The sequence below is a fragment of the Phocoena sinus genome, chromosome X, assembly GCF_008692025.1.
Source record: "Phocoena sinus isolate mPhoSin1 chromosome X, mPhoSin1.pri, whole genome shotgun sequence".
Classification (NCBI taxonomy): Eukaryota; Metazoa; Chordata; class Mammalia; order Artiodactyla; family Phocoenidae; genus Phocoena; species Phocoena sinus.
In genome coordinates this window covers 930,467-1,001,962 of record NC_045784.1, presented here as the reverse complement: position 1 = coordinate 1,001,962, position 71,496 = coordinate 930,467, and the positions used below count along the sequence as shown (strand labels likewise).

General features: G+C 52.0%; 2 protein-coding genes across 4 annotated transcripts in view; both read right to left on the bottom strand.

Annotated features, from left to right (window-relative positions):
• Positions 1-32,986: 32,986 nt before the first annotated feature.
• On the bottom strand, positions 32,987-58,846 carry ASMT (acetylserotonin O-methyltransferase). Its single transcript, XM_032620272.1, has 10 exons — positions 58,841-58,846; positions 52,989-53,083; positions 51,853-52,021; positions 46,779-46,953; positions 44,419-44,572; positions 41,420-41,488; positions 40,100-40,199; positions 39,927-40,002; positions 39,289-39,429; positions 32,987-35,998 (listed from the first exon to the last, which is right to left on the bottom strand). The coding sequence occupies exons 1-10, from the start codon at positions 58,844-58,846 to the stop codon at positions 35,865-35,867; spliced, it is 1,119 nt and encodes a 372-aa protein (XP_032476163.1). The 3' UTR covers positions 32,987-35,864.
• Positions 58,847-62,630: 3,784 nt separating this feature from the next.
• Positions 62,631-71,496, bottom strand: part of AKAP17A (A-kinase anchoring protein 17A) — a 9,258-nt gene continuing 392 nt past the window's right edge. The window contains exons 2-6 of one of the 3 annotated variants that reach the window (XM_032620239.1): positions 69,340-70,117; positions 68,611-68,759; positions 65,548-65,788; positions 63,610-64,541; positions 62,631-63,367 (exon numbers count right to left, since the gene is read on the bottom strand). In XM_032620239.1, coding sequence (XP_032476130.1) covers positions 63,343-63,367; positions 63,610-64,541; positions 65,548-65,788; positions 68,611-68,759; positions 69,340-70,101 — 2,109 coding nt within the window. In that variant the 5' untranslated portion in view covers positions 70,102-70,117 and the 3' untranslated portion in view covers positions 62,631-63,342. Of the gene's footprint in view, positions 64,542-65,547; positions 65,789-68,610; positions 68,760-69,339; positions 70,118-71,496 lie in introns of all 3 variants that reach the window. The other 2 variants (XM_032620240.1, XM_032620241.1) reach the window with 2 other exon arrangements.

Here is a 71,496-nt window from a genome sequence, read left to right as displayed (position 1 = left end):
CGAAAGCATCTTGGGATGAGCTGCTTCAACCAATCCCCTCCAAAGCAGATGCTTTCTTTGCTCATCTGGCAAGACCCTGGGTCTCTCGGTGGGATGTTCTCCACCCGGAATTCTTGGAGGGGCCCTCAAGTCCCAGTGGTTTTCAGCTCCGATCTCTCGTCTCATTTGACGTCAAAGTGGTCACCCGTGCGGCACCCCCAGAATACTCTGAGCGTCACCTCATCGTGGGCGGGGTGGCTTTGCTCTGTCCACTCTGCTTCTAGACCACTCTAAGCGGAATGGTTGGGAAACACAAGTAAAATTGAGCTGTTGCCACCTTACGTAAATATCTTTGATACAAACGGCAATGGATTAGGCTAACCACTGCACGCAGAAATGCAAGTAGAAAGGGCAATGGAACCCAAAGTCCATTTTGTTTGTATTCCTGCACAAAGGGGCCCTTTCATCCTGTAAATACACAGCTAAGCAAAACAGCCCAGGGGAAAGTGAACCACTGATGGAGGTATGGGTCACGATAGGCTAGGTGATGCTGCTGTAACAAACAGCCCCGGAATCTCAGGGGCTCACGTACACTCAGGCTACCTGCCCATCACTGGGGCTGGGACCCAGGATGATGGAGCAGCTCAGTCCTGAAACATTGCCAGTCTCAGACGGGAGAGAGAAAGAGAGCAAGAGACGTAGGGAACCAGGAGCCAGCTCACTGAACTTCAGAAACAACACACTTCATTACTACCCAAGTTCAGGTGGTACCTGAGGTCAATTCAGTGGAAACCTGTGATCTTCCCCCACCGGGGCAGCTATATTTGTAAGTGATCACAGAATCTGCTGTAAGAAGAAAACAGAAGAGTAATACTCTAGTACTCACTGTACCCACCGACAGAAAGTAAAAGATGGGAGCGCCTAGGACGAATCCAGGAACACGCGCAAGACGGCATCAGAAATTAATGGGCTCTGCACCCCAGTGCTCACTGCAGCACTATTTACAACAGCCAAGACATGGAAGCAACATAAATGTCCATCGACAGATGGATGGACAAAGAAGATGGGGTACATGTATACAACGGAATATTACTCAGCCATAAAAAAGAATGAAATGATGCCATTTGCAGCAACATGGATGGACCTAGAGATTGTCATATGAGTGAAGTACGTCAGACACAGAAAGACAGATATCACATGACACCACTTATATATGGAATCTAAAATACAGCACAGGGACTTCCCTGGTGGCTCAGTGGCTAAGAATCCGCCTGCCAATGCAGGGGACACGGGTTCGAGCCCTGGTCCGGGAGGATCCCATATGCCGCGGAGCAACTAAGCCCGTGCGCCACAACTACTGAGCCTGCGCTCTGGAGCCCGCGAGCCACAACTACTGAACCCACGCACCACAACTACTGAGCCTGCGCTCTGGAGCCCGCGAGCCACAACTACTGAGCCCACGCACCACAACAACTGAAGCCCGTGCGCCTAGAACCCGTGCTCCACAACAAGAGAAGCCACCGCAATGAGAAGCCCACGCACCGCAACAAACAGTAGCCCCCGCTCGCCGCAACTAGAGAAAGCCCGCGGGCAGCCATGAAGACCGAATGCAGCCAAAAAATAAATTCTTAAAAAAAAAAAATGACACAAATGAACTTAGCTACACAACAGAAACAGACTCACAGACATAGAGAACAGACTTGTGGTTTCCAAGGGAGGAGGAGAGGGGAGGGATGGATTGGGAGTTTGGGATCAGCAGATGCAAACTATTATATATAGGATGCACAGACAACAAGGTCCTGCTGTATAGCACAGGGAACTATATTCAGTATCCTGAGATAAACCATCGTGGAAAAGAATATAAAAGGGAATGTATATATACATGTATAACTGAGTCACTCTGCTGTACAGCAGAAATTAACACAACATAAATCAACTCCAATAATAAAAAAGAAAGATAAAGAAATTACCAGACTCTTGATCAAGAATTTTCAAGGGTAGTTTTGTACCAGGAGAGGCTATGAAAATTCAATCACTGGCTTCTACGGGGTTTGGGGTAATAAAAATATTCCACTCCACAAAGGACATAAAACCCAAGGTAATCAATGTGTCTCTAAAGAATTCCCCATCACAGTTCCATGATAAAAAGACAAGAGTCGCATAGGGAGGGTGGGAGGGAGGGAGACGCAAGAGGGAAGAGATATGGGAACATATGTATATGGATAACTGATTCACTCTGTTATAAAGCAGAAACTAACACACCATTGTAAAGCAATTATACTCCAATAAAGATGTTAAAAGATAATTTAAAAAATTAAAAAAATTAGTCGCTAAACCCAACAGAGGTCAATAGTATGTATGAAAAAACATCCCTCCTCAAAATCCCAAGTTGTTAACAATTTTAATGCCCCATATTTTAATTCTTTTCTACTAAAACGTGAGGAGGAACATGAATGTTTAATTAAACCAGCCTCATAAAAATGCCTCGAACTTTTTATATCCTTAGTCAAGAAATTCGTAGCTTAAAGACATGTGCTTGAAATTGATGACATTCACTTAAGGGAGAGTGGGTTCCCTGCCAATGAGCTCCTTTAAATAGAAATATAAAATAACTGAGCTCCCGATTGCCAACCACACCCTCAAAATCTCCAACTAAGCTTTGGTACAGGGCTTTAAAGGAGTATATGACTTCCCTGGGGGCCACCATAACAAAGTACCCCAGAGTGGGTGGGCTTAAATAATAGACATTCATGTCTCCCAGTCCTGGAGGCTGGAAATTCAAAATCAAGGTATCTGCAGGGCTGGTTCCTCCTGAGGCCTGTCTCCCGGGCGTGTAGAAGGCTGTCTCTTCCCTGTGTCCTCACAGGGTCATCCGTCTGTGTGTGTGTGTGTCCTAATCTCTTCTTATGGGATCAGGTCCCACCCTAATTTTAACTCAATCCCCTCTTTAAAGGCCCCATCTGCAAATACAGCCACATTCTGAGGTCCTGGAGGTTAGGACTTCAATGTATGGATTTGGGCGGGAACACAATTCACCCCCAGAAAACCTACAAAACACGCAGAGCTGTCTCTGCCCCTTTCCTGCTGTCCTCCATCCTGCTCTGCTCACTGACTCTCCCGCACTGGCCCCCATCTTCTCCTGGTCTCCGGCCCCTTCAGAAGGCGTGAAGGGAGACCCTGAGTGTGAGTTTCGAAGACAAAACTGTCTGGGATATTTGCCTTGTCAGAGGTGGTTCCTGTACCCTCTTGAAAGGGAAACACAAGTCCCCAGCATTTTTGTAAAGGTCACACCAGGATTTACACAGGACGCCAAGCAGAGTTCCAGACGCCCGGGAAGTATGCACGAAAGGCAGCGACAACCAGGGACTCCTCAAGGGTAACACTTTATGAGCAAATATTGACTTTCTCCCCAAGCCAGTGCCCTGCATCAGCTCAGCGCATGTGATTCTCCCAAACACTCAATCAACACAGCCCTTGGTCAGCCTTGGGACGAGCTGGGCAGCGGCCAGCAGGGACCTTGTTGTTCATCTCGCTGCAAGAGCAGCTCTGAGCCACTCGCGAAGGAAAGAAAGGGACGATGAACTCCGGGGAGGGATGGGGAGGTGCTGGCCGGAGGACTTGAGAGAACCGACTCTTATCTTTCCAGACAAAGGTGGTGCCCCCCAAAATATGCCCACAGCCTAACCCCCACACATGTGAATGGAACCTCATTTGGAAACAGGGTCTCTGCAGATGTGATGCAGTGAAGGGTCTGAGATGAGGTCCTCCTGGATGAGGGCGCCCCTACATCCAGTGACTGGGTCCTTCTAAGAGACAGGAGAGGAGAGACACAGACACAGAGGAGAAGCCCCGAGAAGACAGAGGCAGAGACGGGAGGGACGTGGCCACAAGCCCAGGGATGCCCGGAGCCCCCAGAAGCTTCTGAGGCAGGAAGGACCCTCCCCTGGAGCCTCTGGAGGGAGCGCGGCCCTGGGACACCTTGACCTCAGACGTCTGGTCCCCAGGACTGGGGAGGATGGATACCCGTAGTTTAAAGCCTCCTGGTTTGGGTTATTTGCTCTGGCCACCCCAGGACACCCCTGCACGCACCGTGTTGGTGGACTTTGTCTTGTCCTATTCTTTGTCTCGTTATTGGGAAAGCACTGTGATTAGCATCAATAAAAGTGCTTTTGAGGGCGTGCAGGATCTCCAAGCTGAAGAGTAAAACAAGCCATCTTAACAGTCGTTTTGGCAAACCTGTTCTCGAATTTCATCCTTTTGCACATTTATGGATGTTCGGTGCAGGCTCCTGTGGTTTCTGTAGCTCTGGGTTAGTTTCTTGCGGCCGCTGTAAAAATCTACCACACACTTGGCGGCTTAGAACACACGTGTGTCTCATACTCAGTGGAAGTGAGGAGTCTGACGTGGGTCTCATGGGGCTGAGATCCAGGTGTGGGCAGGGCTGGACCTTCCGGAGGCTCCAGGGGAGATCAGGTCCTTGCTTTCTCCAGCTTCCAGAGGCGCCTGCATCCTTGGCTGGTAGATACATCACTCTGACTTCTGCTTTCATTGTCACATCTGCTTCTCTGATGCTGACCCTCCTGTGTCCCTCTTATAAGGACCCTTGTGATGGCATTCGGGGCCACCTCGATAATCAAGGGTCATCTTCCATCTCAGGCTGCTTCTTCCCCCAAATATGCAAAGTTCCTTTTTCCTTTACCAGGTAACCTATTCTCATGTTCTGGGGATTTGGATGTGGACATCCTTCTGGTGGGGGGCGTCATTCTGCCCAGTGTAACATCTGTACATTTTTTTGCAACTGAATCATTCCAGGTCCTCATTATGACGATAGCAAGCTAGTGGGCCACTTAGTCCATAAGGGCCGGTTTTCTTAAAGCATCACCGTTTCTGCAACGGAATTGATATACCATGTTCAGGAGGGAGAAGACAGAGTAAATATGAAATCATTTTTATTCACCTGTATTTGCATTTAATACTGTGACATTTTATATACTGTCTTTATTTGTCTATATTTGCATTTAATATTGTGACATTTTATATATTTTCTTTGTATTTGCATTTAATGTGACATTTTACATACTGTCTTTGTCTGTATTTGCATTTAATATCGCAACATTTTATATATATTCTTTGTATTTGCATTTAATGTGACATTTTACATACTGTCTTTGTCTGTATTTGCATTTAATATTATGACATTTTATATATTTCCTTTATATTTGCATTTGATGTTGTGACATTTTATATAGTCTATTTGTCTATATTTGCATTTAACATTGTAACATTTTATATGCTTTCTTTGTATTTTCATTTAATGTGATATTTTATGTATTTTCTTTATTTGTCTATATCTTCATTTAATACTGTGACATTTTATATACTCGACTCACCCATTACTACTAGCACATTTCATTCATTTTTATATCAAAAACACTACAAATTTGTAAATAAATGCTAAATAATTCAAAACAATACGTCTCTTTTTTAATTCTTAAAGATATGAGATATTTTCTTCCTTTTTGAGCTTTCTGGCTATATCTTGAACAAGTTCCCCAGCAAAAAAAAAAACCCTTATATTTCTTGTTTGAAATAAACCCACTCACGCCTGTTCCTAGAGATCCGAAGAAAGAGCTGCTAGTGTGTGAAGAACTTCCATCTGATAGAGAATGCACATGATGGCGGCTTCCTCTCTTTCTCTGGGACAGACTGTGGCTGTTTAGGGGGCTTCAAGCGGGGTCCCCATGAATCCAGGAGGGGCGAGGCTTCTGTCTGTCCCGCCGGCTCAGTCCCAGGGCATCCCCGTGGGCCGCTGCCCCTGCCTGGGCGTCTCAGGAAAAAGCAACCATCAGGCAAGTTCGTGGAATGTTTCCCGGGAGGAAGGTGGAGTCCTGAGCTGGCAAAGCAGAGGATGGAACCCAGAGCCAGACAGGTATCGTCTCGGGAAAAGGGTCTTTGCTTATTCCTCATGCCTTTGCCTAAGGATCTGGTGAGGGCGGAGGAGAACAGAGATCCGATGACAGGGAGGAGGGGGATCTGTCTGTGCCCCTGTCAGCTCTGTGACATTGAGATGACCTTGAATGAGGGAAGATGCACGTCCCCATGGTCCTCTGCACCTCCTGTTATTCTAGGCTCCAGAACATCAAGACTGGAATAATAACCATGAAGCATCCTCAGCGAGTAAATTTGCATTTTAACTGCAACGACAGAGGCCAACCTGAGAAATTACGGGAAAGCACGCGCCTGGCAACAAGGTGGCTTTGAGTGGAGTGAGCTGATAAATGCACAGATGTCAACAGTTTACGTTTCCTTTTTCTCAACAATGGAAACATGTGATTCATAAGCAAAGGCTCTTTCACTGCATCCATCTCTGCCTCTCTGCAGGGAAGGGTTTGTGATATGGTGAAGAGAACCGGAAACAGTAACTATTTTTGCTTTTGTTGCGTCTTTGCTCGTCTGGAATGTACACTCGGTAGAAATACCCAGGGAGTCTTTCGAGCACCTTTCACAGAATAAAACAGTCCACCTGGAAATTTAGGGACCAACTGATGAGATCTGGAGGACACTTAATTACACAGCAGGATAACCCATCAAGGGGCTCATTATCTGTGGTCAGAAGAGCAAACCACGTGGGTCGTTGGTATTAAAATAATGATGGTTGTCTCTCAGGGTATGTTCGTGTCACCTCCACATAAGTGTTCCTGTCCCCTTCAAAGGACGCATCAAACACATGCTCTTCGGGACCTGGGTTGGCCCAGACCTCACCCTTTTCCTGATGCCTTGGGGTGAAAGAAACGTTCTGTAAAACAAGAATCGCCTTCTTTTTTCATGTTCTTTTCCATGACGGTTTATCGCAGGACACGGAATAGAGTTCCCCGTGCTCTACAGTAGGACCTTGTTGTTCATCCATCCTATATATATAATAGTTTGCATCCACTAATCCCAAACTCCCAGACCATCCCTCCCCCACCTCCCATCCCCCTTGGCAACCTCAAGTCTGTTGTCTCCGTCTGTGAGCCTGTTTCTCTTTCATAGGTAAGTCCATTTATGTCATATTTTAGAATCCACACGTAAGGGACGTCACACGGTATTTGTTTTTCTCTGTCTGCCTTACTTCACTCAGTATGATCATCTCTAGTCGCAAAGAACCAGCTTCTGACTGAGGCAGTGCATGACTGCACGTTCACACATGGAGGACCCCATTCCGTCCACACGCTAGAAGCAGCGGAAAGAATAGGCAAAACGAGCTTATTTGGGGGCTGGGATTCCTAGATTTCTTGCACAACAGAACGGGGGCGAAGGGGGCTCCCCCACCCCAAAACCTTCCCCCAAAGCAGACCCTCTGACAAGGAGTAGGGGACAGGAATTTACTTGAAAGGTGGTCCAAAGAAGCGTGTTTTTTTCGGGGGGACGGGGGGCTTCTCTATTTATACATCACGTTACTCTCAATACCTCTGGCCACCACATCGACCAGCTGGGTGTCCTACCATGCAATTTGGTCCAGATACTATCGTGGGGCGAGTGTCTGATGCCACAGGTTGAGGACTCGGCCCTGCAAAACTGCCCCCACTTCAGACGCCCATCCAAAAGCCCCAGCACGTCACCTGTGCTTCTCACCGACCAGGTATGCAACGGAGGTTCCCGTGATCTCATTTCTAGGTTCCGTAATCTGCTAGAGGGGCTCACAGAACTTAGAAAAACAGTGCACTTGTTGGAGTACAGGTTTGCTACGGAACGATAAAACTCGGGAACAGCCCCACGGAAGCTGTGCGTGGAAAACCGCTCACCGACCCGGAAGCTCGCTGACACCCACAGCTCAGGGATTTTTACGGAGGCTTCAGACTATCGACTGAAAAAAATGCACGACCTAAAGATTGAGAATTATGTTTTATTCGGTGACCTTACTGAGGACTTAAGCCTGAGAGGCAGCCTCTCATAGCGCTGAGGGATGGTTCCAAAGAGGTCAGGGAGGAGGCTGGTTATATAGGAGTTTTTGCTGGAGAAAAAAGAACACCTCTCTTTGAACATCAAAAGATTACTGCTAATTGCAAAACAAAGACGTCTCAAGTCAATGAATGTAGCGCGTTTCTACGTACGGGAAGATGCAAGAGTCCAGGCTCACCCAAGTCATTCCTCTGATGTGCACCTCAGCTACCTAGGGCCAGCATCCAGTTTTTCTCCAACCTGAGTGCCCCCAGGGTGCACCGCTGGGGGCGCTGCAGTGGCCGAGGGCTTGACGGCCTCAACATCCTTCGTTTACTGATACGCAGGTGTGAATGGAAAATGTCACCTGACATATCAACAAACAAAGGATGCTGCAGACATCAAGCCCTCAGCCTTGGCCCTGGAAGGTGAGCCCTGCGGGGACTCAGGATGGGAGCACACAGGATGCCCAGACTCTTGCATCTTTCCATACAAAGAAAAGCGGTGAATTCATTACCTTGAGATGCCTGATTTCTTTAATCAACAGCAATCTTTTGAGTTCAGACTACCCGGGTTTTTTGTTGCAAAACCTCTTATACACCTAGGTTCCGCATGGACTTCTTTGGAGCCGTCCCTCCAAGCTATCTGAGAAGCTGTCTCCTGGGCTTAAGTCCTCAGTTTTCTCCACCAAATGAAACATAATTCTCAACTTTTAGGTTCTGCTTTTTTTTCTTTTTTCAGTCGACACAGGTGACCTTTTTCGTCCACAGTACAGTAGGCATGACTGAATAAATCACTGTCCGGGGGGGGGATTAAACTCAACCCCCAGCGCTCCCCCTTCTCCCCAGATGATGGTCAGGGGGCTGGCCTGAAAGTTCCAACTCTCTAGTCAGGGTTGGTCTCCATGGCAACGAGCTCCACCCTGAGGCCATCCAGGAGCCTACAAAAGATCTCATGGCTTCGGAGATTCCGAGGGTTTTCAGTGTCCTGTGCCAGAAGGCAGGGGCAGAGACTACATGCATACATTTCTTATTAGGTCACTGGAGTGGGGAGGGGCTTGCCCTTCTGGGGTGGCTTCTGGAGCACACCCGGAATTTTCGCCCTGCAGGAGGACAAAGCAGGGTCCTTCGGTCTCACCCTCCTGTTCCTCCTGGGTGTTCACCCGATGCTATTATGTCCCAGACTCTTGCTTCACCACGCGTGAGTTTAAACGGGTCAGAGGCACACAGGAACCCACAGCCCCAGTGGAAACGGTCTGCAGACGGCGTCTCAGGATACGGGCAGGGCAGTACATCCTCCTGACAGAGTCCCAGCGCTCTGGAAGAAACCGCACTCTTACAAATAACAGCCAAGAAAAGAAGTCAGCAAAATTAAAGAGAGCCATCATCGAAAAAGAGGTCAGATCTGTGGTCGCCAGAGGTGGAGGAATTGGATGATTGCTGAGATACAGAAGATGTTCAGCTGTAAGTCCTAGGGATGTAAGGTACAACGTGATAAATGCAATGAACACTGCTCTGTGTTATGGATGCCAGCTGTTAAGAAAGTATATATCCTAAGAATTCTCATCACCAGGAAAAAAATTTCTATTGCTTTCATTCTGTGTCTATACGGGATGATGGATGGTCACAAAACTTACTCAGGTCATCGTTTCATGACGCAGGCACTCAACTCATTATGTCGTGTACCTTCAACTTATCCAGTGCCGTGTGCCAATGACAGCTCAATAAAACTGGAAGAAAAATAGCTGTTAATTAAATCTTTATTTTAAAAAAGGCAATCCTATGTTTGCTTAGGTGATTCTTCTTTATGTATTCTTATGGGAAAATGACCAACTTCTAAGTTTCCATCCAATCATCAATGCAGAACTGCAGAAATGAAAGTTTCTGGCTGTTATTCTATTTTAGTATCTATCTTTGTCCAAACTACCATAATTACAAAGTGCAAAAAAAATAGAGTGCCATCGATGTCAGGACACCAGTGACGGCGTATTTGCTGGAGAAAGATAAAATCTCATGCTAAGAGCAACGATGAACTTTGGATAAAATAGAGAAATGCGTGTTGAAGGCACTGAGCTGGGACCACCAAAAGCAGAAGCTGGTGGAGGAAGGGTCCTTGCGGAAAAGGAATCACAAGGGTGAAACTGATATCCATCCACACTGCTGTCTGAGGGCAGCCCCCCTGCCATGGTCCACAGCTTCTGGGGGTCAGAGGTCAGGAAGCAAGGGACGGCCTTGCTGAGCGGCTTAGCGTGGGTGGAAACTGAGGAAGTAAAAGAAGAGAAAGGAACTGTGGAACACCAACGTTTGCAGAACAAATTTCTGCTCACATCGTGGCCGACTCCCCTGTTACACGTTGGAGCGGGGTGGGGACACAGCTCCAAAGACCCCAGGGCATGCGGTAGCTGGGAGTCTGAGGTCAACAGCTGCCATTTCTGCAGCGGCTCCCTGACGGGCCGTAAAGTCTGCAGTTCTCATCCTGCCCGTCAGACAGGCTTGACGGACATCGGAGACCTTCCACGGAGCCCCCGGAATGACCACGTCTGAGGAGTAAGGACCACGACCCAGGTCGAGAGAATACGCCCCAGGACCAAGGGCAAAACGAAAACCAATCCACCCACAGAAACCCGAAACCAGGTGTCCTCAAGCTCAAGGTGATGGTGCGTCCGCTTCTTGAAACAAAACTAAATACTCTCCAGAAGAACATGACATAATAAAAGTCCACGATATACTGTCCACAGTTTCACTTACATGTATAATCTCTATTATCTACCTACCTACCTAACATCTATGTATCTACCTATCACTTTTCTCTCTGTCCATCCATCTATCTGTCCATCTACCTAACCATCTATCTACCTATATGTACATCAATATCCATCTATATCTATGTGTCTACCTACCTACCTACCTATCACGTCTGCCCCCTGCCCCCGCCCAAAGAGGCTTAGCTGAAAAGCTTAAAAAACAAAACAGTAACAATACCATGTATGTTTCTTGGTGGAACCACAGAACAGAGGCCCAGGCACTCAAGAAGCAGATCCCATATGAAGCACATGGCACTTATATCATCTGGGTTCTTTACAAAGTATACTCCCTACACTTTGAAATCAGATGTGAAACGGCAGAGAGACACGCATCTGCAATTCCATGAAATCCAGAACATCAGACTCTGGGTCCTGAGAGTGGAGACTGGAGAAGGTGACTGAAGTGGATACCCCAGAAAGGGGGGAGGGGGAGGGGAAGGAAGGCAAGGGAAATACAATGACGAGGAAAATGCACTGAAAAGGCAGAACATTTCATGAACGGGCCCCCGCCTGTGCCCCCCACCCAAAAAAAAGGCATTAGGAAGCAGTGCATAGAAAAAGATGTGCTTATTTTAGTTTTGAAGGCTCCACCATTAACGCAACCAAGAAAGAGAAAGCTGACCATATAATCCAGCAATCCCACTCCTGGGCATATACCCGAACAAAACTCTAATTCAAAAAGATACGTGCACCCCAATGTTCACAGCAGCACTATTCACGACAGCCGAGACACGGAAGCACCTAACGTCTATCGACAGGGGAATGGATAAAGAAGACGTGGTACATATATACAATGGAATATTACTCAGCCACAAAAGAGAATGATGAAATCATGCCATTGGCAGCAACATGGATGGACCTAGAGATTATCACACTAAGTGAAGTAAGCCAGCCAGAGAAAGACAAACACCCTATGATGTCACTTCTATGTGGAATCTAAAAAGTGATACAAGTGAACTTATTTACAAAACAGAAATAGACTCACAGGCATAAAAAGCAAACTTATGGTTACCTAAGGGGAAGTGGGGGAGGGATAAATTAGGAATTTGGGATTAACAGTACACACTACTGTGTATAAAATAGATAAACAACAAGGACCTGCTGTATTACAGAATTATATTCAATATCTTGTAATAATCTATAATGGAAAACAATCTGAAAAAGAATATATAATATATATAAATAATATACATATTATATCTATAACACATATATAAAGTCACCTCACTGTACACCTGAAACTAACACAACACTGTAAATCAACTATACTTCAACAAAAAAGTTTAAAATTTTTTTAAATAATTAAATTAAATTTTAAAATAAAGAACAAAGTTCCTTAATTCACTTGGTCCCTCCCACCAGAAGTGAGAGGAACAGAGGGAGAGTTTTTCTATTTCCCTCTCCGGGAGGCTTCCAAAAACACCCCTTGGTCCACACCAAGAAAGGAACGGAATACTCCATTAAATCGAAATAGGAAGTGAAGAGATCCGATGTAGACACATTTCCACCAGCACCTGCGACATCTGAAAATCTCACCTCTACCCCACACGTCATAAACTATAAGGGAAAAGAATCTGGAAAAAATACATATATATGTACGTAAATATAACGGAATCACCTCGCTGTACACCTGAAAGCAACACAACATTGTAAATCAACCACACTTCAATTAAAAGAAAATTTTTAAAAACAACGGCAAAGGGGGCAGATCAAGTCATTAGAAGATTTTGTTTCTGCGCGTTGCATCCGAGTGACTGACTGATGGTCCCCTTCCTGTTCAGGGCTCCAGCCCCGCGCTCTCTTCTTTCTCTGTGCTGGTATTATTACTAGTTGCCCTAAAGGGTAACATCGATACTTGAATTTATTTTGTGGCCAGATGTTCTGCTGGGCACATAACTCACGAACGCCCCAGAATGAGGGTATCTGCATCCCGTTTGTACAGGTAAACAGTGAAAAAAGCTCGCTGCTAAGCAGGGTCAGGATTATGGTGAGGAGAGCAAGGCACTGCCCCCAGGCAGAAAACTGAAGATGAAAAACCAACCAGAAAGAAGATAAATCATGTCTAGTGGAAGATTTTGAAAAATCAAAATGAATACAAACATCGCATAACATATCAGCATTTTGGATCAAGGCAGGAGCCCCTCACCCCGGGACTCTGGTCCTGAGTGGGGGAACCTGGGTGTCCTAGCTTCTATGTCTCAGGCAACAGGGTGGAATCACCCATGGGTCTAAGGCTACAAACTGGTATTTGGGGACTACAAACGGGTAGTATCAGCTCTTTCCCAAGTCCTCAAAGCCCCCCAGCAGAGGTCAAGTGGCAGCCTGGTGAGAACATCACATCAGTGGAATGAGGACCAATGAACCAGTGAACCAGGGATGGCAGGATGCACCAGATGAACCCTCTGAGGAACTCTTGCCACGCCCAAGGGGCACAGTGACCACAGTGACCACAGGGCACGGGGACAACCCACAGCAGGCGTCTGCTGGCCTCCACCCTCAGGACAGTGTCTGGAACCCAGGACAGAGAGGGACACATCAGACACTCCCCCACAGGGCAGTGCACCCTGGGGGCCCACCTTGGAAGCCCACTGTCCTCCACCCCATGTGGCTCCAGGGAGAGGGCTCCTGGAGCCCTGGCATCCACTACCTCGCCCTCCTTGGCAGCCCTACCAGCCTCCAAGGACCCTACGATGAAATGGTGTCCCAATCAATCCATACTAAACCGAAAAAATAACCCATCTCCTTGTGGTATATATATATATATATATATATATATATATATACATACACACACACACACACACACACACACACACACACACACACACGGAATACTATTCAGCCATAAAAAAGAATAAAATAATGCCATTTGCACTTAGAGATTATCATACTAAGTGAAGTAAGTCAGAGAAAAACCAATACTGTATGATATCACTCATATGTGGAATCTAAAATACAAGTCAAATGAACTTAGCTACAAAAAAAAAAAACTCACCAATATAGAGAACAGACATGTGGTTGCCAAGGGGGAGTGGGGGACGGATGGATTGGGAGTTTGGGGTTAGCAGATGCAAACTATTATATATAGGATGGATAAGCAACAAGGGGAAAGGCAAATATTATATGATATCACTTATTTGTGAAACCTAAAATATGACACAAATGAACTTATTTACAAAACAGGAAGAGACTCACAGACATAGAACACAAACTTACGGTTACCAAAGGGGAAAGGTGGGGAGGGATAAATTAGGAGTTTGGGATCAAGAGATACAAACTACTATATGTAAAGTAGATTAACAACAAGGACCTACTGTATAGCACAGGGAACAACACCCAATATTTTGTAATAACCTATAATGGAAAAAAATCTAAAAAACAATCTAAAAAAGAATATATATACACACAGATATATATATATGTACATATGTATAACTGAATCACTTTGCTGTATACCTGAAATGAACAGAACACTGTCAAACAACTATACTTCAATTTAAAAAAAATCCTCTCTAGTCAAAAATAAGTGAACACCCTCAGAACTAGACCTTCTTTCACTGAATTCCGCGGAGCAACAGAGGTCCGATGTTCTGACTTAGAGATACTTCTTTCGGTGAACTGGTTATACAGCGACCAGTTTCTAGCTGCTAGTTGACCTCGACGATCGTTCAAGAACCGTCCCCCATCTACCCACAAGGAGCCAAAAGCCAGAGAATAAAATAATCATCCAACGAGTCGTTATCACAAAGAATCACTATCACAACTCTGACGGTTCGCCGTGAATCCCCCAGAAACGATCCATCACAGCGACGGACGAATAAATCATTTCATTCCCGCTTTCAGACCACGGATACTTTTGTAAAGACATGCAGGTTGCAGGTTTCCGTAACACGTTCACAGGTTTTAGTTCAATGCCTGGTGAGACTCACGTTTAATCAATGCGCATTTGTACCAAAAAATGGAATCGCGCATTTAGCAGAGAAGAAATGGAATAAGTGTGTGGTTCGTGTTTTAATTCAGGATCCCGAGGCTCTGCTCAGGCCCAGGTCTGAATAAACAGAACAGAATAAAAAAAAACAGAACAGAACACAACAGAATAAAATTCCTCTTCGAGACAGGCGCGGTCTCCAGTTTATGACATTCTGCCGGCTAATCCTCGTGCACGAGAATGAAGTCCTCGGGGACGAGAGAGCGGCCACAGTGCGATAAAAACCACGCAAAGCATGGGGCCCTGGCGGCTTTAGGGCCTCGTAAACCCTGCTGCCCCCAACCCGCGCCCCCGAGACTGAGCCCTGTGTCCCCAGCAACACGATGCACGGTGCTGGTTTAAGGGCGCGCGGTCCTATGGCATGTGTTTACGGGCCTCCTGATCTCCTAGGAGGTGAGACCGTTTTGCTCTCGGCATCCTACCGAGAATGGTAGGATGCTGAATCCCAGAGAATGTTTAATCTCAGCCACGTGTGTCCTCACTCCCTGAACTTCCATGGCCCCGCACGGTAGGAAACAGGGCTGACAGAGCCGACGAAAGGCATAATCGCCCCCCCTAAATCAAGCTTTATGGTCACAGAGAGACAACCGGCCTGGGAACACAGCCACAGGGGGTGCGGGGGGATAAGAGCCTGCAGTGAGAGCCTCGGGGGAGCTCACAGGGACACGCACGGACACAAGAGACACAGACACGCGGATGCAGGAATAAATACAGATACGTAACCAAAGACACACACATGGAGGACAAAAAAAGATGCACACAGATGCAGGAATAAATATAGATGCACACAGGCGTACACACACAGACGCAGGAATAAACGGGCACACACACATACAATTGCAGAGACACACAGATGCGGAACAAAGATGCACACACATGTAAACTTATACAGACACAGCTACACACACAAACACGGACACACGTGCACATATGCAGACACACATAAACCTGGATACACACGTGCACACGGACACACAGCATCAGGGACCACACAGGCTTTCACGACAAAGTAGGAGGACCTCATCCCTCGAAGAGGATTTGCTCAGAAGCCTGGACTCTCCCTGCCGTCTGGGGTGACGCGCAGGTGACAAAGCCACTCAGCATCCCCACCCCCGACAGCGACTTCGTCACACGGGAAGAAAACGTAGCCCTGAGTTTCCTGGTGTTCCAGGAACCACGACTGCACCGTGCACACAGTAGGTCCACCGCCGTGTCCGCTGGAAGCAAAGCTTGCGAGCTAACTAGAAAATATGACACGGCTCCTCTGAGGCTGAGCAAATTCCAGGCAACGCCGAGGTAAGGAAGTAAAACACTGACCGGCCACGAATCCCAAGACGCCCTCACGGCTTCCCTACTATAGGAGAATCGTAGATCCTCCCCAAAGAGGCGTATGAAAAAGGATGCAAGATGCCAAATGAGGCGCGTGAAGAATAGCAGCTGGTCCTGACTTTCTCCTGGACGTCCAAGAATCTCCAGGACCTGAGTCCCAGGACACCCCCCACCGCCCGCTTTTTCTCGATTCCTCCAATGCACAAGGCGTTGGCTTCACGAGGAACACGCCCAGAGCCTTCTGCGAACAACGTGCCTCTTTTTTCCAGGGTCCAAATGCCCCCAATCCTGAATTATCAGCCCTTTGCATGTCACGGCCACGGTGGTTAAGGGGACCCGCGTGCCGGCGAGGGTGCACGGGCCGCTTCTCAAAGGCAGACCCTTCCAGACGAGGGGAGCTTCCTCAATCCATCCCCGATGGATTTCACCCAAAACACGCCCAATCGCAGTGTCTGGTGCGAGGGGCTGGCCACTTGAAATGGGAGAGGGTCTCACCTGCACCGCAGAAAATGCGTAAATACTCTCTACTCCCTCACAGGGAGAACTAAGGCTTTAGGAACGAAAGTTTCCACGTGTTTTAACTCACGCCAAGCGTGGAAATCGTGGAAATTCACCCAAATAAAAGGTGTATCACATGTTGCTTGCTGACGTCCTAGCCTGGTACCTCAAAATGGGACCTTATTAGGAAACAGGGTCTTTGCAGATGAAGTGAAGGGTCTGAGATGAGGTCCTCCTGGAGGAGGGTGGCCCTACATCCAATGACAGGGTCCTTCTAAGACACAGAAGGCAAGAGACAGACACAGAGAAGCCCTGGGAAGACGGAGGAAGAGACGGGAGGGATGCGGCCACGAGCCCAGGGACGCCTGGAGCCCCCAGAAGCTGGAAGAGACAGGAAGGACCTTCCCCTGGAGGCTCTGGAGGGACCACAGCCCTGGGACACCCTGACCTCAGATGTCTGGTCTCCAGGACTGGGGGAGGATGAATTCCTGTGGTTTTAACCCACCTGATTTGTGGTCATTTATGACAACGACCCCAGAAAACCAATTTACGGTGCAAAGAAAGCAAAGCACCCAGGTTACTGTACTTACGTGAGAATCAACAAATGCAAAATTAAATTTCAGAGACAAACTTGTCTTGACAAACAGGCGCATGGGTCACACCACGTATTTACAGATGCTAAGACGGTCTGCCTTGCAAAACTCAATGGGTCCGCTCTTAGGTGGTAGGGCAAAACGTTTAGCCCCCAAATATTTTAATCGCTTTTCTACGTCAAACATAAGTAATAAGAAAACATTTTGAAGGTCTTGAAACAACAGAACACAGAGTATAAACCCCGAGACGTACGCCGTGGGAGACCATTTCCACCGGCCTCAAAGCATGTTCAGTACATCAGGGACCACCCTTCACCTGCGGCCCCTCGTCGGGCAGCAGAACAGCTGAAAGACTTTGTCCTTTATTCTAACAGCCTTGGAAAGCCACGGGGGTGGGCGATGCTGCAGGTACGGACATGATCTAATTGGTATTTTAGAGAATTCTCCGACTAGACAGAGAATGGCTTACAGGAAGGGCAAGAGAGGCCAGCCAGGAGGAGGTGTTTGCTCCAAAGGCATAAATTTAAAAACTTCAAATCTTCAAAGAAAACTGTCTACTCACAGCACTTCCGACACCCAACGTGTGGGTCTTCCACACCGAGCAGGTTTCCAGTTCTCCTGGGACACCAGCTGGGTGCCGTCCACTTCAACTCTGATAGGAGCCCGGGGGCGCGCAGACCTCACGGGGTAAAGACTCGGTGCCCCAGGACGGCTCCCACGTCAACCCCAAGCGCAGGCACTGGGTGCCCAGGCCGCCCACACTTGTGTCCGACAAGGCTACACACGGAGGGTCCCCGTGACGCTCTCCTCAGAGAACGCAGGCAACACGTGGCTGACTCACCCATTTATCAGAAAGGGATGAACAGCCAGAGAGAGCGGTGGAGGACGAGGCCCGGGGGGGCCCCGAGCGCGGGAGCTTCTGTCTCCGTGGAGTCTGGGGGGGCGTCACTCTGCCAACGTGCGGACGGGTTCCCCAACCCGGAAGCTCTCGGAACCCCTCTACGCAGAGGTTTCACGGGGCTGCAGCCAGGCACGACCGTCGGAAGCCGCGCGCACCTGGAGCCGCTCGAGCCCCGCCCCCTCTGCGCTCCGTGGCGCCTGGGGGCGGGGCTGAACGGGCCCACCCTCTCGTCACGTGGTTGGTTCCTCGGGGCAACCGGCCCGCACCTCGCAGGGCTACGCCTCGGCGCAGACTCGGGCGCGGCGCGGCTCGTTCCGAGGGTCGCAGGGTGCTCCTCTGGCCTGCGTCACTCAGGAAGCTCCTGGGGTTTCGGGAGCTCTGCGCCGGGAACCGGGAGGTCACCGTGCATTAGGATGCGCCCTAAATCCAATAATAAGCGTCCTTATACGTAGAATATTATATTGTATAGTATGATTTATATATAATTTTGTATATGATTATAATTTTAATTATACATAAGTTACAATATATGAGACACACATATACAATATAATTACATATAGATTGTACACATTATATACATTTATAAACTATATGATATATGTTATACATAAACAGATACAGTATTACCTGTATGTTATAATCATATGGAATTATACTTATATCTATAATTATAGGTGATTAAAGATGACTATTATAATTTATAATAGGTATATGATTATATGGCTACAAATAATATGGTATATATTTTAATATATATTAATATTCATGCTACATATTTAATTTTGTTCCTTATATAATATAAAATGTATTAAATGTATAGTATACATTATACATATAATGTATACTATATATTATATATTATAATTATATTAATAAGATATTAATATATATTAGTTCCATGTATATAATTATGTTACAATATATAGTAGATTTATATGTAATTTATATATATAAATTATAATATAGTTAATATAATATAAATATTTCATAATATATAATATGATTGCCGTACAATACAAACAGTGAAATACGTATAATCATATACAGTACAATATATAAGGTGATTATAATATATATCATTGTATAAGTATAATATACATTATAGAGTGTGACCTATAACAGTATAAGAATACAATGAATATTATATTTTATATACTTAAATGTATATAATTTATATACAAATCATACATTACACTTATGTTTTCATGAATCTCATACAATTTGTAGTTAACATACCATGCACAATGGAGACGCAAAAATGTTATTTGAGACCCCGATGCATAATTTTCTTTAACAGACTCCACGGGGTTTCAGCAAGACGTGGGATAGGATTCAAAAACTGGGGAAGAAAGGTGGCGTCTCCCCAGGCACTTTCTGGTCCCTCACGCGATGCCTGGGACGTGAGCATGGCGGTGGTGAAGGCTGCCCGCTTGGTGCCCAGGTTGCAGGGAGTGTGGACGCCGGGAGCCGCAGCCCCTGGGCTCCGTGCAGCAGCTCCTCCGACTAAGGACGGCCCCTCTCTCTTCCCCCAGGCAGCCCCTGACCTGTGACCCCAGGCCCCTGTCCATTCCCTGGCCCCCGTCTCCCCTCCTTCCTCCTACCGACCCCATTCCTCCCAGGGCCCCACCTGCCCTTCCCTACTTATCCTGGAACCAGCTCTGCCCAGGACAGCAACCCCACCACTCACTGCACTCCTGCCAGATGGGCCCTGCGTCCTGACTCCCACCCCATCCACACACACACCTGTCTTCTTTCCCAGGTCCATTCCCCAGTTGCATCCGTGGGGCTCTCCAGAGAAGCAGAACCAATGGGATGTGTGGATAGAAAGAAGATAGATAGATAACAGATGGATAGATGATAGAGATGACAGATGGAGATGATAGATAGATGATAGATAGATACATATAGATATAGATACATAGCCATGATATATCCTCCCTCCACTTTTGTTCTATTCAGACCTTCAACAGATTAGATGAGGCCCACCCACCCTGGGGAGGGCCACCTGCTTCACTCAGTCCACTGATTCACATGCTCATCTCATCCAGAGACACCCTCCCAGACACGCCCAGAATCACATTTGACCAGCTGTCTGGGCCCCTGTGATCTATAAAGTTAAGCTGACACGTAGAATTAACCATCACAGCTGGGAAGCAGCATCAATACCCGTGCGGAGGGGAAGAAACAGGGTGGACCCCCCAGGTCTCTCTGCAAAGCCAGCCAGGAGAGGGCTCGTGGCTCTGGGGCTCTTCTTGGGAGCATCTGCCTGCAAGGAGAGGTCAGGGCGCTCACACCCTCCTGTCTCGACAGAATCGCGAGCCCCCCATACAGACATCGTCCCAAGCTGGCAGGAAGCTGAGGAAACCTCTGTCGTTCCTCTCTCCGTGTGGCCTGTTCCAAACGCCTGTCGGTAATAAATCCCCATCAGAAGGAAAGAAGCCATTTCCTCTGGGCACTTGGATGCGAACCCGTTTTCCTCACGGGGGCTCACCCCGACTATATCAACGAGCAGAATTCAACAGAAATCATTCTCCTTTCCCTCGGAGAGATGCAGCCGAGGGAAACAAAGACCTTGAGGGTCCGCTCCTGGGGTCCCTTCCTATTTACTGCACTCCGCAGAAATCCTTAGAATCCTTAGAATTCCTATAAACAAGGGGTCGCATTTGCAGGTGAATTGGGACGACCTTGACTGCCTGGTGTTCACAGGGGAATGGAGGATCCTCTTCCCGCTCAGTAAAGCACATCTGATGCAAACAATCCTCTTCCTTCCGCTTTGCTTGTCCTCGGATGTTTCTGAAATCTAACCCAGGTTTGTAGGCAAGATTGAGGTGAAGACGACAGTTACCCCTGGTGACCCCAAACCGGGTAATCCTGGAAGATGTCATCCTGAGATCCTTCAATTCATCCCATGTGCAGAGACCCTGTTTCCAAACACGGTCACAGTCACAGGTTCTGGAGATAAGGATGTGAGCACATTTGGGGGGACCCCCACTGAACCCAGGCCATGCTAGTATTGCCATATTGTAACCACATAATCAATCCATGAATGTGGGTTGTCCACAGCAACCCAAACGGCCAGCGCACAAGATGGACAACCCTTCCTGCAAAGACCCAGAATGGAAATTAATCTCAGAGACACAGCTGCCCCTGAACTGATACCTTCCTGGAAGTGACAAGCTCGTGACTGCACGAAACCTCCGTATAAGCAGGTACGGCGAGACACTCATTTTCTGCTTATTTTTATAAATTCCCGAACCTAGGTTGGAGGTAATAGATTTCCTTTTCCAAAGAATATGCCTCAGCATCTCCGTATATAAATAACCTTGCTTATTCAGGGGTAAAACTAGCAGCGTGGATGGGATCGTTCAAACAGAAACAGCGAAGGAGAAGAAAATGAAATGTGCAGACGCCAAAGGTTAAAAATTGTGGGGAAAAAACCTGAAAGAGCGCGTGTGCAGTCACAGAAGAAACAGTCTGCTCTGGAAATAAGCACGTGGGAGAAAAAGAAACACTCAGCTGCGCTGGGGGCTCATGAACCAACACAGGTGGAAGCAGGGGATGTCCCCCACCCCATCATCGCCTGCCTCACCTGGGGAAGGTCGTCCGGACCAACCAGTCTCCTCTGTAAACCAGGGATTGGATATGGGTTTGGACGCTGCATCAAAGTTCCCAAGACCCCCCAGGACTGACGACTGTCTGGAAGGACTCAGGCTCATTACAAGGTGGAACGCGTGGTGGTGGTTTAGTCCCGTGAACGGATACAGAGCAAACTTAGCAAAGGGAAAGCTGTGTGGGGTGGATCCTGGGGGCAACCAGGTGCAAGCTTCCAGGGGGCTGTCCCTGTGGAGTCACACAGGATGCACTGAAGTCCTCAAGCAACGAGCTGTGTGAAATGTGGTCGCCAGGGAATTTTCACTGAATATAGTAGCGCTCAAACACTGTGACTGCCCCCAGGGGACACTTGGCAATGTCTGCGGACAGTTTTGGTTTTCACCACTGGGGAGGGGATGCTCCTGGCACCTGATGGGTGGAGACCAGGGAAGCTGTTCCACAGCCCACAGGGCCCAGGACGCCCTGCATCAGAGCGTCACCCAGCCCCGATGTCAGTAGTGTTGACGCTGAGAAACCGTGACCTAACATGAGAGACTATCTGTCTATCATCTATCTATCTATCTATCATCTCATGTATCTATCTATCCATCCACCCATCCATCCTGTCTTATCTACCCCTATATCCTCTCTCTATATATAATCTATCCATCCACCCATGTCTATGTATCTATATATCTATCCATCCATCCATAACCTCTCTCTCTCCGCACCCATTTATCCATCTATCTATCCATCTATCTATCTATTCATCCATCTACCCATCCATATCTATCTATCTATCTACCTACCTACCTACCTATCTCAGTGGTTCATAACTGGGGATGACTTGGCCACCCAGAAGGACACTTGACAATGTCTGGGGACATTTTTGGTTGTTACAATTTTGGGGAGGATCCTACTGGCTTGTGGTGGGTGGAGACCAGGGAAGCTGCTCCACAGCCCACAGGACACAGGACGCCCCACAGCAGAGGGTCATCCAGCCCCAGATGTCAGCAGTGCTGAGGCTGAGACATGCTGTCTAGCATGAGAGACCATCTATCTATCTATCTATCCATCCATCCATCCATCCATCTATTTATCTGTCTATGGCTGTGGTTCTAAAGCAGGGATGACTTTGCCCCCAGGGGACATATGACAATGTCCAGAGACGTTTTTTGGTGTCACACTGGGGGGAGGGGGAGCTCCTGGCACCTGATGGGTGGAGACCAGGGAAGCTGTTCCACAGCCCACAGGGCCCGGGATGCCCCGCCTCAGAGCGTCTCGCAGCCCTACATGTCAGCCGTTAAAACTGCTCTGAGGAAGTCCTACCACCATGAATTTTCAAAACATTCTTTTCTCTCAGTCTTTCCCAGACTTGGTACCAACGACATCTGGCACCTGAAAGGCCGCACATGCCCGGCTTGTCAGGAAAAGACTTTTAACGGGAAAACGCAGAGGTGGGTGGGAATGTGAAATTGGCAGAGGATGGCTGACTTCAGGAGGAAGACGGTTTACAACTCGGACACGGAAAGGCCAGGAGAAGAGCGAGGAACAGAACGGAAAGCTCAGGGGAGCAGCCACGCCGGGAAGCGGGCGGCGTGGATTCGTGTATTAATTCAAAGCAGGAAGCGAGGATGCAGGGTGCCTCCCGGTGCAGCTGAGATGTTGGTCTGCGACGTGTCACGGGGAAGCCGGGGCTCACCTGGTCCAGCCTCACCTGCTCAGGAAGCCTCGTTAAAGTTGCTGAAAACGAACACGGGGGGGGCGGTAGCCACAGGCAACAGAAGCCACAGCTGAGGAGGCGGGAAACACAGGCTGTGGGGAACCCAGGGCTGTCAACTGAGCCCCGGAGGGGATCAAAACCTGCCTGCGCAGTTAGACATACACGACCTTCTCCTCCCCTTTCATCTGGCCCTCCGTGGTCAGCAAATGCCACGGCCTTTGAAAAGCGCAGGACCTGCCCTCCGTGGCCATCCCCCAGGGAATGACACACAAAGGGCCAAGCAAGAAGATGCCCTGAGCATCGCTCCCTGAATTCCCTCCTCCACCCCGCGCGCCCCCACCCCCAGCCCCAGGCAGCCACTGACCTGCTTCCCGTCACTATGGCATTGATTGCATCGTTTAGAATTTTCTAAGCGGGGGATTTCCAGACATGTACATTTTCCTAGAAATGGAATGACACCGTGTGTTCTTTGGGGTTCTAGCTGCTTTTTTACTCTGCATCGTTCTTTGGAGATTCCTTCACCTTTCTCCTTCTTACACTTTCGTGCCAGGCTTCTTCTTCTTTTTTTTTTTTTTTTGCTTTTGCTTTCCTTTTTCTTGAACGGCCCATTTCAATGAATCAAAGAGGTAGATCCCTAGAATACCTCTCTCCCATCAATGCCACACAGTTAATCCCACACATTTTTAACCGTAAAAATTAAAATACTGTAATAAAAAAGAGATTGGAAGCTACGTTTATACTTTTATAAAGGAATGCCTTTCTAAACACGACGGACAGAGGTGGACACGGTGAACAGAGACTGGATGATTTGTTTTCCTATCAAATTAAAAATGGCAAATCAAAAATACTTAAGTGGGAGGGATAAATTGGGAGATTAGGAGTGACATAGACACATGACTATATATAACACAGATAACTAATAAGAACCTACTGTATAGCATGGAGAACTCTACTCAATGCTCTGTAATGACCTATATGGGAAAAGAACCTAAAAAGAGAGTGAATACGTGTGTATGTATAACTGATTAACTTTGCTGTACACCTGAAACTAACACAACACTGTAAATCAACTCTACTCCAATAAAAAATTTTTTAAAATAAGTTAGGGACTTCCCTGGTGGCGCAGTGGTTAAGAATCCGCCTGCCAATGCAGGGGACACGGGTTCGAGCCCTGGTCCGGGAATATCCCACATGCCGCGGAGCAACTAAGCCCGTGCGCCACAGCTACTGAGCCTGCGCTCTAGAGCCCGGGAGCCACAAGTACTGAAGCCCGGGCGCCTAGAGCCCGTGCTCTGCAACAAGAGAAGCCACCGCAATGAGAAGCCCGCGCACCACAAGGAAGAGTAGCCCCCGCTCGCCGCAACTAGAGAAAGCCCGTGCAGCAACGAAGACCCAGCACAGCCATTAATTAATTAATTATTTTTAAAAAGGTTAAAAAAAACTTAAGTGGCAAATTACAAAGCAGGCAAGCAGGCTTTTTGTACAAAGTCATCACGCTTTGCACGCAGGCCAGGACTCATATTTTTCCAGCTGAAACCCACCCTCCTTCAAGTATTCATCAATAGGAAATGTGCCTCAGAAACACACAGTAATTAGCCCTGCGAGGAGGGTAACTGACACTTTTCCGATCCTTCCTTCCTTTCTCTACATCCTGATGTGTTCCACAGGGACTGTCTTCAATTTTGCTGTTTGAAGCCACTTGTGTTATTTCCGTGAGAGCCTCGTTTCTTGTCAACGGAGACTCTGTTCTCAGGCGGCCCTGGGCACCTTGCTGTCATGTCCAGCCACTCTCCTCCGGGCACAATTTGGACGGTTTCCGGAGTATCCAGAGCTCTGTGTGTAGCATCAGCTCGGGAGGTGGGCAGCCGGGATTGGAGTGGGGTGTCTCTGCACGTGAAAACGCACCTGGGGAAAGGTGACTGCTAGCAGTGGCCGGCGGTCCAAGGCTGTGGTTTCTGCTTTCTTTTTTAATTAATTAATTAATTAATCTATTTATTTATTTATTTTTGGCTGCGTTGGGTCTTCACTGCTGCGCGCTGGCTTTCTCTAGTTGCGGCGAGCGGGGGATTCTCTTGTTGTGGAGCACAGGCTCTAGTTGCGTGGGCTTCAGTAGTTGTGGCACGTGGGCTTCAGTAGTTGTGGCTCGCGGGCTCTAGAGCGCAGGCTCAGTAGTTGTGGCACACGGGCTTAGTTGCTCTGCGGTATGTGGGATCTTCCCGGACCAGGGCTCGAACCCGTGTCCCCTGCACTGGCAGGCGGATTCTTAACCACTGCGCCACCAGGGAAGTCCCTGTGGTTTCCTCTTGGTGCAGCCTGGCCTCCGGTACGTGACAGGGAAAAGTCCAGCAAGGCTGCAAGTAGCCCGGGGCCTAAATGATGCAGATAAAGAGGAGGGGGCGGGGGCATGGGGGTCGGGCGGGCAGCCCTACTCAGCTGGCATGGGGAGAGGACCCCCTCTCGGGAAGCAGCACTTAACCCAAAAGCCAGCGTCGGCACCAACAAGCCACACGGGGGTGATGAAAGCATCTCACAAAAAAGGCATCGGGAGTGTGTTCTGGGCGGAAGGGATCTATTATTTTTACAAATCCTCCCGGTTTCCCAAAGTCCTTAGAATAAGCAGGGTCACGTTTATCGTCATACAAATGACCTGTCACCTTTTCCTTCAAAATGCATAAAAAGCGATAAAAGCCAAAAGGGAGTTGATTCTTTTCACGGGACAAATTAAGCAGAAGAGGCCAACGCATCCGACGGAAGCCAAAGCAAAGGCAAGGAACTGGGGATTCATCTGAGGAAAAAGATACCTGGGGCCGCTAATCCCGTAAAAAGTTAAGTCTCCTAGTTATGGCAGAAACGCAAATGAGAGTCCACGTGTCATAAAGACTAAGGTGGGCTCTTCGTGGAATGGTCCCTCCGACTGGACCGGCACAGTCTTTCTGGGTGGAAGTCTGTCCACATACATGAGTCTTGGGTCCTCAGATCTGAGTCGGAAATCAGTGTTTTACAGTTATTTCTCAACCCCACATGGATCAAACCAGTGTCACTGTCGGTGGCTTTCTGGGACCAGCACACTCTATAGGATTTATCTTCTGCCTGTGGGATGAAAAGTCTAACCCCTGAATCATCCCCAGGGACCATACCTGAGGGTCCCACATCCCCTCCTGGGGCCCAGTCTGGGGTCTGGCTTGGAACCCGTTTACTGAATGAATCAATCAGTCCATTAATGATTCAATGAGTGAGGACATCCGTAGGTTATTTACAGTGAAAAAAGTCAGAAATGACCTAAATGTCCTTCCAAAACAGAAGACATTCAATGTATTTACACAGCCATCAAAAATCACATGGTTAAGGAAATTTTCAGAATGTGGAGGAGAGACCCTAATGAAATAGTAAACAGACATGATCAGTCTATTTTTAAATGTTTGGTGCCTAGCAAAGAAATACACCCATTAAAACTAGCGGTTATATCACCAAGACGTGCGATTTTTAAGCATACTATATTTTTCCTAACTCTTATTGATACTCCTCAAGTTTTGTGTTAAATTATAAAGAAAAAAACCATGCACTTTCAAAGCGGTTTTGTAGTTTCTTGCATTAAGTAACTGAAATTTATCTGATGCCTACGTTATACAAGAACTGGCCTTGACATCTCCGCATGTCCTGTCCCCGGGGCGCCACAGGTGGGCCAGTCAGCAGGCAGCCTGGGTGGGCGTGCCCTGCACCCCGCTCCCACATGTCTGGCTCCATTGCTATGTCAGCTGTCCCGTCTGAGGCTCTTTTTCCCGTTCTCCCCACTTACAAATTCTCTTCCCCCTCTCATCCGTAACTTCAGCCACGCCAGACGACTTCCCGGCCGGAAATGTTTCTTCCTGTCTACACCAAGGCCACACGCTCTGGAGGCCCTCCCTCCTCACGCATTCCACCTAGAAGCAGCGGGGGACTCAGCTTCCCCCCAGGTAATGAGCCAGGAGGACCTGATTTTCTGAGATTGGGGGGGCGTTGAGGGTGGACCTTGTGTCCACACCTCATTTTTTGTCTCTCCAGGGGAGCAGTGATGTTTATTTCCTTCCTGGAAAACCACGCTTTCAACAAAACATTTCTACTAGTGCCTTCCCATCCAAAGGGCCAAAATATTCCCCAGGGTTACATAGTACCCCTTCACAAGCCGTCCCTCTGATGCTGGACCAACTCCATGGAAACCGGAAGCTGAATCCCTCTGTCCATAGCCTTTTATCTCCTTTCCATACACACTTGACGTTAGGTTTGGGGGCCGTAGACTTCAAATAAAAGCTGGAGTTGTCTGTCTTAGCTGCAGGACCCCGGTATCCCCGCGACAGAATTTTCATTACCCCTTCCACCTAAGCTCAAATGGGGATACAGAGCCCAGGCTGGCTTGATTTGGAAAAACGAAGGACTGTGACATGTCCCTTAAAACAGTCCACACATCATCCCTCTTCCACGTAGCAACCGGGTGACTTCTACTCATCCAATGACCATCAGACCCCAGCACCAGCACCAGCACCCCCGGGCTCAAAGCTCCGTGCTGAGGCCCACTTCCAGCAAGTCAGGGACGGTCTGTATCTCCGTTTCCCCATCCATAAAGTGAGTATAAGAATGCCTGCCTTGGGGGGAGGTTGCTAATGAACGAAACACGGAAAGCATGCAGGACGGTGCCCCGCACAGACTACATGCCATATGGCTGTTAGCACTTTAAAAAATATTATTATTATTATTAATCATTATTAGAATAATTCTATAAACCCAAGGGGGAAAATGGCTTCCTGAGATTACATATCTCAATGTGTGTTTAGCCAGACATAGAGAACAGACTTGTGGACATAGAGAACAGACTTGTGGACATAGAGAACAGACTTGTGGTTGCCAAGGCAGGTGTGGTGGGGAGGGAAGCATTGGGAGTTTGGGGTTAGCAGATGCAAACAATTATATATAGGATGGATCAGCAACGAGGTCCTATCCTACTGTAGAGTCCGGGGAACTCTACTCAATATCCTGTGATAAACCATGGAAAAGAACATAAAGAAGTATATCAGGTGTTTTGAACCCTGTGTTATTAAAAGCCAAAACAAATCAAGAAAGCAAGAAGAGAGAAATAAACAGAACAAGGAGAGAGGGGAAGGAAGGAAGGAAGAAGAAAAAGAAAGAAAGAGAGAAAGTTGAGTCAGGATTGGCAAACTCCATTGGAGAATGTAGGGGAAATTCATACCCAATTTAGGAAGATTTATACTCAAAATTTTTCTTTTATTCAGACTTTAATTCAGTTGTGCGGAATACCTCTTTCCATCGCCACCTGGAATAAATGAGGTGTCTCTGTAGTTGGAAAAAAAATGCACAGAGATGCCAAGTATTTGAATAAATTGTAACATTGTAAAAAACAGAAGTGTTTAGAACACATAAGTTGCCTATACTTATAGACAGACCACAGAATAAGCTTTCAGATTATACAGAGACAAGCAGTGTGACCGGGGATTAAAGACACGGACATAGTCTTATCATCCCGGACACACACGGGTGTAGACACACATGCAGGGTCATAAATACAGACCCGGAGATATCTACGGACAGGCGCCATCCTTGGATTATATATTATAGAACCAGGTATAAACAGATGCTGTAAAATTACAGAAGTAATACATGTAGTCATCCACTGGTCCAGTCTCCACGTAAAACAGCAGGACAATTACTAGAAGTCATAAATCAGACACGAGTAGATGGGAAGCCACTTCCAACCCAGAATCCGCGGCAAAGCGAACGCCCAGAGCGCCACCACCAGGCATCTTTCTTCGGGACAGACCACAAAGTGAATATATAACAAAGTGAATCAGTTATACATATACATATGTTCCCATATCTCTTCCCTCTTGCGTCTCCCTCCCTCCCACCCTCCCTATCCCACCCCTCTAGGTGGTCACAAAGCACCGAGCTGATCTCCCTGTGCTATGTGGCTGCTTCCCACTAGCTATCTATTTTACGTTTGGTAGTGTATATATGTCCATGCCACTCTCTCACTTTGTCACAGCTTACCCTTCCCCCTCCCCGTGCCCTCAAGTCCATTCTCTACATCTGCATCTTTATTCCCGTCTCACCCCTAGGTTCTTAATGACCTTTTTTTTTTTTCTTAGATTCCATGTATCTGTGTTAGCATACAGTATTTGTTTTTCTCTTTCTGATTTACTTCACTCTGTATGACAGACTCTAGGTCCATCCACCTCACTACAAATAACTCAATTTCATTTCTTTTTAAGGCTGAGTCATATTCCATTGTATACATGTGCCACATCTGCTTTATCCATTCATCTGTTGATGGACACTTAGGTTGCTTCCATGTCCTGGCTATTGCAATCAACGTGATACACCATATTAACAAATTGAAGGAGAAAAACCATATGATCGTCTCAATAGATGCAGAGAAAGCTTTCGACAAAATTCAACACCCATTTATGATTAAAACCCTGCAGAAAGTAGGCATAGAGGGAACTTTCCTCAACATAATAAAGGCCATATATGACAAACCCACAGCCAACATTGTCCTCAATGGTGAAAAACTGAAAGCATTTCCACTAAGATCAGGAACGAGACAAGGTTGCCCACTCTCACCACGCTTATTCAAAATAGTTTTGGAAGTTTTAGCCACAGCAATCAGAGAAGAAAAAGAAATAAGAGGAATCCGTGTTGTGCTTTGTGGCCCAATTCTCGACGCCACCGAACGAATTATCCGGAAATTGTCACGCTCGAAAATCTCAGGTAAAGAGCTCAGTGGAGAGGAAAGGAAAGACAGGGGCGGGGACACAGGGAAGCATCCTCCTGGCTAACTGGGGTTGTACCGTCTCAGCACAGACGTTTTAAAGGGGACGGGGAGGCTGTCGACACGGCAGGCCTCATCAACGGAACATCCGTTTGCAAACACTCATCGAAGCCTTCCCTCCGTGATGAATTTCTAGAGACGACTGGTCGACAGAGCAGCTGGACGGGATGATGAGGCAGGAGCGCCCCCTGCTGTCCGTCGGGACACCTGCTCGCTCCCACCTGGGATGCGGCTTCCCAGATAGGACACCTGTGTCCTCCAGCTCCCCGCCACCCCTACTTGTGCAGGTTCCTCACCCTCCTGCTGCTTCTCCGGAGGCAGGTAGCAGGAATCCTAGCTTCCGCTCCCGGGGTTGGGGGGGTGTGTGTGTGGAACTGTCTGTCCCCTGTTCTCGATCCTCTGTCTGCACGGGTTACCCGCCTGTCCTCCAAAGTCAGCAGATTCCTTCTGCGGCCTGGGTCATCGCGTCTGCGCTGAGGGGAATGTGCTTACAGTTCTTTAAAGGGGATTTGTTTTAATGATGGAAAAAAGACGCAACATCAAATTGACCGTTTTTAAGTGTACAGCTCAGCGGCCTTGAGCATATTCACGTTGTACAACCATCGCCAGCGTCATCTCCACAACTCTTTCATCTGCCCAGACTGAAACTGTCCCCATTAAACACCCACTCCCCAGCCCCAGGCACCCACCCTCCTTCTCTCTGTCTCAATGGATTTGACTCCCCTAGGGACCTCATATAAGTGGAAGCCTGCAGGATTTGTCCTTCTGTGACTGCCTTGTGTCACTGAGCCTCACGTCCTCAAGGTCCATCCACGTCGTGGCCTGCGTCAGAATTTCCCTCCTTTTTTAGGACTGAGTAATATTCCACTGTGTGCATGGACCCTATTCTGTGTGTCCATCACCCGTGCATGAACATTTACGTTTATGGACGTTTACAGTCCATATTTTGGCCGTTGTGAATAATGCTGCAGTGAACGTGGGTGTGCAAAGACCTCTCCGAGTTTCTGCTCTCAACTCTTTTGGGTAAATACTCAAAGTCTGCATCCTATGGTAGTTCGGTGTTTTAACTATTTGAGAAACCTCCATTCTGTTCTCTGCAGCAGCCACACCATTTTACATTCCCACCAACATTACACAAGCGTTCACGTTTCTCTACATCCTTGCCAACACTTGTTATTTTCTGGAGTCTCTTTTGATAGTAGTCATCCTGAGAGATGTGAACCTGTGTATGATTAATTTTAGAATCTATTTTCCCAACTGAAGTCTCCTATACTAATCAGGTTTTGATTTGCTGGTAGCTTAATGACTTGGGTGGCGGGTCAGGTATCTGGAGGATGGCTTTACTATTAATGACAAATTTTTAAAGCAATTTCTACTTTTCCAAAGCTAACCATTTTGTAGCCATGTCCATCTATAAGCATCATGAAGGTCACTTTATTATTCTAAAGAGTAAAATAATGTTCATAGCTGCACTGTTTACAACAGCCAGGACATGGAAGCAACCTAAATGCCCATCGACAGAGGAAGAGATAAAGAAGATGTGGTGCATATACAGAATGGAATACGACTCAGCCATGAACAAGAATAAAATCACGCCATTGGCAGCAACGTGGATGGAGCTAGAGACTGTCATATGAGGTAAAGTCCGTCAGACAAAGAAAAATATCATATGATGTCACTTATCGGTGGAATCGAAAACATGGCACAGGGACTGCCCTGGCGGTCCAGCGGTTACGACTCCGCACTCCCAGTGCAGGCAGCCCGGGGTTCGATCCTGGTCGGGGAACTAGATCCTGCATGCCGCAACTAAAGATCCCGTGTGCCCCAACTAAGACCCGGCACAGCCAAATACATAAATAAATATATATTTTTTAAAAACCCTGCTATACGGATTTATATTTGTTAAAGAATCACATTAGAAAATTTAAAATAAACGGTTCCAAGGTATTGTCTAGCTGAGGATGGCCCCTTGAAATTCTGATAGCGTCCGAATAATACCCGTTTGTTCAGCCTGGCACTGAAGAAGCTACTTGCTTCCTTCCTGTATGGGTCAGCGTCTTGGAGATCATAGATGAGACACTCCTACAGCGTGGGCTCGGCCAAGGGGAATCCCCAAGGGAGGGGGATGCACACACCCCCCCACCCCAGGTCTCGAAGACCAAAGGAAAGAGCTGCTCAGTTTGGGGAGAAGAACCCAGGAGAAACCTGCTAGGCAGCAGCCCCTTCTCACCCATTGGCCGACGCCCCCTCCCCGAAATCAGGCAGTTACAGAGCCAGGCAGGTGTCAGTCACATGGGCACAGGGCAGCCCAGAGACGAACCACAGTCGATCTGGAGGACCCCGTAAGCCTTCTCCAGCACAGTTTCATCACCAGCATCTCCACAGGGCAGGGGTTGGGGGTGACAGTCCCACCCTGGTGCATCGTTCCAAACGGGACAGACTCCGCTCCCTAGCAAACGTCTCCCTGCATGCATTTGCACAAGCCCGGCAAGTCCATTTTTGCACACTCAGCCCCAGGGGTCCCATGAGATGCTAGGCGTGAAATCTCTGTAAAAGAGGAGGGTTTGGGGCGTGCTTACTGCCGTCTCCCTTCAATATCATATTTCCCTTCGATGCTCTTCCCACAGACACGGTCGTTCTGCGGGAGTGAGAAAAGCCAAAAATGCAAAGTTTTGTTTTAATTTTTAAAAAATATTTATTTATGTGGCCGCGCTGGGTCTTAGTTTGCGGCAGGCGGGATCATCACTGCGGCGTGTGGGATCCAGTTCCCTGACCAGGGATCGAACCCGAGCGCCCTGCATTGGGAGCCCAGGATCTAAACCGCTGGACCGCCAGGGAAGTCCCTTTTTAAAATTTTTAAAATGACTTTTTATTGGAGTACAGTTACTTTACAATGCTGTGTTAGTTTCTGCTGCAAGGAGCCGTTAACTTACATGGATGGGTGCATTCGGCCCTTGCACATAAAGGGGTTCCACTTTGTGCAGACTTGGGGCCCCACGTGAAGGATGCAGGAGGCATTGCAATGACCCAGGCAGCGGCAAACACGTTCTTTGGGAAATGTTCATCAGTTCGGCGTACTTCGTCGTCCCCTGTGGAAGCTAATACGTCAGAGAAACAAAAGAGAGGGGGTTTTCGTTTTCTGTGACAACCTTGTACAAGAACTGTGTGTGTGTGTTTTAATCCAAAGGGTTCATGCCGTGCTGCTATGTGTTTCAGCAGCTTTTCTTCTAAACAAGCTGACCGGGGGCTTCCTTATCACTGCTGACCACGCAAATTCTTTATTGGGGCAGAAACCCTCCAGAAAGAGGTGGTGTCTCCGGCAATGGCTCCAGGGCCCTGCTGCGAGAGATGCAGCCGGCCCTACTGTACATTTTTATCCACCAGGCCCAGGGTGTCTCTCCACGGGACAGGGTGTTGGCGGGGGGCAGTGTCCCCTCCCTTACTTAGAACCTGGAGAATGATGCCTTTTATTCTTACTTTGTAATCGCCCTTCGCGGGGGAAAATGATGAAAAGGTACTTGTTTTCGTGAAACCTAACATTTTCGGGGGCAAAGGCATAAAGTGGGTGTGTCTTCTCCGTTTACGGCTACCCCAGCCTCCTCTGGTTGGTGACTGCCTGGTCCGTGGAGCCAACGTCCATTAAGCCGCCCAACGGCGCCATCTGCTGGCAGACAGGCATCCCGGTACTGCCCCAAGTGGTCCAGCGTCGCCGTGGCAACGGGAGGATGTCTCCCTCCAAGGCTCCAGGCTGTCCTGAGAGGTATTTGGGAAGAAGCCAGAGCAGGTGATTCCCGGCGCTCTGAAGGGTCCTTCCTGCTGAGTCCACCCGGTCCCTCCGCAGGCCACGGAGCTGGACCAACGCTGGGGAGCACAGTCTGGGACCAGCAGCTGGCTTTCCATCATCTTCTGAAGGTCTTTCCAATACCTGTTTCTCTTCCTACCCCCAAGGAGACAGCGTGACCCTCCCAGAGCCCTCAGCTCAGAAGGACTCTTAAGAAATCTACGCACCCCTAAGAGCCAGTCCTGTCGTTACAGCCACGAGTATCGGGGAAGCTGCAGTGTGATCACATCCTCACCCAGTCTCCCTAGCCCGGCACTGTGGGCATCGGGGGCTGCTGGGCCACTCTCTGATGTGGGGTACCCTGTGCACTGTGGGGTGTTGGGCAGCATCCCTGGTGCCCAGTCACCAGCTGCCAGCAGCATCTTCCAGACCAGCGTGACAGCCCAAGATGCCTCCAGACACTGCCAGGTGTGTCCCCAACGGGGGGCGGGGGGCAAAATCACCCCAGCTGAGAAGCATTGGTTGGACGTAGTGAAAGAATCGCAGGGCATTTAAGACAAACTTTAGCGATTACCCAGTCCCGTCTGTCAAATTTGAAGCGTGAGGGTGCAGAGAAGGTAGGTGACGTGCCCGAGGTCAGCTTCCTGCTGGCTAGAAATTCCGGACCTGCAAAGCCATGCTCCTCTGCTTCCGAGGGCTGCCCCTGGCTTCAGCACCACCGACGGCTTCCCTTGCAGAGTTCCGGCCATCCAGAGAAATATGCAAACCGGCAGGCGCTGTGTTTGGATCTCAGACACAAGGGGGGTGAGCGGCAAGGTGACCGTGGATGCTGTGGGCAGCGGCCCCGGTGCCAGGTCCCTCCCGGGCGTGGCTTCACCCAGGAAACACGGCGGCTTTATTTATTTTTTTTGTAATTTTTTTTTTTTTAAAAGAGCATAAATCAGCTCTCCTACAAGAGCTGGGGAGAAATATGTGTGAGGGGGTCAGATTACAAGCTGGACTTCTCTGCATGGACCTTTCATCAGCATTTGGTTTTTGAATCATGCAAATGTGTTAGTCCTCCAAGAATTAACACATAAAAAGCGGAGGCAAGGCCTAAACACTGGAAGCAAACCGAAGACCACGAGCCCGATGGGCAACATCACCTCCGGGCGACAACCGTAGTTTCTGTGAACGTGGATGCACCAATTCGTGGATATTCTAAACAGAAGAACTGCAGACAAGACACAGCACCGCCTGGCAGTTCTCTTGTTTGCAGTAACCTTGGTTTTGCTCCTCCGGAATGACGTCATGTACAGATCAGGACAGGCAAACAAGTACTATTGACGATCTTAGGAGCATGGCTCGGGTGTAGGACACAACACAAGGACGGCGTTAGAAACACTGAGTCACTGCCCGGTAACGTCCCTATGGATGGAAATGTAAATAATTCAGCGTGTTCAATCCATTTCCTAGCTCTCTCCACGGAAGGGGTCTAGAAACACTGCCCTCCCAGCAATGGCGACTCTGCCTCTGAAAACGATTCCCCACTAGCAGAACCACAGTTTCTGGGGAAAATAGACGATTCTGGAGAGGGAGAAGCAATTCAAAAGCCTGAGACATGGTGATGTCCCAAAAGCAAGGAAACCTTCAGCGGTCGGCTGTGACTGTGACCTCATCACACACAGAGGCTGTGCCCACGCCCTCGTGGACCCTCAGCATCGCGACCTCACAGGATACGGTCCCCATCACACACAGCGGCTACCTCCATCTTTCGTTGGGATACGCTGCAGAATGGTTATCAATGCCATTTTTTGGTCGGTTTTAATTACGGATGCGGAAGGAGAGCCATTTGGTTGGACGACTCCCCTTACCTGTGACATGAACTCAGTCGCCGGCACCCCAAGGAGAGTCTGCCAACCCTGCCCCGAGTTGACAGCACAGCGACACCCAGCCCTACCACGTATCTGTCTTGCAGGCTTGATAGGTTCTCACCAGCAGGTGTGAACACTTCTCACCCGTCCAGTCATGCGGGACCCTGGCCAGGATGCACAGATCCGGCTCTGGAAGGCAGTCTTCAAAGAAATCTCCTGTAACCCAGGGCGAGTGCCCTGGGGTCAGCCCGCATCTCAATCCCGTTGGACCACACCAACACCCAGCAGGGAAAGGCCACCTGTATGGACCGAGCTTTCCCAGATCTTCCCAGCTGGTGACCTTTCAACCAGCCCCTGAACAAAAGAAATCTCAGTGAAGACAGGACCATTCTGAACGGTGTTTGGGGGCCCCTTTCCCTCCATCAGATCTGGACAATGGTTTTATTTTTATTTTGTTTCCGAAGGTCCCGTGTAAACAGACAGCATCCTTTAAGCCATGGGTTTCAGGAGGTCCCTGGCAATGGATCAGAAGCTCCATTCTGATGAGTCAAACTGGACCAACAAGGTCTATACGTGTTTCCCTGACTGAATAAAGATGCCCACGAGAGACTCTTACCTGTAGGTGATGGCCAACACTCAACTCTCCTACCATTTTTCCTGCAAGAAGTATCAATGTGGGAAGAGAGCTTGGATAGCCCTGAGCTGGACAGGGTTACCTCAGCTGACCTGTGTGGTCCATACTCTGCAAATTCACGGGAATTGGGGAGGATGTCTTGGATGACATAAATGCTATCCCCTGGATCTCTTTCTTGTGCTGAGTATCCCAGGAAACATGGACCCCAGAATATTCCCCCATGAGACAGGGCACGGAGAAGGAGGTTCCTCCAAATGGGTTTTCTTCCACTCAGTGAAGAAAGACAGGGGTTTTTCTTAGAAAACTACAGCCCAAGGGCCAAATTCGGTCCGGCGTCTGTTTGCCTACAGCCTGGAGAGAATGCAGACCCAGGAATGAAGGTCGACATGCCTGCACCTTCTACCAGCTGCCCTTGGGGACCAATCGCAGACACCCAACCTCAACGGGGTAACAGCACACAATAGAGTAGTATTTCACTTAATTCCCCCAACCTCCAAAGTCTGCTTCTTCACCCCATTTTCCAAATGAGGCACTGAAGTAACACTGATCGTGTATCTCCAAGAAGTAGGAGGAAGACTCCCCAGGGGTGGGATTAGGGTTAAGATCAGGGTGAGGCACTGCCTCTGCACACAAAATTTAAGGGGCCCCAAAACTTGGTCTTTGAGATTCAATATATTTTAATACAATGGCTTTAGAAATCAACATTACGGACTTCCCTGGTGGCACAGTGGTTAAGAATCCACCTGCCAATGCAGAGGACACAGGTTCGAGCCCTGAGCCGGGAAGATCCCACATGCCAGGGAGCAACTAAGCCCGTGCGCCATAACTACTGAGCCTGCACTCTAGAGCCCGCGAGCCACAACGACTGAGCCCGCGAGCCACAACTACTGAAGCCCACGCGCCTAGAGCCCATGCTCCGCGACAAGAGAAGCCACCGCAATGAGAAGCCCGCACACCTCAACGAAGAGTAGCCTCCGCTCGCCACAACTAGAGAAATCCCGCGCGCAGCGACGAAGACCCAGCACTGCCAAAAATAAATAAAAATTAAAAAGAATTTTTTAAAAATCAGCATTGAGCCCCCCCCACCCCCCAACAAATTCCTGATGGTCAAAATTTCTGAATTTTAAATATTTATTTTTATTTATTTATTCATTTAGGCTGCACCAGGTCTTAGTTGCAGCACACAGGATCTTTAGTTGCGGCGTGCAGACTTCTTAGTTGCAGCATGCATGCGGGGTCTAGTTTTCCGACCAGGGATCGAACCTGGGCCCCCCGCATTGGGAGTGTGGAGTCTTAGCCACTGGACCACCAGGGACGTCCCCAGATTTCAGAATTTTCAGTAAAGATGGTATCCAGCCCTTCAAGGACATGATCCAGCACATTCTTGTTACCTAGAAATCAGCCTGTCGGATCCAGGGCTATTCAAAAGGAGATGATCCTTCGTCTGGATCAGTCAACATTTCGGCAGTGCCTACCCCACATCTGGCCCCAGATGCAACGCTGATGCCTGTCCCATGAGATGCCATGAACTTGGCAGTGATTTTATTTTTTTTAAGATCTTTTGATGTAGACCATTTTATTGAATTTGTTACAATATTGCTTCGGTTTTATGTTTTGGTTTTTTGGCCATGAGGCATGTGGGATCTTAGCTCCCCGACCAGGGATCGAACCCGCACCCTCTGCATTGGAAGATGAAGTCTTAACCACTGGACCGCCAGGGAAGTCCCGTGCAGGTGATTTTTTTAAAAAAAACATAATAGCGAGGGACTTCCCTGGTGGTCCAGTGGTTAAGACTACACACTTCCACTGCAGGGGGTCCAGGTTCAATCCCTGGCTGGGGAGCTAAGATCCCACAAGCCGTACGGTGTGGCCAAAAATAATCATCACCATCATAGTGAATTTACAGCAGATCTAAGAGTGGATGGAAATGATATCCCCACCTGGTGTTTTTCTTCTGAGCGAGCAGAAAAATAGAACCACGAAAGGCCAGTTTCCTCCATAAATGGAGGTACAGGGCGTCTGCTGGTTAGACCTTAGTTTCTGGGACAGCCCATCTCTGGGAGCCGCACCCCACGTTTCCAAAGCAAGAGGAAGTCCCTTCCAGCTCCTGGCAAAGCTGCTGTAGGTCTCTGAGCCTTGGAAAGCCTGAGAAGCTTCTCAAGCTTCTGAGTCAGGAACTGACCCCTGATCCTACCTTCAACCCATGTCATTTACTGTCATTCATTAGTGACCTGGATTTAGATACCTGTGTGGGTGCCCTGCGGTGGCCGTAAGAAATGGACACAGACCAGGAAATCCATCCTCCCCCATCCTGGAGACCAGACATGTGAGGTCAAGGTGTCCCAGGGCTGCGCTCCCTCCAGAGGCTCCAGGGGAGGGTCCTTCCCGCCTCCTTCAGCTCCTGGGGGCTCCAGGCATCCCTGGGCTTGTGGCCGCGTCCCTCCCCTCTGTGCCTCTGTATTCTCGGGGCTTCTCCTCTGTGTCTGGGTCTCTCCTCTTCTGTGTCTTAGAAGGACCCTGCCATTGGATGTAGGGCCACTCTCCTCCAGGGGGACCTCATCTCAGACCCTTCACTTCATCACATCTGCAAGGACCCTATTTCCTAATAAGGTCCCATTCACAAATTCTAGCTGGACATGAATTTTGACGGGACAGTGTTGAACCCAGTACAATACTCAAGAAAGAATTAATTGCAAGAAAACAATATACCCTCCCAGAGTTTTCCATCTGTCATGACTCACAGTTCTAGGTTGAGGGGAAGTATATTTGGAGGGTGAAGGAACCCACTCTGACCATCCACTGCCGCCTTCTCCCACGCCCCCCCGGGACGCATCTGTTTCCCCGTGGACATAGACAGCACTTGGAAACCCACCTTCACAGAGGCCGATCCGTTCATCCTCCGGGAATGAGAAGTGCCTCTTTGCCATCTGGACCACGTCCAGGATGTCAAACACGGTGATCTGAGACCCCGGGTACAGAGACATGCACGCCTTGGCCACAGCCCCGGAACCACCTGCAAGCGGACACAGGACGTGACAGGGTGGGGACCTGGGTGGTACCCACACTCTGGTCTCCATAGTTACAGGCTCAACTACAGGGCCTGGAATCTAGGGGGTCTTCCTGGTTGGGCCGACGCGCATGCCAACCTTCCACACAGACTCTGACCTGACTGTGTCCTCTCGTGCCAGGGCATCTATCCACCCGAAGACAAGACACCAGCCAAGCAGAGGAAGCCGTGGGCAAATGCTGGAGTGAGATGTGCCCGTGGGTCCCTGTGGGGGACATTTCCAGGGGACGCCCCAGTGAGAAACAAGGGGGACCCTCCCAGACGCCAACGGCATGCACGTCCCAGGTCCTGGAGACCCTCCTGTCTTGTGTTTTCACGCCCAGCTGGCCCCAAGGCAGAGCAATTGCAAGTCTGCTCTTGCTTAGAGGAACCTGCTACCAGCGAACATGGCAAAGACACCCCTTGTGCACCAGAGATGATTTTCTGAAGCCTCACATCCCTACCCGAAGGGCGACCCGTGCTTTCCGTCCCTCCTCTATGGGAAGGCAGTACTGGGTCAGGAGGGAGCTGCGGGGTCTCCTGAAACCAGACCGAGGGTTGGTGCTCACCGCTGCCGTTTTGCCCTCAACCGAGCCCCACCCCCTTATCCTGTAAGACAGGGAGGACGACCACCCACCCAGTCCTGCGTCTGTTCTGGGAGCTTCCCAGTGTCCAACGTGCAGGTGTGGCCGGCCTTCCTTCTCATCCCCGCCAGCATCACGACGGAGGAGTGACATCTGCCCCCCGGGACCCCAGTAAACTCTCCTGATCCTTGCAGGCTCACACGGTGTTTTCCTCCACCAGGAAGGCAGCGAGAGAAGACTCTGCTCTTGGAGTTTCAGCAGACCAGCCTGCAACCCCGCCCAGAGGATTCTCACTGTCGTCTACACGGAGAACCACATCTGTGTCCCACGCCCTCGTCCTTGGAGCCGGTGCTAGTTGGCTGCAGTGAAAGGAGCTAGGACCACAACAGCCTTCGGGAAGTGACAGGAAGATGCTCCCCACTGTCCTATTGGGATATCCATCTTCTTCCTTCACTGGGTCACCGGGAACTATTCAAACCAGGGTGTCCTTGTGCACTGTTGGTGGAGATGTAAATTGACGCAGCCACTATTGAGAACAGTATGCAGTTCCTCAGAAAACTACAAGACAGAGTTGCCATATGAACTTGCAATTCCCGCTTGGGCATGTATCCGGAGAAAACCATAATCTGAAAAGATCCCAAGATGCACCCCCAGTGTTCACTGCAGCACTGTTTCCATGCAGGACCTGGCAGCAGCCTGTATGTCCACTGACAGAGGAGCGGATAAAGAAGATGTGGTGCATACACACAGTGGAATACGACTCAGCCATGAAAAAGAAGGAAGTAATGCCATTGGCAGCAACATGGATGGACCTAGAGGTTATCATACTAGGTGAAGTCAGTCAGACAGAGAAAGACAAATATCATATGATACCACTTCTATGTGGAACCTAAAATGTGACACAAATGAACTTATGTATGAAACAGAAACAGACTCACAGACACAGAGAACAGACTAGTGGTTGCCAAGGGGGAGGGGGTGGGGGAGGGAAGGAGTGGAAGGTCAGGATTAGCAGATGCAGCCTTGTATATAGGATGGATACACAACGAGGTCCTACTGTAGAGCACAGGGAACTCTATTCAATATCCTGGGATAAACCATCATGGAAAAGAATATTAAAGATTGTATCAATGTGTATAACTGAGTCGGTTTTCTGTACAGCACACAGTAACACAACACTGTCAATCAACTACACTTCAATAAAATTTTAAAATATAAGCATAACCCTATCAGAGCAGGTGCTTGGGACCTGCCTGGCGGTCCAGTGGTTAGGACTCCTGCACTTCTACTGCAGGGGGCTCGGGTTCAACCCCTGGCTGGGGAGCTAAGATCCCGCAGCGAGGCCAAAAAAAAAAGCAGGTGCTTGGCGTTACCTGTAGATGGCAGTGAAGAGCTCCTCGGAGGGAACCCCAAAGGCCTTCAGGTACTGGTTCCTCCTGTCCCTGAAAACGGGGCGGGCATCACTCGGGTTCTGAGACTTTACTGCACATAACGTACCGCACACCGGTGCTCACAGACCCTATCCTTACATCGCAGACAGAACAGGAAACAAGTAACCCAAGACACTCACGAATCCCTTTCTAGTTTGCAAAAAGTAACTGCACATTCAGAGCTGCAGGTTACCCATCCAGCAGGCCTCTCTGATGCGCGGAAAGTAGAAACGAGGGACAGTCGAAAGACGGTGTAAAGATGCCGTGAAATGAGGCGATGCCTCGGTCCAGGAGGACTCAGCCCCTGGCACCTGGGGATGGGGCCCTCCTTGTAGCTGGAGGGCCAGCGGGTCTACCCACAGCTTCCTGCTACTTCCCTGAGGCCGGTGAGGGGGGGATTTCTGGGTCGTCCTGGGCCCCGCTGCCTGATGTACAGGTGAGCTGGCTCCCTGCGGTGTGTCCTCCTTCCATCCTGGATCTAGTCTGGCCGCAGTCAGCCCCCTGCTCCTTTCATGGACATGAGGTGACCCAGCGCCCCCTGCTCCTTTCATGGACATGAGGTGACCCAGCCTTCGGTCAGGGGAGGCATCTCTTTCCCACCTGATCTTCGGGAGACACTGATGAAAAATACACAGCAGCAGAAATCCGTGCCTCCGCGTGGGACCCAGATACGCCAGCACGAGGCAGGAGGAACAAGCCTGTTACTCTCCGTTGCTCCGAAACCAGAGGCTCCTTTTGCACGTGGGGCAAAGCACTGAAGTCCCTCGGACCGACTCCAGAGGGTCCAGCAAGGGCTGCGGAGATGTGGAGGCGCCGTTGGTTACTCGCACCCTCGGGCGGAGTCCATTGGGCTGTGTCCAGCTCCTCACGGCTTCCTTCTTTAACTGAATGGGCCCCAAGGTCAAAAACTCAGGGGGCGTCCCCTTGAAATCGTGACATCCTGCTTCTCGTAAAGCACAAAGCTCGGAAGCTGGGGCGGCCGTCACCCCATGGCCGCGCGGGCACAACTTGTGGGAGCTGACGGGGGGCTGACCCCTTAGACGGGCGTCCACGCTCTGCTGTGCCACTGTCCCTACTGTGCCCTCTTGTCTGGTTGTGACACGAGACCCCTAACGCTTTGGTCTCCCTCAGAGACTTACTGAGAGTCCCCTTGGCTCCAAGCTGTGGGCCCGACCCTGATGCACATTACCCACCGGCCCTGGGCCACCTGGAGACGCTCAGAACAGCATCGACGCCACGTGCGCGGTAAGTCTCACGTGGGTGTGATTTTGGAAGAGAAATGTGAAATCAAACAGTCATGATAAGCGTGAATCTGATGAGCTGTATCTTTTCCAAAACCAGCGGCAGAACTGGGTCCTCGGGTTCTCACAGCTAAGCTACCGGAGGCTCAAGATGGGGCTTAAGTTAAAATAATTAAGAAAGAAAATGTAGAGCCACGGTTCTCAACAATGTCAATGTCTTCAGTTGGTTGTCACAACTGGGGGAGGGGGAGCTCCTGGCACCCGGTGGGTGGAGACCAGGGAAGCTGCTCCACAGCCCACAGGGCCCGGAACGTCCACATCAGAGGGTCACCCAGCCCCGATGTCAGTCGTGCTGAGAAACCCTGACCTAGCATCAGAGATTCTCTCTATCAGTCACCTATTATAATTCCACTAGCTATCACTTATTGTCTATCTATCTATCTATCTATCTATCTATCTATCTATCTATCCAGCCAGGGTTCCCCAACCCCTGGGCCGTGGACCAGTACCGGTTCCCGGCCTGTCAGGAACTGGGCCACACAGCAGGGGGCAGAGGAGCGAAGCTTCATCTGCCACTCCCCACGGCTCGCATTACCGTCTGAGCTATCCCGCCATCGCTTGGGTTACTGCCCGAATTATCCTGCCAGCCCCCTCGCCCCGTCCGTGGAGAAACTGTCTTCCATGAAACCGGGCCTTGGTGTCAAAAAGGTTGGGGGCTGCTGTATTCGTCTATCTCTCTGTCATCTATCTAGACCCACCTATCAATATTTATCATCTTCTATCAGTATTTATCAATAATGTCCATCCATCATCATCTATCTCTCAAACTATGCGTATTACCTATCAATCATCTGTCAATATCTATCATCTATTGGTCACTATCTATCAGTACTTATCTATCAGCATTTCTCTAACAATATTTATCTATCAATAACATCTACCTATAGATTCACGTATCTATAGATCCATCTACCTATCATCTATCTATACCTAACCATAGCTATCATTTTATCAATATTTATCTATATCTATCAATCACCTACCAAACTGTCAATATTGTCTATCAATCATCTATAATGTATCATTACTAATCTATCAGTATTTATCTAATAATATTGATCTATCAATATCTATCACTTATCTATAGCTCTATCCATCTGTCTCTACCGTAGTGATTCCCAATTACAACTGATTTTGCCCCCAGGAGACGCCTATCAATGTCTGGGGACATTGTTGGTTGTCGCACTGGGGGGAGGGGGTGCTCCTGGCACCTGGCGGGTGGAGACCAGGGAAGCTGCTCTGCCCCCCACAGGGCCCAGGACGTCCCACATCTGAGGGTCACCCAGCCCCAGATGCCAGTGGGGTGAGGCTGAGAAGCCCGGTGTGCGGCACAGCCGTCACACACGCAGAGAGCAGCACGCAGGGTTTTCCACCGTCTGTTCCAGATTATCTTCCTGCTTTGCCCTGGGGCACCCCGCTTCCCCTGGAGACTCCTGAAGCACAAGGATTCTCACCACGACATCATTAGAGTAATCCCGTCGGTCGACACCAGGTGACCTCACACATCTGCTCCGGATTCCCAAATCTAATGATGTTGCGTTTGGTTCTACAAGAAACCCGGCATTTCGATTCCTCGGATGCCCTGAAAAGCAGCCCCCAGGCAGCCCTGGGACTCAGGAGCGCCACCGACACCGCACCCACCTGACAGCCGCGGCCAGGTGGCCCCAGCCCAGGTAGGTGGTCCTGGCCGTGTACAGCAGCATGTCCTGCTGGGACTTGGGGCTGGCTCTGGCCAGGTAGGTGCTGGCAAGCTCTGTGTTTTTTTTTTTTTTTTTTTTTTTTGCGGTATGCGGGCCTCTCACTGTTGTGGCCTCTCCCGTTGCGGGGCACAGGCTCCGGACGCGCAGGCCCAGCGGCCATGGCTCACGGGCCCAGCCGCTCCGCGGCATGTGGGATCTTCCCGGTCCGGGGCACGAACCCGCGTCCCCTGCATCGGCAGGCGGACTCTCAACCACTGCGCCACCAGGGAAGCCCAAGCTCTGTGTTTTCATACACAGCTGAAAACACACAGAACAGAGGAAAAAAAAAACCCCAAAACGCATTAGATACCAAGGCATCGCCGACATGCCGACACCAGCACTGGGAACACCCTGATGGAAACGCGATTCCTGCCTGGGACCGTGGAAGTCCCAACAGCTGGACCCTCGTCCTGAAGGGCCGGCTGACCTGTGGGCAGCAGGCGCACCTGCTGGGTTCAGCTTCGGCAAATCCCATGGGAAGATCCGGCGGAGCGGTGAACAGCCAACGAGCCCGAGGGAAACGTATATTTCAGTCTGCGGACCTTTAAGCAACACCTGATTTTAAAATGGACATATGGGGGCAAAAGCCCGACTCGTGCAGAGGAAACAAAGATCAGGGGAGAATGGGGCGCTTTTTGGGTGAGCTCAGCTCTGCAGCAGGGACCCGAGCCTGGTGGGGCCATCATCTCCACAAGGGGCAGGACGCCCACAGCCCCCCGGGGCAGACGGCACCGTGCTCCCCGGCTGCACCCTAAGCCACTCCATTCCTCCAGCCCCCGACAAGCGGGGACGGCCCTGGGCATCTCGGGGCCACATGTCCGAACGGCTCATCCGGTGCCTGGGCCTGTCCTGGGGGCCCAGCTGTGGTGCTTGGGGTCCGGCGTGGTCCTGTTCTTGGTCATGGCATCCCTCCTAGGACAGGAGCGGCTTGTCCCGCTCACGAGGAGAAAGGATCTAGCCTTTCATTTCTCCTGCACAATGCGTACCTGCCCAATGTTTGTGGGTCTCCACGGGGACCCCAGAGGCACAGCCGGAGTGGACGCTGCCGTCACGGGGCTTCCCAGCCTGTGCGCTTGCGCAAATCCTCACCTGCCTGGGCCGCATGTCAGCGGGAACCACAGGCTCCTCCCACCCCCAGGTGCTTCCCATAGAACATCCCGCATCCTCCACAGGTGTATCCTGACTGGGTTTCAGCATGGGCTGGGCATTCAGGGGCAGTGCTGCTAGTGGGGGCCGGGAGGGGGACCTGCAAAGCTTGTTCACGTGGTGTGGCTGGCACCTGCTTGATTTCCAAGCCGGGCTATCTGAGCACCATCAACCCCTCAGATGATATCTTCCTGTTCAAGTTAACTCGGCCGCGCTGTTTGCACCCCAGAAATCCAACAGGTACACAAGTTCTTTGGCTACAAGAGAAAAGCCCACCAGCTATCCCCCTCCCCCACCTCTGGGCCACCCACTCCTGTTCTATCAAGCGATAGTCCCTACACTTTGCAATTTCTCGGATTGACAAAACTCTAAAAAACCATCTGGATGACCGACATAGGGTTGACAGTTTTGAATTTTGCAAAGGAAAGACATTAAAAAAAAAAGAAAAAAAAAAAAAACCCTACCATCACCATCTTCCATAAGAGAAAAGCAGCTTCAACACCAAAATAATATACTCTCATCATAAATGGCAACCCCTGAATTGAATCAGTTCAGCTTGATGGAAGATTACTCCCTTGAGATTTCTTTTTTTCACATTTTTATCTTGTTCCTTGGATACTTCATCGGGGTTCCAGTGCATACACCAGCCTGAGGAAACCTCTAGATCGGGAGCTGGTAAATGACATCCCGCGTTTGCTCTCTGAGTTTGGCCCTCTGCCTGTTTTTGTCAATAAAGTTTTATTGGAACCCTGGCCCACTACCTGTTTTATCAATAAACTTTTATTAGAACCCTAGCCCACCACGAATTTTGTCAATAAAGTTTTACTAGAACCCCGTTCCACCACCTCTTTTGTTAATAAAGTTTTATTGAAACCCTGGCCTACCACCTGTCTTGTCAATAAAGTTTTATTGGCACTCAGCCCCTCCCATTTGTTTGTCTCCAGCTGCTTGGGTGCGCCAAGGGCAGAGATGGGTGGCAGCTGCAGAGACCACACGGCCAGCCCACAGGGCTAAGAATACTTACTCTCTGGCCCTTTACAGAAAAAAAAAAAAAAAAAAAAAAGTGCTGAGGATGTACCTTTAAAATGCCTCCTTCAAAATAGCCAGGATGCTTACCTTTTTCTCTCCTCACTTCCACTTGAAGCAGCTTCAGGGACACACAGGCATCCAGCAGTAGCTCTGTCCCCCGGGAGCTGACGCCCAGAGGTGCAGCCACTGCAGCCGAGCCCAGGGCCTCCAGGACCTCGGCCAGAAGGTCAAAGACTCCCAGCTCACAGGCGGCGAAGAGAACCTCGGGGCAACGGCAGAAACCAGACTCAGCTTTAATTCTCTTAAGAACCACACTCAGACGCACACACCATGGGGAGGGAGCGTGCATCTGGAAGTGCTCGGGGAAACAGGGCAGTTCCTCACAAAATTCAGCGTAGCATGACCATAGGATCTAGCAATTCCACTGCTGGGTGTAGACCCAAAAGAAGCAAAAGTAGGGAGCCAAACAGATAGCGTGGACACCTGTGCGTTCACGTGAAGCATTCTTCAAAATGGCCAAAAGGTGGATGCCACCCAGGCGTCCACTGATGGATGGATGGACAAACAAAATACCGTGTAAAGACAATGGAATATGACTCAGTCTTAGAAAAGACGGGAAGTCTGATCCAGGTACAATGCGGATGAACCTTGAGGACGTGATGCTGAGTGAGAGAAGCCAGACACAGAAGGACACGTACCGGGGTTCCCTAGAAGAGTCACATTCACAGAAAGTAGATGGTGGGTCCAGGGGCTGGGGGAGGGGGAGTCAGTGTTTAATGGGGACAAAGTTTGGGAAGATGGGAAAGTTCTGGACATGATGGTGGGGATGGTTGCTCAACAATATAAACGGACTTGATGCCAATGAACTGTGCCCTTAAAAATGGTAAATTTTATAGTATGTCTATTTTATCACGATAAGAACAGTTTTTAAATGACGCTTCCACCTTGCACCCAAGAAGAGACTACTCCTGCTGTTTCAGCCCTAATCCTGCCCCATGGGAGTGGATGGATCGGTCCCCAGGGAGGGTGGGCGCCAGGGCCCGGTGGGGGCTGTCCCCCTAGGGGCAGGGGCCAAGGGGGTCGTTCATGGGCTGGCCAGCCGGGCAGGAGCAAAGGTGTGGGAGCCTGGTAGGTCCAGGCGCCTGCAGCAGCTGCCCCCGCCCTGTCCGTCCACAGAAGCTCTTCACGGAACCTGCCCGGAACAGCAAGAACCTGTCCTGGGAAATGCACACTCCCCGTGAGGGACTCTGAGGTCCCCAAAGGGGATGCCCGAGGGATATTGAGGGGCACATGCAACCACGGGAAGCCACACGTGAGTTTTCAAAATCCTATAATCCTCTCTCTGTCCCTCGCTGGTCACACTGGTCACCTGGGAGCAGAAATTCGGGGGATGGGGGACAGACAGGGCCTTCTGCGTTTTCATTCTACACCCTTCCTTCTGCATTGTTTGCATTTTCCAAACAAGGAAATATACGCAGTCCTTTTTTTTTTCCTTAAGGTGTCAGTGGTGTTCCCTACCTGCTGGTGTCAAGAGTCTTAAGATGGTTTATTTTCTCTTTTTCTCTCTCCATCTAAAGAAGTGAATAGGGTGCCTCCAAATAATACATAAAGGGTAAAAAAAATGAATAAACTATCAATGCATTTTTTTCCCCTCGCACACAAGGTTTGGGATAATATTGGCCATGAGAGGTGGATCCATAAACGCCCCACAAGGAGAGACAGTTATTTTTCTTTTTTCCAGAATTGTACCCTAGATTTTGGGTACAATTTTTATTTTTATGTTTTTGAAGTAGAGTTGATTTACAATGTCGTGTTAGTTTCAGGTGTACAGCGAATGATTCAGTTATACATAAAAGAATACACGTGTAGGGCTTCCCTGGTGGCACAGGGGTTGAGAGTCTGCCTGCCGATGCAGGGGACACGGGTTCGTGCCCCAGTCTGGGAAGATCCCACGTGCCGCGGAGCGGCTGGGCCCGTGAGCCATGGCTGCTGAGCCTGTGCTCCGTGACGGGAGAGGCCACAACAGTGAGAGGCCCATGTAACGCAAAAAAAAAAAAAAAAAAAAAAAAAAGAATACACGTGTACATTCTCTTTCAGATTCTTTTCCCACATAGATTACAAAATATTGAGTATAGTTCCCTGTGCTACACAGTAGGTCCTTATTGTTTATCTATTCTTTTTCATTTCTAAAAATTAAAAAAAAAATTTTTCTGGCGTGTAGTTGGTTTACAGTGTTGTCTTAAGTTTCAGGTGTGCAGTGGAGAGACGGTCTCTTGAGACAATGTGTTTCCCACACATACGATTAGGCTTGTTTTAACAGCATAAAAATAAGACCTGTGTCTATGTTAGCTAGGGAAGTTGCTGCTTCCCGACCCACGATTACACTGGAAAGCCCTCCAAATGCATGTGGGAGAGGGGAGTGTAATACTCTTGTGTTAATTCCTAATTCTGTTCTTAAGGTTCTAGTAACTGTTATTCTATTAAGGCAGCGGCACTACCGATGTTTGGGGCTGGATCAACCTCTGATGTGGGGCGTCCTGGGCACTGCGGGGTGTACAGCAGCATCCCTGGTCTCCACCCACCGGAGGTCAGGAGCTCCCCTCCCCCCTCCCCAGCTGTGACAAGCAAACATGTCCCCAGACACTGACAAGTGTGCCCCCAGGGGCACAGTCCCCACTTGAGAACCATTATATTAAAGTTCCATCAACTCTCACTCTACTAAGATGATATTTTATATTAACTCTCGTTAAGATTGTATCCATTCCTATTCCCTTAAGGTTGCATTAACTCTTATTAAGATTGAATCTACTCTTCTAAAGGTACTACTGGCTGTTATCCTATTAAGGTCGCATGAACTCTTACTGTATTAAGACTGCTAAGTTTTATCCTATTAAGATGGTATTAGCTCTTGTAGTAAGGTTTTATTAACTCTTGGTATAGTAAATGGCAATCACTCTTGTTCTACTGAGATGTTATTAACTCTCATTCCATGAAGGTTGTATTCAGACTTTTTCTATTAAGGTTTTATTAAGTCTCGTTCTACTAAGGATGTGTTAAGGTATATTCTCTAAAGGTGGTACTACTTCTTCTTCTGTTAAAGTTGTGTTGACTCTCGCTCTGTGAAGTTTGCATTACCTCTTACCCTGTTATGATTGTATGAGCTCCTGTATCAAGGCTGTACTCACTCTTTGTGTATGAAGATTTTACGAACTCTTATTCTATGTGGTTGTAGTACGTTTTATTCTCTTAACGTTGGATGAACCTCTTGTTGTATTGAGATTCTATTAACTCTTGTCCTATTAAGGTTGTATTGTTTTATCTGATTAGGACGGTGTTAGCTTTTACGTAGTGAGGTTGTATTAACTCATTATAGTAAAGCTGTAATCACTCTTCTATTGAGAGGTTACTGACTTATTCTTTTAAGGTTGCATTCAGCTTTATTCTACGGAGATTTTATTAACTCTCTCGTTCTGTTCAGGTTGTATTAAGTTTTATTCTAGGAAAATTGCATCTGCTCTGGTTCTGTTACGGGTGACAGTACATGGCATGAAATCGCGTGTACCAAAGCGACTTTCCTCCCAAGATTTATAAGCCACCGCACGCCCTGTGAGCGCGCAGCTGGCACTGAGTAAAGAGCGGGCAGCCCCAGCCGGCTGGGGACGCGATGGGGGCACAGCCAGGTCACGTTTTCAAGCCAGGGGAAGGCAGCAAGTTACTCTGTTTTCTGTAAGGTCCTCTTCCTTATATCTCAGTGGCGCTAAGATAGGCGTCGTAGCCCAGGGGGGTCCCCGGGTAGCGTTCAGGGGATGCGGACCTTGGATGGGGAAGATGCTTCACTCCCCTTTTCGGTCCACCCTTCCTGAATCTAAGCACCCCCCTCGAGGACGAAGTCCGCCCAGACCATACGTGTGTGACCACGTGGCCAGGAGGAGTCACACTGTCCTCAGGGGCACGACAGCAGCCGCGGAGACCGTGAGACCCTGCCGGCGGGCAGCGCCCTCCCTGAAGCCGGGGGTGTGGACGGACCACCAGCTGCAGACAGCGCCCCGTCTTGCTGCCACAGACCCACACACCCCTCCCCTCCCGCCAGTGTGGCCAAGCTTGGGGCATCTCTAGGCCCCAAGGACAGTCGGCTGCCACGTGGTGAGGCTGTGTGTTCTCAACGGCGGAGGCTCACTCGAGAAAGCCTGGAGGAATCGTGCTCTTCAGAGAGACAGGCCCAGCCTCGCCCTCAAGCCAGCGGAGACCGGCCTGCCCCTCCCTGCTTCTGAGCGACTCTGCGCACGGCGAGCTGCACCACTTGGACCCCAAAGCGAGGACGGACTGGATTCCCAGTGAATCCGGCCGAAGGCCTGTGCACCCGCCGCTCACAACCTCATTCAACACACCTGCCACCCCTGTCTCTCTACAACGCAAAATCCAACTCCAACTTCCCTCCAGTTTTCACTGAAGCAAAAATTCAAGTAACACAAGGATCACCTTTAACCATTTTAGACTAAACAGCTCAGCGGCCTTTAGCACATTCACACCGTTGTGTAACCACCACCTCTATCTGGTTCCAGAACCTTCTCACCCCCCCAAAGCACACCCCGTCCCCACGAGCTGTCAGTCTCCATCCCCCTCCCCCAGCCCCTGGTGCCACAAACCCACTTTCTGGCTGTCTGCTTCGCCTGTCCTGGACGTTTCCTCTGAACAGAGTCACACACCCTGTGACCTCCTGTGTCTGGTACTTTCACTGCACATAATATTCATTCAGCCACGAGAAGGGATGAAACACTTACGTCTACTACCTCCTGGGTGAACCTTTCAAAGCTGCCTCGATTTTAAACGCATCACCTTGTGTTTAGGGTGTAGCAGACGAGCACCCGTATTCCTCGATCACCAAGTGTTTGAAATAAGTTGATACCTGTATTCCGATAACCATCATTTCCTTTGTAATCTTACCTAGTTCAGGTTAAGCTTGCATGAACATCTTTCTGAGATGGAGTCCATGGGGGTCAACAGATCCCCAGAAGGGCCCCAGGCCCCGATGGCCAAGCTTCGGCACACAGTCTTGTCCAGAGTTCCCGGACATTCTCATCCCCCCGGAGGAGAGCAGACAGTGCCGGTGGCAGCCTCAGGCTGTCTACGCGCCCGGCCGCTAGCTCTCAGAGCCCCCCACCTGGGTGACCACGAAGGCGCTGGAATATTCCTCCAGGAGACCGCAGTTCTCCTCCCCAGGGGGAACCCGTCTTCCCTCCAGGCCAGCCTGGCTTGGAGGACCCCAATCGTCCCGGTTTCGGGAATCACAGGTCTCTGAGCAAGCTGAGGGGACAGCCAGGGGCTCAGTGCTGATGCCTCAAGCTCTTTGCTTGGGCCGGGAGTGAGCCCAAGATGGATTATTCTAGAAAATTCCAACAGCCTGATTAAGGGGATGACAAAGCTTATGGAGACCCCCGGGGTTTCCGCTCACTCCTTCTGTCCCTGATGAGCACACAGCCCTAAAATCACCTGCACCCCCAGCCCCTGCCCGCCCTTGCACCGTCAGCTGTGGAACTGGTCCCAAACCCGTACGCCCACTAATCCCTGGCGTTGATAACTCACTGGATGGATTGAACAGGCTCTGGGCCCTTCATATGGGGAGAGAGGGGGTGTATTAATTTTCTGGTGCAGCTGTAACAAATGACCACAGACTGGGGGACTGTAAACCACAAACATTCATCCTCACCTAGTCCTGGAGACTAGACGTCTGAGGTCAAGGTGTCCCAGGGCCGAGGTCCCTCCAGAGGCTCCAGGGGAGGGTCCTTCCCGCCTCTTCCAGCTCCTGGGGGCTCCAGGCGTCCCTGGGCTCGTGGCCGCATCCCTCCCGTCTCTGCCTCTGTCTTCCCAGGGCTTCTCCTCTATGTCTGTGTCTCTCCTTTTCTGTGTCTTAGAAGGACCCTGTCATTGGATGTAGTGCCACCCTCATCCAGGAGGACCTCATCTCAGACCCTTCACTACATCACATCTGCAAACACCCCTTTTCCAAATAAGGTCCCATTCCTGGGTTCTGGGGGTTACGACAAGGACATATGTTTTAGAGGGGGCCATCATTTAATCCGCTACACCAGGGTGATCAATTATTTCCATTGAAGGCGTTTCAATCACCAATGAACCATGGTGAGCCATGCTAATCCCAGAGGAAGCCCAGAACCCGCCCTGAACCGGGTCCTGCCATGGCCCAGCCCCGCTGGGGAGCTGCTCCCCCCTTTTCCAGCCATTTCTGATGCTCAAGTTTAAACCCTCAGAACCCAGATGGGGGCTGCAGCTCCCCCCCACCGCACCTGCCCCGCCGTGGTGGCCCTCCTTTTTCCACCCCGGACCCCGGCAAGCAGGACCTCAGTGTCAGCTGACCATGCCACGGTGGACACAGCCTGAAGGCGAGAGCGACGGGGGACCCCTGGGAGGGACCCACAGGAGGCCAGAGGGACTGGCCATCGAGACCATTTGCTTGATTAAAACGCAAGCAGCCCTTTCTCAGCCAAATCCCCCTTGGCTGCAGGATCAATCCGGATCTTCACTTAAGGTGATTAGTTTAGTAATGAGATTGAGTGACGAGAAGGAACCTATGAAATTCGAGGTCGGTGCTTGGATTTACTCTTCCAGGGGCAGAAAGTGTTACCGACCGGGGTTCCTGGCCTCCTTAATCGATAGAAATTGATCAGAGGCCAGACAAGAAATTCAGGCAAGGCTTTACTGGGGTCCCTGCTGCAGCAGGGGGGGAGCGAGAACAAGTAACAGGTGCCCTTGCCCCGCTCCCCGAGGGGGGGGGCAGCTAGCTCCTTCTACGGGGCGAGGGTAGGGGTGGGTCCAGGGGCCGGCCGGAGGGGAGGCTTAGGGAGTCTGCCCACCCCTCTGGTGGTGTGAGTGCAGGGGGCGTGCGCAGTGCCCTGTTTTTGCTCCCGGCTCTTCAGAGGTCACAGGTGGGTTTTTGGTCTCTTTGTATCTTTCGTCCAGGATTTGCCCCAACTGCGCGCGCACGCAGTTATTTTTAGTCCCTTATAGTTTCTTTGTATTTTTCTGCTCCAGGAGAGGTGTGTCCAGGTGCAAGCCCTGCAGCAAAGGGTCCCAGGTCCCAGCCTGTCTCAAAAGGACTTAGGGGCCACGAGAGCCCCAAGGTGCCTGGCCGTGCTGAGCTGTTCGTTGGATCAGCATCTGTCCTGCACAGCCAGGCCCTCAACGGTCCCCATTTATACCGGAAGAAGGAAGACGGCATCCTGACAGAAGGCTCTTCTCATCGGCCAGAATTTATGTGGACGAGTGTTCTTTAAAAACGAGCCTAGGGGCTTCCCTGGCAGTGCAGTGGTTAAGAAGACTCCGCGCTTCCACGGCAGGGGGCTAAGATCCCACATGCTGTGCAGCGAGGCCAAAGAAAATAAAAGAAAAAAGCACACAGATATCCGCTGGAGAGATTGCGGGTTCGGTTCCAGGCCACCCCAATAAAACAAATATTGTGAGTCATAGTAATAACATCAAAAACCATAGACAGGGGCTTCCCTGGTGGCGCAGTGGTTAAGAATCTGCCTGCCAATGCAGGGGACACGGGTTCAAGCCCTGGTCCGGGAAGATCCCACATGCAGTGGAGCAACTGGGCCTGTGTGCCACGGCTACTGAGCCTGCGCTCTAGAGCCCGTGTGCTACAACTACTGAAGAGCCCATGCTCCACAACAAGAGAAGCCCACACACCAAGACACAGAGTAGCCCCCGCTCATGACAGCTAGAGAAAGCCCGCGTGCAGCAACGAAGACCCAATACAGCCAAAAATAAATAAATAAATTAAAAAAAAAAAAAAAAAAACCATAGACACCATAACAACTAATTTAAAGGTTTGAAATGCTGCGAGAATAACCAAAGTGTGACCCAGAGACACAAAGTGAGCAAACGATGTGGGAAAATGGCGCCAATAGACTTGCTCGACACAGGGGGGCCCAAACCTTCCATTTCTAAAACACCTACCATCTGTAAAGCGCAGTAAAGCAAAGCAAGATGAAACAAGGTCTGCCCATCCGTGGAAACCTAGGAAGAACCAGAACACCAAAGTAGCCTCGGGCGATCGCACGTACAGGCTGGATGAAAACGCACGGCCTGTTCTGGGCTGCGTGGCTGCCCTGCCTCTGCCTCCGGGGGTCCCTACACATCAGTGTTGAAGACACACACGTGCAGGGCAGAGACGGATTTCCCCACCGCTCCTCTGCTCCTCAGTACGGGAGCTTGCAAACAGCCTCTTCTGCTTTCACTGCAAACAACCATACGTGTTCTAAAACCATCTCTAAATCATACGGTCCAGTAAAACACTGACTGGTAAAGACCCATGCACCCCAATGTTCATAGCAGCCCTATTCTCAGTAGCCAAGACACGGAAGCAACCTAAGTGTCCGTCGGCAGAGGACTGGATAAAGAAGATGTGGTACATACATACAATGGAATATTACTCAGCCATAAAAAAGAATGAAATAATGCCATTTGCAGCAACATGGTGGACCTAGAGATGATCATACTAAGGGAAGCCAGCCAGCCAGAGAAAGAGCAATGTCATATGATATCACTTATACATGGAATCTAAAATACGACACAAACACCTATGAAACAGAAACAGACTCGCAGACACAGAGAACAGACTTGTGGTTGCCAAGGGGGAGGGGGGTGGGGGAGGGATGGAGTGGGAGTCTGGGGTTAGTAGATGCAAACTATTACATTTAGGATGGATCAACAACAAGGTCTTACTGTAGAGCACAGGGGACTATATTCAATATCCTGGGATAAACCATCATGGAATAGAACATGAAAAAAAATACATATATACGTGGAACTGAAACACTTTGCTGTGTAGCAGAAATTAACACATGGTAAATCAACTCTGCCTCAATAAACTAAATTTTTTAAAAAATCTCTAACTTAAACGTAAGCACAAATGTCAAAAGCTTTCGGCTTTTTAAACACTCCCGGGGCTGACGTGCAAGGAAGATGTTAAATCAGAGATTCAACATGATCTAGTCATTAGGTGAGAAATGGTTGTATCAATTCCAAAATGTACATTTAAAAAAGCCAAACACTTAACATCTCTGAAATTGGGGTGTTGCACTGGGTTGAAGACTGTCCCCCTAAAATTCCTGGAACCTCAGAAAAGACCTTATTTGGAAATGCAGTCTTTGCGGGTGTGATGCGGTGAAGGGTCTGAGATGACGTGGCTTCCTGGAGGAGGGTGGCCCTACATCCAACGACAGGGTCCTTCTAAGAGACAGAAGAGGAGAGACCCAGACACAGAGGAGAAGCCCCGGGAAGACAGAGGCAGAGACGGGAGGGACGCGGCCACGAGACCAGGGACGCCTGGAGCCCCCAGAAGCTGGAAGAGGCGGAAGGACCCTCCCCTGGAGCCTCTGGAGGGACCTCGGCCCTGGGACACCTTGACCCTCACACGCCTGGCCTCCAGGACTGGGGAAGGATGACTGTTTGTTATTTTAAGCCCCCAGCTTGTGTCCATCTGTCACAGACGCCCCAGGAAACCCATACAGATTTCTCACCAGTAGCGGCGTGTCACGGACCAGTGTTGGACGGCAGCGTTCCTGTTTCAGAGGTGCACCCCTCACTCTGCGCCTTGCAGCGGGTGGGGTCCAAGGCTGAGGAGATACTGAGCTGGCGTAAGGACGACGCATGAGCAGGAGAGACGCCCCGGGCTGTGAGCCGCGTGGGCCTAAGCCTGGAGACGCTGAAGCATGGCGGGTGGGCGAGGGCCACACCATCCTCTGCTCCCCCCCATGGCCCAGGAGGGCGGGGCTGGCCGATGTCTGGGGAGCTGTACACCCTCCAGTCCCTGAACCAAACCAGCCTTCTAAACCTTTTCAAAGATCGAGGCGCCCAGGGAATTGTAACCGAGTGGGACCCTCTGGGGCCTTGCCGGGACAGACCCCTCCCCCATGCCCTCTGCTGTAGCTTCTCCCTAAAGTACTTAGATAACAGTATCTGATGCATGTTTCCGGAGTTGCTCTGCAGAGGCTAAAACCACCACCAAGTGGAAGAATTTAACTACCTGATGATCACGAGCACACAGCCCCCAGACCTCCTGGCGCCTGAGGACTGATGACGCGAACCCCCGTGACCCTGTCCTGGTCCCTCCCCGTCAGCCAATCAGAGAACTATGCAGGAGCTGATCACACATCCTGGGACACGCCTACCGTGCTCCGCCTTTAAAAACGCCTTGCCGAAGCCCTTCGGGGCGGTCGGGTTTTTGAGCACCAGCCCTGTTCTCCTTGCTGGGCCCTGCAGTAAAGCTGTACTTTCCTTCGCCACAGGGGTGAAGGAGATTGGCTTTACTGCGCACAGGACCCGAGTTTGGCTCCGTTACAGAGTTAGACCAAGAAGCCGGGAAAGGAGAAATCAAAGAGAAAGCCAAAACACCATATCCTTAGGTTTTCATTCGTGTAAAATGCACGTAACGTAAAACTGACCGTTTTAACCATTTCAGGTAAACAGCTCAGAAGCCTTTAGGACGTTCACAGTGTTGTGCAAACATCGCCTCTATCAAACCTTCTCATCCCCCCAAGGAGACCCCGCCCCCATGAAAAGTCACTCCCCCTCCCCCTCCCCCAGCCCCCCCGACAACCATGAATCTCCTTTCTTGTCTCTACGGATTGGCCCGTTCTGGACGCCTCCTACCAACGGAATCACACACTGTGTGTCCTTCGGTGTCTGCTTCTCTCACGGAGCATCTTGTGTTCAAGGTCCACCCACGTGGTAGCCTGTGTCAGGGCTTCGCTCCTTTTCATGGCTGAGTCATATTCTACTGTGTGCATGGACCCCGTTCTGTGTATCCATCCATCCATGGACACTTGGGTTGTTTCCACATTTGTCGCCGTTGTAAATACTGCTGTTATGAATATCCCTGTACAAGCTTTTCTTAGATGACTGTTTTCAGTTCCTCTGGGTGTACACTTGGCAGTGGGATGACTGGGTCCCACGGTACGTCTATGTTTAACTTTTTAGGAAGCTGCTATACTGCCTCCCACAGCAGCTGCCCTATTTACATTCCCACCACTGTGCACAGGGACCCAGTTTCTCCACGTCCTCGTCAGAGTTTATTTCCCTTTTATCATTACTATCAGTGATGCTGGTTTAGTAGTAGTAGTACTGCCGTTCTAGTGGGTTTTGGTTTTTTTAATTGAGCAAATTGTTTTCTTTTTCGTTTGGAGCCTGGGGCCCGCAGGATGATTTAACTTGCTGCCCTAAAGCAAGAGGGAACGTGATTGGAGAAGGGTGAGTTCAGACGTACTTGGAGACCACCTGGTATTCGTTACTTGCAGCTCCTGTAATACCTCAGACTGGGGGCTTATAAGCAACACACACTTATTCCTCATGGGCCCGGAGGCTGGACGTCCGAGATCCCGGCGAGGGCAGATTTAGCATCTGGTGAGGACCCTTCTCCTGGTTCCTAGATGGACGTCTTCTCACTGTGTCCTCACACGGAGGAAGCGGTGAGGGTGCTCCCTGGGGTCTCTTTTCTAAGGACACTAATCCCATCCACGGGGGCTCCACCCTCATGACCTCATCACCTCCCAGAGGCCCCACCTCCTGACACCATCGCCTTGGGGGTAAGGGGCCCCCCACAACACGTCTGAATTCGGGGGGACGCGAACGTTCCATCTACAGCGCCTGGGTGCGAGCGTTCTGACGGGGCGGTGAGGGTGGTGGGAGTATGAGGGCAGTGCCTGAGTTGTAGGGCAGGAGAGAAGACCCTCCTGCAGGGGTTTTATGGACAGGAGCAGAGATGGGGGGACTCAGGCTGAAGCGGGTGTGGGGAGATACGTACACAGCTCGGGGATGGAGACGTCAGCCTGTCTGCGTGCTGATTGGAGGGGCCTGATGAGAAAGGGAGGTACGTATGGCAACCGGGAAGGGCCTGCCCGGAGGAGGGGGCTGGGCCTCGGGCACGCCATGTGCGTGTGGGCAGTGGGGCAGGTGGGAGGGGCTGGAAGGGACGCTCCACGAAGTGCACCCCCTCCTCCGACAGAGCATGAACATCACCTGGAAAACACGTTACGGGAGCTCCGCCCCCCCCCCCCCACCTGCCGCGTGGAACCCTGCCTTTTCCTCTCACCTCAGGTGAGTCCAGAACGCCTGGAAGCCTGAAACCAGACCGCCATCCCGCTACGCTTTTTTTTTTTTTAATATCATCTAAATGCAAATGCAAACGGTGCAATGCTTGGCATATAATAGACGTTTTTCCAATTTGCTGCATTCTTTTAGAGTGTGTCTGATAGAACCTGAACACCCTAGCGATTTAATAACTATATCCATCCACTTAAAACCCCACAAAACAGTGTGTTTAAAATAATAATGTTATGCGGTTTCCTTTTCTAGTTCTATCCACGTTCTCAACTCACTTTTCTCCCCGCCAGGATTCTGGGCTCTATGTTTTGTGCTTAGAAATGTACCTGGTCATCCCATCATACTTGTGAAGTAAGATGTCTATACACGAGGTGACGGAGGTTAACTAGCCTTTCCGTGGTGATCGTTTTGCAGTATACACAAATTTCAAACCAATATGTCAATTATATCTCAATAAAACTAGAAAAAATAGAATATATAAATTGAAATTGTACGAGAATTTACGTTTTTTGGGTTTTTTACTGTTAACAGAAGGTTTCATGTGTTTTCCGTGCTCTGACTCATCGTGAGCAGGTGTATAAATGAAAACTTTGCAAATGTTAATAACTGACGTTCGACTGGAAATGCGTCCTCTAAACGAGGTGGACAGGGCTTCCTCTCATGATGGCTCAGAGTGAACTTTTTCCTGGTTTTCCTTGGGTCTGGGGGAACCTGGTTCATGTACTTGGTGGGAGCAGAAACATGGACAGAAGGGTGTCACTTCCTTTTTAACAATCTCCAGGCACACACCTCCAGAAGGCCCTTCTTCCGTTCTGCTGTCACCGTGTCACTCCCAGACCCACCTCTCCAGGTGATACTGCGACCCTAGAAGCCGCGTCACCTTGGGGAGCAGAGCCCAAGTATGAGGAAGGAGGAGGCATGGTGCCTCCACGAGGGCCACGAGAGGGAGGAGAAGGGGGATGCTGGAGGCACTTTCCCAGGACGATCAGTTACAAGAACAAGTTTAGAGCGAAGCCGAGGACTTAGAAATGGACCCGATCCCCTTCAAACCGTGAGCTGGCATGGAGCCCCACGTGGGAGATTACAGGGCAAAGACAGGAAGTGGGGACTCTAGCTAGCAAGACGGCAGCCTAGGTGACTCGGTGGGGTTTCCACCGTGCGTGTTGAGCCGGGATATGCACGGTGAGGAAAAGCACAGGTGCCTGGAGGAGCGAGGCATGGTTACAGTGGTGACACCCTCCTCTTTGCCAGAACTTTAAAAATCCAGATAAGTAAAAGCAACCACAAAACGAAAGCAGGTCAAAAATCCCTTTGCATTGATAGTCGCCTGTCAGATGCAGGGTTTGCAGGAGTGAAGATGGCAGTGAAAGGGGTGAGTCAACTGCCCAACGCCACGTTAACCTCGTTCGTCCCTGGAGCCCTCCCTGAGAGCTCTGCGCCTTTTGTCATGTCCCAATCTCTCCTCGAATGCAGGTTGCTAGGTTCCAGAGGACACAAGAGCCGCAGTCAAGTCCCAAATCCCAGAACACCTGGTGACCCCCAGGCCCTCAGGTCTGGAGAACATCTCCGCCGGGTGAAACTGTGAGAAATTGGTGGTGGTTTTTATTTACCCACAATGAGATAATGAGCCCATTCGGCTAGAAAGAGGCTCAGGACAAAATGCTATGAGACACACAGAAAAGGAGACGCAAACCTCCCATTCATTCACCCCAGAAGTTGGCAGGACAACGCTTCTAGGGTGGAAACCTTCCATTTCCTCAATAAACGTGTTCCTTAGTCACAGCGCCCTTGGTTACAATCTAATCACCTCAGAACTAAGAAAAATCCTGGTTTGTGAAGATAAAGTCTAAGCAGTTGACAGACGTGTTTCAATTAATCTCTATTTTTTATCGCTAACAACTCCTACAGAAAACAAGAGAACTTATAGAAAATAAGTGAAAGCACAATTGTCCCTCGGTGTCTACGGGGATCCATTCCAGGACCCACCGCCGGTACCAAAATTCGCCGATGCTGAAGTCCCAGAGTCCACCTCCCGTATGCATGGTTGCGCACACACGGATTCAACCAACCGCGGATGGTAGACACAGTATTCAATCTGCGGTCCACTGAATCCATGGATGTGGAACCCGTGGATAAGGGTTGGTTGCACGGGTAACCTGGGAAATCCCACCCTAAGTCATAAAGGACGACAAGTGTCTTAAACCCAAGATGAGTCCAAACCACCAGGATCCCACACGGGCTGTATGGGTGCTCTTCACCTGGTCCCCATGCAAATCACTGCCGTCAGCCTCACAGAAGAGGGGCTGTTGGGTGAAACGGTTCTAAGCCAGGCTCCCGAATCCTCATTCTTACACACGTTGCCTCTCAAAGTATCTGCTGTGTCACAACAAAAAACTACTGTCCTCTCCTCTGCGGAGCTTGGCTTGAAAAGAGAGAACAATCATGGCTTATGCCAAAGCCTTCTTTTCCCCTGACACCCTCGGATGCTGTGTGTGTGTCTAGGAGACACATACACGTAACGGACATCTCTTTCCATCAAATTCCTTTCCTCCCCATTTACCACCAAACAGACTTCAGGACGAGGAAAATTATCAAGGTACAGAAGGGCACTGCAAATGACCAAGGAGCCAGTTCTCCAAGGAGACGTGACAATCCTTAACTTGTACGCAACTAATAACACAGTGTCAAACACAAAAGGCACAAACAGGCCTTTGAGGAGAAAAAGATGCATCTGCTGCTACGGCTGGAGACGTCAGTGCCACCCCTGTCTCAGGAACTGACAGATCCAGCAGGCGGAGGACCAGTCGGTAAGGGAGGATCGGCCTGGGCGGCACTGATTATGCCTCCGCCTTCTGCTACGTAGCTCAGTGGTTTGGGAGGTGGGATACGCGTGACCAGGGGAACAGGTTTAGAATTCAGATGCCCGACTCTCGTCCACAGCGATACCTCCCCCGACCTCAGAGATGTCCGCTGATCTGACTCTCCCTCGCTTCAGAGAAACCTCCTCTGACCTCACGGAGACCTCCCTTGACTTCAGAGACCTCCCCTACATACACACGCGATGCCACGTGGCCTGCTCCTCAGTCCTGTACTTGCTCCTTCAAGATTCCCATGTTTCAGGGGGCCTGTCTCATCCAGCAACATATCCTGGGCACCCAGAGTGACCCCCAGTCCTCCGACTTTCTCAGAGCTGCTGATGGGGCAAAAAACACTTAATGCCAGGCTGCGGGAATCCCGACACAGCTGCCCGTGTGCATCTCTGAGAGGCATCTCCAATCATTGGGTATCTGAGCACGTCCTGCACCCACACCTTGACTGGTGACAGACCAGACCGATGCCAGCGCAGAGAAGGAAAGTGCGAGTCTATCGTGCCGACCTGAGACTTTGACGATGATGTGACTAGGGTGGAAAAAGCATGTAACTGCCCTCCACATGCTGAGAACATCTGGGTCTGACTTTAAACACAGACAGACGAGGGATCACTTGCAGCTCGGGGTCCCAGCAGGGGCACTGACACCTACCTGCTACCTCAACTCAAGGTGAGGAGGGAACCACTTCTTTAAGCCTTTTTTTTTAATGGCACTGTAGCTTTAAAAAGACTGCTTCTGTGAACTTGCTACACTTTTATGTTCCCGGTAAACAAATCGAATGAGTCTCGGGACCGTGTTCTCCTCCAGGGGGTTATTTTACAAAAGTCACAGCATGTGCAATGAATCTTTAGGAACCAGCGATTTCAGATATGCCAAGTTACGCTCAGGTCAGTGAGGTAACCCAAAGAACTTAAAGACGAGAACACACATTAAGTATGGGAAACATTAGTTCATTGGAAAAGGATTTTATTTCACCATAAAAATGCAAACTGGAATAAACACCATCTCTCCTAAGGCAGACGATAACAGCTATTTTTAAGTATTTCTGAGCTTCACTCAGAGAAGCCAACGATTATAAAATTTAACATGTTTGCAGCATTAAATCTGAAACGTTCCAAGTAAAAATAATTTAGCAAAACGGTTTCTTAAAAAAACCACACAGGCTAACCTTGACTAGGAACCAAAACTAACTTTAATCAACCTTTTTTTTTTTTACGCTGAATTACTTGAATCTGTAGAAAAGTGAGCGTCTGGGACCCTCCGTGCCACCTCCGCACCTGCCCACCCCTAAAAAGACGGCGCGCCTGAGCTTCCGCGTTGCAGAACGTACAGCTTCCCCACCGATGACGTAAATGCACCAAAGCCATTTTCCATTGGCATCCCACCCACACTTTGTTCCCAGTCCGTTAAACTTACAAAGGAGGGAAGAAACCAAAACACAAAAAAACATCCGCAGGGCGAGGCTTCCTCTTTTCCATGCCCCATGGGGCTGTGGCCGCCACACCGGACAGTCCATCCCCGTGACGCGACAGGCAGCTCCCGTGAAGTGAGTATGAGAGGCGTCTCCGAGCAGGTGCAGGGATTCGGCGCTGCCAGCCTGTGTGCCCAGGGTGGGGCGGTCTGCAATTCTCACGGCTGGCGGCCTACGTGTTCCTCCTGATTCAGAGAGGACTGCTGACGTTAAAGCTATTGGATCAACAGTTTTAAGGGAAACGAAAGCTCGTGACCGGGGACGATGCCTCTGAACTAGACCCACGGCCACAAGGGAGAGGAGGCTGGAGGCGGTGCCTTCCTCACCAGGGAGCTCCCTGGGTGTGCTGGGGGGGGTGGCGGGGGGGCGTGGGGGGCAGCGAGCAGCAGCAGGACGTGCGCCCCCCCTCCCCCGTCCTGGTCCTCCGGGACGGCTGCCTGGGCCCTCCGTGCATTACCTGTTCCAGGTGCTGCGGTGCCGGCCGGGGGAGCCCGAGCGCGACCTCTCGCTGCGTCGGTGGCGGCTGCGCTTCCTGCCAGAGCTGCCCCTGCGGTCCCGGTCCCGGTCCCGGCTCCTCTCCCGCCGGCCATGCCGGTCTCTGCTGTGGGACCTCCGCGACCGCTCGCGCTCGTGCTCGGGGCTGGCGCTGCGCCGGCGGGGGCTCCCGTCCTGGTGCGAGCGCTTCCTGTGCGACCGCCGCTCCTTGGGCAGCCTCGCGTCCTCCCGGCTGCCCGCCCGCCGCGGCCGGCTGCGCTCCCGCTTGGGCCCGTCGTCGCTGCCCCGGTCCCCGCTGGCCCGGCCGCGGCCCCCGCTGGGCTCACGGTTGCACTTGTCTTGCTCGGAGCGCGCGTCCTTCCTGGGCGCGCTCTGCTCGCAGGCGGCGGGCACGGCCTTGGGCTGCTGGTTGTTGTCGGGGATGCAGGCGAGGACGCCGGGGCACCTCTTCTCGGAGGGGCCGTCGTCGGGGGCGACCCGGCGAGGATCCTGCTCCTCCTTGCTCGGGGCCTCGTCCGCGGCGCCGCCGTTCACGTTCTGGGCGGGGCCGGCGGCCGGCGGCCGGGGCGGGGCCTCGCGCTGGGCGCCGGGTGTGGGCGGGGCGGCGCCCGCGCAGCCGGCCGACACGGTGTGCAGGATGTCCAGCACCGGCTGCAGCAGGTGCGCGTGCGCGGCGCCCAGGGCCGCGGGCGCGCGGGCGCCGTCCGCCTTCTTGCTGAGCAGGATGCTGAGCAGACGCTCGCGCAGCTCGCGCTCCCGGCGCTGCAGGCCCAGCGCGCGCTCCTTCTCCTCCTCCACTCGCCGCAGCTCCGCCTCCTGCAGCCGCCGGCGCTCCTCCTGCTGCTGCAGCCGCAGCGTCTCCTCCCGCTGCTCCTGCTGCCGCAGCTTCACGGCCTGCGGGACAGAGGGGGCCGCGCCTGAGCTGGGCTCTGAACCCACACGGACGCTCCGCGGCGCGCGGCTCTGCAGACGCCGGCCTGGGGGACCCGGCGGGCGGGCGGGCGGGCGGCTGGAGCCCGGCCCGCCGCACCTGCCCGCGCCCGGGTGTCCTGCCCAGCTGGCGGAGGAAAGCCCTGGCAAAGCTCCTCGCCGCGGCCCCGGGGCGGGCCTTCTGCGCCTGCTGTCGGTGCGAAGGTCGCCGGCCACGGGGAACTGAGATTACGGCGCGGAGGCGCGGGGCCGGGCCTGCTCAGGGTCTTCAATATTCACCATGAAACAAGAACACGCTGCCACAGGTCTCAGCGCGCCCGCCACGCTCCTTCCCGCGGACTGATCACAACTGTAACCAGACAACAGGTTAGGGTCGCCCCGCGCCTGACTCCGCGGCCCGCCTGAGCACCAGGCGCGCCCAGCAAGGTCCGTCCACGCCCCCGGCCCGGCTCGCGGCAGTTACCGGCCTGGCCTCCAGGAGAAGCAGGTGCGGGAACCGGGAGGGCCGTCCGCACAGCGCAGCTGAGACCTGTCAGCTCTGCAGCTGCGGACCGAGGGGGCGCGGCCCGGCTCCAGGCGCCTGGCTTCCCGGGGCCACGGCGAGGACCGCGCACCTTCCGGCCTCCGCCCCGACCCCCGGCAGGCCCCGGCCCAGGGCGGCTGACCTGACGGGGCCTGAGCAGCGCGGCCCCAGTGAGCCCCGGGGGTGGGCAGGCGGCCCTCGGCGGGCTCTGCCCACCCCCACTTCCCGCCACGTAACCCCCCCCGCCCCGCGTCAGGCCGGGCCTTGCGAGGCCTGGACGTGGGGAGGCCGACCCACAGCTCCGCGGGCACCCACAGCTCCGCAGGCTCCCTCAGCACAGGGCGCGGATCTGGAGCGACGACCCGGGGACGCCAGAAGCGTCGTCCCGCGCAACGAGCGCCACCCGCGGGCCGGGGCGCCGCGTCCCGCAGGCGCGGCAGGTGGTACCTTGGCGCGGCTCAGCAGCTCGGCGATGAGCCGGATGGACTGCAGGTTGCGCTGCGCCAGCAGCAGCTTGCGCTCCTCCAGCCGGATCTTCTCCTGCAGCTTCCGCTGCTCCTCCGCCTGCAGCCTCTCCAGCTTCCGCTGGCCGCGCCGCAGCTCGCGCTCCCGCTGCCTCTGCGCGCGCCTGCGCAGCTTCTCCTCCCGCCGCCTCTCGCGCTCCTGCTCCTCCAGCTCCTTCTGCTTCCTGCGCGAGCGAGACACGGGCTCCGTGAGGCCGCGGGCCGCACGTGCGAGGACGCGCCATCCACAGGGCACCGGGGTGGCGGCCGCGGGGCTCGGCATCGCGGCGCTTCCTCCCCGGAGAAACCTCAGTCGCATCCGGGGACCCCGAGGAGCGCGGCGCTCAGGGGCTGCGAGTTTCCGGCGTCATCCGCGGGAGAGTCTCGCTGAGTGCGACCCCAGCCCGGAATCGTGAAGAAAGGGATGGATGGCCAGGGAGGACGCAGCGGTCGCTGAGTTTTGAACAAGAGGCACCCGGCTGGCGGAGGGGTGACGATGGACGGACGGGGAAAGGGCTGCGGCGCGGAGCGACGAGGCCCCTCCGCTGGCCGCACGCACCCTGAGCGCAGAGCCAGCGTGCTGGACCGTCCCCGTCCCCAGCCCCAGCGGCAGCGGAGACACCCGGCCCGGGCTTTCACACCCCGGGAACCCGCGGGCCCTGAGCGGGAGGGAATCGGCAACGTACACAGCCGCAGGAAGGTTCCGGAAGCAGCGAGCTAAGGCCAAGACCAAACACGAGAGACTGTACCGCATGGCCTTTCATAGGAAGTGGTAGAAATGACAAAGGCACGGGGACACAAACCCGACCCGGTCTGCCCCGATCAAGGGGTCCTGAGAGGATGCACTGCCTGGGGAAACCCTTTCGAGATCACTGCGTACACACTCCCTGGAGACAGCGACTGTTCCATAAACACCCCCGCACCGCACCCGCCAGCCTAGACCCTAACAACATCCTTCCTCGTTCGGAAATGAGGATGCCCCCGAAAGCAGGACGGCTCCAGACCCCCAGGGAAGGTCTGAAGACCAACGGATGTGTCCACCCGGCACACCCGCATCTCCTGCAAGCTTCTGTTCGCTGAGCTGCCGGTGGGGCCGGCACAGCAGAGAGGCGAGGTCGCTGCGGTTAGGACCCGACACAGAGGAGACCCCTGAGGCCAGAAGGCGGACTGTCTGCAGAAGAGCCGACATCACTCCCAGGGCGCCAGGCCCGGAGGAGGCGGCGGGAGGACCCAAGCTCATCCGGACGCGGAGGAGGGGGGCGGGCTGGGCACCGAGGCCGGGCTAACGCAGGGAAGCAGGACAGCTCGAGGGTGCCGGCGTCCAGGAGGCCACACACACCTGAAGGCCTCCCGCAGCAGGTGTCCGTCAAGAGCTGCGGGTCCTAGCTGCCTCACGGGCCTCAAGTGACCACAGCTCTCAACTGTGGAGCTCATGGCCCCCGACGTGCCACGACCAGGAACGCGACCGCTACTGGCCGGTTGCACTCTGTTCCTATGAACACCGAAGGACCCAGAGACGCGCGCCCGTGATGCGGCACAGACGCCGAGGTTCCGCCCCACAGCCCTGGCCACCACTGCTCACCCTGGGCGCCTCCCGGGCCCACCGCTCGTGCCAGGCCAGCCCTGCCACGCTCCGTGGCCACAGCCGAGGCGCCGCCCTGGGGCTGCGAGGCCGGGTCCTCACCAGGACGTGTCCTGCTCTGTGTCCTCCAAGGCCACTCTCAGTCCCGTTTCCCCACCCGCTTTTCCTGCCATAAGGTCAAGCAAATTGCCTTTAACGAGACCTCAGAGCTGCTTTAGGAAGGCCGTGGGGAACTTCTACACCCCCCAGCTCGGGGGCTTGTGGTCACGGCCCACCTCGAAGAGGGAGGACAAGGCCCGTTTGGGACAAGGGCGGGTGGGTGGTCCGCACGCCACTCGCGCTTCCCGGTTCTTCCTGAGGGGGCCGTGCTGACGCTGTGGCCCGGTTCACTGCACGATCCCAACCGTCCCCGCCAAGGGCCGCCTCCTGAGGGCAGCCACGCAGCGAGCACAGCCTACACTCCCCGGACGCCCGTTCCTCTCTCTGCACCGACGGCCTCACTCCGGGGCTCCTGGCCCCCGACCAACCGCCACACCCTCGTCCGCAGCCCAGACATCCCCGCCTCCCCGCGGGAGCCACGTGGGGCTGAGCAGAGAACAGCGGCATGGTCTGGACGCACTACCCTGAAACTGGGTTCCGGTGCAGACAAAGGAACTACTACCCGCCGAGACATCTCCGCATCTGTGTTAGTGCTGTCGGTGAAGAAGGGAAAACGAAACAGGAATCCGACAGCCGGGGCACGAGGTAAGTCACTTCAGCCAACAGGTAAACAGACTGGTGAACAATGAACTGCCCAGATCACGCACACCTAAGACTGAACAACACTGCAGAACACACGACACCGTGACTGTAACACGCACACGCGCACACGCGCACACGCTGGAAAGAAACACCAAGCGCACAGCAGCCGTGATGGACCAAGAAGAATCTTTCCTTGTTTTCTAAAATGCAGGTAGTATCGTTGGTCAGGTTGCTTTTATAACTCACAAAGCAAAAGATAAAAGGGGGAAAGGTCGTCCCCCGAGTTTGCCGTTAGACGCGTGAACCTCAGTTACTTTACAGACCTCCTAAATGAGGCGTTTTTGCTAAAACCCGCCAACGTCATCAGTTCTCTACTTCACTTAAAAGCAGCTTCAGCCTGAACGCAAAAACCTGCAAAACAGCCAACACTCCGTGCCTGTGCCAGCAGGACCCGCGCATGGCACTCAGGGAGGCTCGGAGGGGGAAGGCCCGTCCAGGGCACTGGGCAGGGCCTCGCGGGTAGGGGGCTTGGCGCCGCCGCCGCCGCCGCCGCCGCCGCCGCCGCCGCCGCCGCCGCCGCCGCCGCCGCCGCCGCCGCCGCCGCCGCCGCCGCCGCCGCCGCCGCCCGCACATGCGCACACGGGGCCCAGGCGGGAGCCCCGAGGCGGCCCGGGCCGCACGCACCTCTCCTCGGCTCTCTGCCTCTCCTCCGCCTCCTTCTCCCGGCGCTTCTGCTCCTCCCGCTGCTGCTCCAGCTCCTGAAGCTTCTGCCGCTCGAGCTGCCGTTTCTTGATGGAGGCGTCGCTCAAGTGTTTGGTCGAATCGAAAGAAACCTTCAGAGGGAGAACGGGGCAGGTTGGGGCGGGTCGGGCGACAGCCCCGCCCGCGCGAGGCCGGCTCCCCCAGACTCAGCGCAGGGAAGGGGCTCCCGGGACGCCCTCTCCTGCGTGGCCGCGGGCCCCGAGCCTCACGGTCAGCGCTCAGGACCCGACTCCTCCCGAGAGGGGACGGGGACCACGAACCACAGGGACAGCGCCGGGAGCACGAGCGTACCCGGAGGCCCGACGCCCTGCCCCGGTACCGGCGGGAAACGCGCCCCTCTCCCCTCCTGCCACAGGGCCCCGGGGCCCCGAGGCCGGCTGCCGCGCCTCCCCCGCCCAGGCGGCACGGGGCACAGTGCGCGGCCGTAAAAGAACCGTCGCCTCGTTTCAAGGGACGTTTGGGGGCCCGGCTGGAGCTCGTCCCAGAGCGCGCCCGACCGTCTCCCTCGCGCCCCCTGAAGACGCAGGCTCTGTGAGAGAAGCTCGGGGGCCGCCCGCTCCCCTGCCCGCGGCTGCCGTCCTGCAGGACGCGGCCTGCCGCCGGGACCTTCTCCACGGGGCCCGGCCCGCGCTGCAGGGGCCCCTCCCTCACCTTGATGTTGCAGGCCACGGCCTTGCCGTCCTCGCCCTTGTACATGAGCTTCATGCCGCGCAGGGCGCTCATGGCCTGGATGAAGCCCGCGTACTCGCGGTACTGCACGTAGGCCTCGAAGTTCAGGTGGCCCCCAAAGCTGAAGGTGTGGAAGTTGCGGCCCGTCATCTCCTCGCGGTAGGGGTCCAGCATGGGGATGTCCACGTTGCGGATCTCCCCGAAGCGCTCAAACACCCGGACCAGCACCTCCTCGCTGGGCTTCTCGGAGCCCGACTCCTTCAGGGCGAACCACTTGCAGGGCAGCCCCTCCAGGTGGATGGTGTCGGGCCGCTCGCCGGGCAGCGTCTCGTTCATGTCCTTGGCGTCCCGGAAGAAGGAGTCCCAGTCGTGGCGGGTGGGGAAGTCGATCTTGAACTCGGCGGCGCGCACCTTGAGGATGTCGGAGAAGCCGCTGAGCTTGATGGTCTTGCCGTCCAGGCAGGCCAGGAAGGCCCTGACCAGGCTCTTATTCTCCACCTCGCCCTCGAAGCGGATGAAGTCCATGGTGCTCTTGGAGATGCGCAGCGCGGAGAACTGGTGGTCGCGCACCATGCCCTTCAGGCGCTCCATCACCTCCCAGTTGGAGATGGACTTGCCCGGCTGCTTCAGCTGCGGGAGCGCCACGCTGATGGTCATTTTCGTGATGGGCTTCAGGTACAGGCCGTAGGGAGGGCACAGCTCCACCGCCTCGGACGTGTCGTGCACGATGGTAGCCGCAGCCATAGCCGGGACCTCGGGCCTGAAAAACACGCGTGCGCGACGGGTCAGGGCCGGGCACCGGGCCGAGGTGTCCCAGGCTGGCCGGTGCCGTGGGCCCGGAGCAGGGAGGCAAGTCTGCTCGCTCTCTGTACGTCAGGCACACGGGCCTCTACAGAGGGAAAGGCCCTCGGCCCGAGACGTTGGTGCTTTTAATGAGATTACACTAAAGCAGGGGAGAAAACGGGCCAACAAAACGTTTAGGCACAGTTGGGAGCCAGACTCCTCCAGCAGCGCTGACCTGCCCCCAGTACCCAGAGGCAGCTCTCCCGGGGCCAGGGCAGCCGAGCCCAGCTCGGCGGGGTTGGTCCCTGCCCTCAGCGAACACGGGGCAGGCCGGCTCCACCTGCCACCTCCACCAGAGGGTGCACACACCTCACGGGGGAGAGAAGGGACGGCCCAGGACAGGCATCTGGGAGGGTCTGTGGAGGAGGTGGCCCTGTGTTTCCACGGAAGAAACAGGAAGGAAGTTTCAGGCTGAAAAAAACAGCCAAGGGCCATCGACTTCAATTTCCCCACTGTGGGCAGAGGCACCCTCTCTGTTCCCAGATAAAGCATAAAAAGTGACCTTTCGGAAACCGGGGGAGGGGAGGGAGCCCCTCCTCCCCTCCTCCCCCAGCTCTTCCCACCTGCTGGGAGACGTGCCTGCTTCCAGAAAGCCTGACCCACGGACACCAAGCCCTAGAGGTGGCGGCCTCAGCCGGTCTGCCCGCCCACCTGCTAGCTCTCGGAGCTCCCGCCCCAGATCTAGGAGGAACCCCAGGGGTGCGGGCGTCCCAGCTGGAAGAAAGCCACGTGGCAGGGTCAGGGGCAGGGGCACCGCAGAGGAGCTCTGGCCTGGTTTGAGACCTGTGACTCCCCGCTCCACAGGACCCCAAAGGCCGCAGGGAGGGCCCGAACCAGAGCCCCGGACACCCTCCCCCCTCCCCCGCCTGTCTGCCGGGAGCCCTGATACTCCCAGCTTCCCTGTTGCCTGGCTTCTCCTGCATCCTGGGCGCGACCCCCAGCCCCTTCGCTGCCCTGATACCCGCAGCTGACCCTACGCGGTGCCCAGTACCTCCAGCGCCTCTAACTGTCCCCCCCGCCCCTCAGTTGCCGCCTTCCCTGTCCCGGGCCGCTGCCTGTTGTCCCGGTAACCCCCGCCAACCCCATTAACCTCGGAACCCCCAGCTCCCGGCCCCGCCTCCTTCCCTCTCTGGCACCGGCCCTGCCCTCACCCCCCGCACCGCCCCCCCCCCGGTACCAGTGGCCTCCTGGGAACCCCCGTCTCCCCGGACGCCTTTGGCTCTTCTCCCAGCTCCCAGTGTCCTCGGCCCCAAGATCCCCGCAGACCTCGGCCCCTGCTACCTCGTCACCCCAGGT

Coding starts and splice junctions, on each gene's coding strand:
- ASMT (XM_032620272.1), bottom strand. Junction 41,489..44,418: donor CACCTGGCCGCGGCTGTCAG/GTGGGTGCGGTG, acceptor CCCCGTTTTCAG/GGACAGGAGGAACCAGTACC. Junction 35,999..39,288: donor ACGGATCGGCCTCTGTGAAG/GTGGGTTTCCAA, acceptor CCTGGGTTACAG/GAGATTTCTTTGAAGACTGC.